This window comes from Sinohyriopsis cumingii, chromosome 13, assembly GCF_028554795.1.
Source record: "Sinohyriopsis cumingii isolate HCF-2022 chromosome 13, ASM2855479v2, whole genome shotgun sequence".
Lineage (NCBI taxonomy): Eukaryota > Metazoa > Mollusca > Bivalvia > Unionida > Unionidae > Sinohyriopsis > Sinohyriopsis cumingii.
Genome location: NC_142973.1, coordinates 18,511,692 through 18,578,924, shown reverse-complemented (window position 1 = coordinate 18,578,924; position 67,233 = coordinate 18,511,692). Strand labels below are relative to the sequence as shown.

The 67,233-nt window shown below is 35.3% G+C and overlaps 1 protein-coding gene across 1 annotated transcript; it reads right to left on the bottom strand.

Annotated features, from left to right (window-relative positions):
• Positions 1-6,853: 6,853 nt before the first annotated feature.
• On the bottom strand, positions 6,854-37,621 carry LOC149785006 (putative ammonium transporter 1). Its single transcript, XM_089931174.1, has 11 exons — positions 37,095-37,621; positions 29,203-29,292; positions 26,584-26,811; positions 23,579-23,679; positions 17,711-17,848; positions 17,178-17,411; positions 16,630-16,768; positions 16,018-16,112; positions 15,423-15,549; positions 14,607-14,720; positions 6,854-7,703 (listed from the first exon to the last, which is right to left on the bottom strand). Exons 1-11 carry the CDS (start codon positions 37,210-37,212, stop codon positions 7,207-7,209), a joined length of 1,881 nt encoding a protein of 626 aa, XP_089787300.1. The 5' UTR covers positions 37,213-37,621; the 3' UTR covers positions 6,854-7,206.
• Between the last annotated feature and the right edge of the window lie 29,612 nt (positions 37,622-67,233).

Genomic DNA, 67,233 nt, shown 5'->3' with positions numbered 1-67,233 from the left:
AACGTCGTCGTTCTGGCATAAAAGTCAGCGTGAATCTACTATTTTAACTGAGTCTATTATTTTGCTCAAACATAATATTGTTCTTCATCTAGATTTGATCAGAATAAATGCATAAGCTTGATTCCATCTGCAGCTAATATTTAGCAAAGTTTACAAGTATACTCATCCTCAAAAGAAATTGAACACATTATCAAATATGGAAGGCTTGAAAGACAACCTAAGTCTTTCGAGATAAATATTTTTCAAGCTTCTATCAGCTGGTGCTTGAACAACAGTATGGCCACATGCAAACGAGCGGGTCTACGTTCCAGTTTTGATAACAATCTCTCTCGAAACAGTTAGCCTGAGTACTAATAGTTTTCATCCAACTATATTTCGACACAGAATATAGGGTATTTACGTATTAAAGACCTTTAGTGACACAATAGGGCTTACCAATCCAAATAAGGACACAATAGGGCTTACCAATCCAAATAAGGACACAATAGGGCTTACCAATCCAAATAAGGACACAATAGGGCTTACCAATCCAAATAAGGACACAATAGGGCTTACCAATCCAAATAAGGACACAATAGGGCTTACCAATCCAAATAAGGACACAATAGGGCTTACCAATCCAAATAAGGACACAATAGGGCTTATCAATCCAAATAAGGACACAATAGGGCTTACCAATCCAAATAAGGACACAATAGGGCTTACCAATCCAAATAAGGACACAATAGGGCTTATCAATCCAAATAAGGACACAATAGGGCTTACCAATCCAAATAAGGACACAATAGGGCTTACCAATCCAAATAAGGACACAATAGGGCTTACCAATCCAAATAAGGACACAATAGGGCTTACCAATCCAAATAAGGACACAATAGGGCTTATCAATCCAAATAAGGACACAATAGGGCTTACCAATCCAAATAAGGACACAATAGGGCTTACCAATCCAAATAAGGACACAATAGGACTTGTCTACGAATCTAAATCTTGTATAATGACAGTGCTTGTACCTGCAGCATATTGAATGAGGAACATTTGTTAAGAAAACGTGAATTCAAGATTTTTTCTTTTTTCTTTTCTCGTGTCATATCTTTCTAATTTATGTTTCGTTTGCATGTCTTCACATATACAGGTAGGTTTTATCATAACAAAAGACATTTTAATATGATGGGTGCTATGTTACCCTAAAAACAGTCAGTAGACGATTGACTCGCGATGAAATTTGAATATCTTGTATATTTGTACAGTCTATCTGGGTTATTACAATATAAATGGCTCGTAAATTTAAAATTTAAATAAATCTTTTAAATCATGAAACTTTCGTCTATTTTACCACTTTTATCTATTTAACATAAGATACAATCTAAGGCCAAACATCAGAGGTTTTAATGATAATATCAAATCGTCCTCTATGGTTGAATAGGTCTTCGTGTTTCACCGTTGTGGAAGCTGAACAGAAATTACAATTTATTCATGACTCCGATAAAAGGTAATACCTTTAACAGCACATTGCCAATTTCTAGCAAAAATTTACCCCACCCCACCCAAGCCTCATCCCAATAAAACTACCAAACAAGTAAATTAAAAATACATAACATTTCCTTAATAAGTTCTAGAAATGTTACACAATCACGGCAAAACTCACTTTTGGATATATTGTCAAATTTGCATCAGTGAGTCTGTCAAAGAATTTCCGATCGCTTACTGACAATGTATTATGGGGCCAGAGAATGCTCGTTTATACAGTTCTCTAAGATTCTAAATGTCAGTTGCAGATTCGCATAAGTACTTCATTATTATGATAATCTTGTACAGTTGGCTGGTGAAACCTAATGGTTGTGTCAAACTAACCCCTGTCTGATTTTATTATGGAGAATTATAAACCATTCATAACGAAAGGTCATATATGACTAATGCGTAATTCTGCCAGGGAAACACGAGCTTCTCAAAATCTTTAAACTATCAGTTATTTATCCTTTTTCTGAGAAGTCCTCTTCTAATAAAAGTGTTTTTATTCAAAAGGTTAGAGTGCGGGTTTGTTAATGTTCCTCTCCATTGCGTGAATTCGTCATCAGGCGTAATCTCATGACCCGTGACTGTCAGAACAGTGTTTCCTTTACACGTCGAGGGTATTCATTTATTACTAGGCAATAATCTAACTGGAGATACGGTTGTAGTTAATTCGCTTGCAACTGACAAGCCTTGTTAAGATTAGAATTAGAAAGTCGATCCTATTGAGAGAAGAAATTTTTTTTTTTACCCAGCTGGTGCAATGACTTCAGCTTTTGACAAAGAAGGATCTTAGAATAATGTTCATCAGAAAATTATTCCTTTATCTGATACATGTAGTGGTCAGTCTTTTAAGGAGGTCACGTTTGCTCTTAATCAAAAAGTATTGATGACAGTGATCCTGTTTTACCTAATCATTTCTCTTTATCCTAATCACATTGCCAAACGAAAATCCCGTGTAGTCGAATAAGACAACGATCTTGATAACTCCTATTTGTTTCAAATGGCTATTAGCGAAACTAAAACAACAAACATACTTGTTTTGCTGTTTCTTAAAAATGAGGTTTCTATGAGAAAATATGAGATCATCTGAGGCACCCACTGGTGACGGGTGGTCAGTGAGCTGTCAGATTGTTGGTCCTAGGTCATATAGACAGGAAATTCTTCGACTAGCCCAAGTAACTCCTTTGGCTGGTCAGTTAGGGATCAGTAAGACTTATCACAACATCTTTGATTAGTTTTATTGGACAAAAATCAAAAGCCAAGTTTCTAAATACGTTTAATATTGTCAGTCTTGCCAAATGGTAAGAAAACTAAGTCAGAAGATATAAATGGCTTACTGCCTTTGACGAACCATTTAGCAGAATAATGATAGACTGTAACGATGTCTTACTTACGACCAAGTCATGTAACCAATACGTGTTAACTATCAAATGTGTCCAAAAGATTCCCAGCGGTATTTCTTGGAGAAATATTTAAAAATTAAAACCATAATAAAAGCTTTGGCAAAGCTCTTACACAATTTGGCCTTCCCAAATCTGTCCAGTCGAATGAGGGATCAAATTTTATGTCCGGAATTTTCCAGTCCTAAAAGGGAAAAACTTCATTCTAATGAAGATTCAGGAATTAATCTTCTTGAATACCTTTCTAATTTAAATATTAATTATCAATGGGTTGGTGAGGTTTCAAGAACTAATCTCCAGACTAATAAGTCAATACTGAATTAAGCTATAACAAAACTACAAAGGAAAGGACTTTTCAGCCGGGTGATAGAGTTCTTGCTCTCTTATCCTTACCTCAAAATCCTCTTCAGGCTACTTAGCATAGTCCTTGCACAGTTGACAATAAAGCAAGTGATTTAAATTATCTCATCAATACTTACGGAAGGCGAAAACAAAAACAAATTTGCCACCTAAATATGTTAAAGGAGTATGTAGATAGAGATAGCCAGGTTAATTATGCAATTAATTTATTTGTACCTGTCCCACACAATGAGGACTTCAAGCGATGGAATGCAATCGGACTCTATTGACTTGGGAGTAACAAATCTTCAAAATTTATAAATTATGAATAATATGGACCAGAAACATTCACATTTGCAGCAACACGCAAAGAATGAACTAAATCACTTTTTACTTGAATATGGGCACTTATTTCCAGATGTTCCTACAAGAACAAATAAAATCTACCATGACGTTGAAATTATAAATTCCACACCTGCGAAACAACACCCGTAAAGGACGAACCCTCTCAAACAAGAATGTTTGAAAAAAGAAATTCAGTATTTGCTGGAGAATGATTTCATAGAACTGAGTTAAAGTGACTGGAGTTCACCATGTACACTTGATCCGAAACCAGATGATACTTTATGCATGTACACTGATTATAGAAACGTGAACAGTGTAACTAAAGCAGATTCATTTCCATTACCAAGAATCGATGACTGCATTGATAAAATGCAAATTATGTCACCAAATTTGACCTTCTGAAAAGGTTTTGGCAAATTTCACTGACGGAAAGGGCAAAATAAATTTCGGCATTCGTGACTCCAGATGGACTTTATCAATATAAAGTGATACTAGTTGGGATGAAAGATTCGCCTAGTATTTTTCAACGCTTAATGAACATAATTACATCTGGTCTAAATAATTGTGATGATTTCATCGATGGTGTCATTATCTACAATGACATCTGGAAAGATCATTTAGCAACAATTCAGAATGTTTTTGACAGGCTCACTGATGCAAATTTGAAAAATTTTCCAAAACTGAGTTTTGCTGTGCTTGTCTAATATTTCTAGAACATATCGTAGGACATGGACAAGTTAAACCTCTTGATGCTAAGGTCAAGGCTATCTCTGAATCCCCTGTGCCTATCAGTAAAAATCAACTGATTCGAGTTTTGGGTATGGCTGGATACTATCAGAAGTTTTGTTCCAATTTTTCTATCATTCCTGAACTCCTGCCAAATTTACTGAGCACGAAAACCAAGTTTCTTTGGTCTGAAAAATGCCAGAAGGCTTTTAATAAGTAAAAGGCTATACCTATGAGTGCACCAATTCTTACAGATCCAAATTTCAGTCTATCATTTAAACTGTCTGTTGATATAAGTTATGCTGGGGATAGAGCAGTATTGATTCAAGACGACAAAATGGTGTATATCATCCGTTGGTCTATTTTTCTACGAAATTAAATAAGCACCAGAAAAATCATTCCGCATTCGATATGAAAAGCTTGGTTTTGATATTAGCATTACAACACTTTGAAGTCTTCATTAGGCCAGCTCCTTCTCCGATTATTGTGTTTACTGATCACCCCTTACTTTCATCGGCAAGAAGAAAAACAAAACTCAAGAGATTATTAACGTAGAGTATGATGATGCAGGAATATAATATGGACATCGGGCGCATCAAGGGAAGAGACAATTTAATAGCAGACGCACTTTCACGTGTATAGAAATATATAGTTTCATGTATACTTTGTGTGATTCGTAAGTGTTTATCTTATGTAAAAAAATTACCACATGTGTATTTGACTTGTAGTAGAAAGAAAGCTTCATTGCATAAATCTTTTTTCCTTTATGAGGGGAAGTGTTATGTATATTTAATTTAACTGTTTGCTAGTTTAAAACCTTTTCGTTCCATGCTAATATAATGTAACATTGTATGCTGGACTTGACCTTGTTCAAATTCGAGTTCCTTTCTGCTTGACCTAATTTAAATTTTTATTTCATTTAATGTAAACAGCGAATGCATAGCTAAATTTTCCTGTATGTGTATCGGAGTAATATCAGGAACATTATTAATAGTAGCAAATATGCTTTTTTTTGTCAATGTTTTGGACTTTGTTGAGTGTAATCCATGTTATGGTTAAATCTTGCAAACATCAGGATCATTCTAGGTTATTTTCTATTAGGTAATGTCATTATTTTGTATAAAATGCTAATTGTGACCTGAGGTCAAATAGAAAAATATATAATCTTGTAAATGTGATGACATAGTTATTCATGCTTTAACATCTAGCACTTTCAAGTTGCATTATGTTGTGAACATTTAGGTTGAATGTTTTTTTCTTCGAATTCATTCAAGTGATTATTTTCTATAGAAATACAAAAGTGCTCTGATAAAATTCTTGAATAAAGACATTCACTAGAATCTATACTGAATTAAAACTGGATTATATTACTGTGATTCAACAAAAGACTTGACACATCAACACTCTATACGCTATAACAGACACGTCATCGCCTTCGGTTTTTGTATTTATTCGGGACTTGTACTGAGTTTTATTGAGGACTTTAAATTACTAGGACTTGTGTCTGTAATTCTTGGATTATCTCGGAATTTAAGTTACAATAGCGTAAGTTTCTTCTCGTTTTTACTTTGTATTCTAGGGAAATACATTATTTGTTAAATTTTACAAAGCTTCTTGTCTTTCACTCTTTTCTGCTACTTATTGTAAGAGAATAGACTCGTAACAGAAAATCTCGTAACACAATCACAAAGCACGAGTACTTACAAGCACTACAATTATAATTATCCACTAGATGTCACTGTTTAAATGGATATACCCTTTTGTGTATTTTTAGGGATATACAAGACCTTTATGTCCTTTTAGGAATGGATAGGCATGTTTTGTCTCTTTAGAGATGGATGAACCCCTTCGCGTCCATTATGGAATGTGTAATCCTGTTGTGTTTTCTTGGAGATGGCTGAACCGTTCTTTGTAGTTTTTATTTTTGTTGTTGGGGGGATTGATAAGCCCTATTGTGTCATTTTTTGGATGGATAAGTCCTTTGTGTCAATTTAGGGCTGGATAAACTTTGTGTCCTTTCGAGGATGTATAATCCTTTTGTGTTCTTTCAAAACATGAAGTGTATCAAAAATGAAATCGTCTACATACATTTAATTCATGACTGACTTCATGACCAAACCTGTGCATCGACTACACGAAATCTTCGATGTGATCACTTTAATTTGGTTCGTACGAAAACCGTGAGGAAAATCCTTAAAAATATTTTTTTTGGGAGGGGAGCTGGGGCGGGGGGAGGGGGAATTTTCGCTAGAATTTGGCAATGTGCTGTTAAAAGTTTTACCTTTTATCGTAGTCATGAATAAATTGTAATTTCTGTTCAGCTTCCACAAAGGTAAAAGTAAAGGTCAGACTAATATGGTAGAGTGCTTGAAAAGGATCATTATGTCGTCTGTTGTGTGAAATCTGCAACGTAACACGAAGCACATACCTATTCAACCAGAGGCAATTTGATATTATTAAAATCTCTTATTTCTGACCTTAGGTTGTAACTTACGTTAGATAGGTAAAAATGGAAAAATAAAAAAAAGTTTCATGGCTTAAAAGATTTATTTAAATTTTAAAATCACATGTCATTTATATTGCAATAACCCAGATAGACTGTACAAAGATAAAAGATATTCAAATTTCATCGCGAGTCAATCGTCTACTGCCTGTCTTTAGGGTAACTTAGCATCCATCATATTAAAATGTATTTTGTTATTATAAAACATACCTGTATAAAGATATGCAAGAAACAAATTAAAAATATAGGGTACAATAAAAAAATATTAAAAAAAATTGTATTCACGTTTTCTTAAGAAATATTTCTCATTAGATATGCTGCAAGTACTAGCGTTGTCATTATAAAACATTTAGTTTCGTAGAATCAATCATAATCCTTCTAAAACCTTGTCATGGTATCAGGCGAGATGGTGGTCTTTAACCCCGAGTTCCTATATGAATCTGTGCAGTCCAGTTCTTTCACGATAATTCCAGTCTCTTGATTGGCTGTCTTGTTTTCATCCATTTTTAAATGACCGCTGCTTTTCATTGCCCTTTTTTCCCCTGGAGTTTCGACAGAAACATCAAGTTCATAAGAAATGCTTCCATTTCTTGTATGGATCTTTCTAAAGTCTGAGTTTTCGTTTGAAATGTTTCCGCCCACTTCGGTGATGGTATGGTTCATTTGATGACATAGAGGTGGTCTCCATTCTGGATGCTCGTGTGAACCCTTCTCGTGTAGTTGATGGATGGACATGCTGCTCTTCCTAGCTACTGAATCCATGTGTACATCATGCATGGCAACGCTGTTCATTCTACTTTCTGCCACAATTTCTGGATGTTCGTATGGACCCTTATCATTCAATTCTTGGAATGTCATTGCCATATTTGTGTACCCTGAAACGAAGACACTTTTACGTTATTATTATTATTAATATTATTATTATTATTATTATTATTATTATTATTATTACAAGAATACCTAAGCTACGATGAAGATAGCTGGACACGAAATTTAATCTGTATGAAAAAATCTGAAGAAAAAAGCTTTTGGTGATTTATTATCCATTTGATTTTTTTGTTTTGTTTTTTTTAAACAGGAAAACAGTTGTTACAAATACAAATATCTCCTAATAAATGCAACGAAGAACTAAAAGCAAAAGCTTTGGTTAATGACAGGAGAAAATAGATCATTAAACAAAATGACAATTACTCCCCTTACGTTTCGAACTAATGTAATTTCTAGGAATACAAATCTTGCTGCAGTCTAATACAAGAAGCCTTATTCTAAACAGATGATTAAAATCAGCATTTCAATTCTTGATTGACTTTAACGGAATTTGTCAATAAAAATGAAGTAGCTGCTTAATCGTATGTAATTTTATTTTGATATAAAAAATGAGAAATGTAGGTTAAAAAACAACAGTTACGCGCGTCAATTAAACGAATATTGGACGAAAATACCTCTCCAGCAGTAAAAGGCATCATTAGCTATAGAGAATATTAGAAGGCTTTTTATAATGAATTAGTAGATCGAATCCTAGCAAAGCTAATTTATGTATCATAAAAAATATGTATGTAGCATGATACAATATGTACACAATATGTATGTAGCATGATACAAATGTATATAATATGTATGTAGCATAATACAACATGTATGTGATGAAAGTTATGTATACTTAATGTTTACTATTTGTTCGCTTATCTTTATTATTGTTATTATTGTTTATCTATACTATGCATTGCTATTAGCTAATTTTTTTATTTTTGTACTTCATTATATGCTATGGTAACGTAATATTGTGTATAGTACCTGCTCTTGTCCAAAATCAGTAACAATCTTGTAAAAAAAAAAAATTATAGTGAGGATTGTTATCTTGAGCTGAGTCGGGGACATTGTATTCTTTTCAGTTAGACTAGATGACGATTGTTACATGCTTTATTGTTTTTGGTGTTGGACCTTCTAGTTATAACTAAGATTCTAGAACGGTGTACTTTTGACCCTTATCCGGTTTTTTATGTCTTGGTTTTAAAATATAAATCTTGCTTAGTTGATTATTACTCATCCGTGGTTTAAGATCTTGGCTAAATCCAGTAATTCATTGGGGCTGGAATTTTATTTATTCAAATTATTTATTCACTTGAAATATAAAGTACTCTTCAAATATGATATTCTTGGCCATAGAGACTTGAATTTATCATGAAATTTCAGAAAATGATATATTCTTGCGCTGTATTGTTATCCAACAAAAGACTGTTGACACATAACCACCATACAGGCCAACAAAGGTACATCAGCACTTTCCGATTTAATTTAATTTGGATTTATACTAAAGTTTGTTCAGAATGATCTTGATTAGGATTAGTGTCTGTAATCTATCATTACATGGGATTTAATTCGCAATACTGTAAGTTCCTTTTTTAAAGTTTCACTTCGTCTTCTGGGGAAATACATTTTTAAATACTGCAAAGCTGTTGCTTCTTACTATTTCTATTACTTGTTTTGAGGCCATAGAGTCGTAATATTGGATGCTGTATACATTTGTCGTTTGTACTTGACCTTGTCCAAATCAAGACAATAGTGTACCTGATCAGGGACATTGATTTTGTAAACAACATAATACATAGCTAATATTTCTCTATGAATGTGGATTAAACAATCAGATCATATATTAATGGTAAACACGTTTATTTAAATCTGGATCTAGGACATATATTTCGAATTGGAAATTCCTAAACTTGCTGACAATTTTGAATTTTTTAGTGAGATTGACCTTACATCCTAGCTCTTTATTGTCTTTTTATACAATGTCGTTTAATAGAAAACATACTTATTCTTGCCTTAATATCGAAAGCAGAATCAATTTTATTGCTGTGTTCAGTTTTTAATTTGGATGGATTTATGTATTCAAATTATTATTCAGTGGAATTATTTAAACGCTCAATAACATTCTTGGTATCCCACAATAATATGGAATTATATTAAACTGAATCAAAGACATTTTGCATTATATTATTGTGATATATCAAAAGACTGTTAGCACATCATCATCTAAGTCATTGGCACATTAGCTCCAATACTGCAAGCACATCAAACACTTTCAATATCGAAATTTAATTAAATTCTTTGTAAATATTTAATTTGTTTTGTGAAAAAATAATTTGTTACATTTTTTTATTTAAAATAACACTTGTCGGTTTTCGGTCTTTTTATGACTAAATTTAAGACCATAGAATCGTAACAAAGGACAGTTGACAAATGCGCTGAGTTTTGAGTACTACGTTTTCTTCTGCATCTGGAAAACAATGAAACAAAAGCTAGTATCGTTTGATGAACATTTCTTCAGTTTACCTATTTCGTTAACCAATCATTTCTATTGAATAAAGGAAACAGGCAACTATTATGTTACCTCATTACTTTACATAAATAACCAATTTGACATTATTCGTATTAGGAAATTGACATGTTTTTCAAACTTTATTTAGGCAAGAAGGTTTTAAGGTCAATTAAAGAAGCGTTAGATTAGATAATATGTGACAAAACAACGTTTCAATGTTATTATTATAAAAATCAATGGTTAGATAAACTGTCATTCTAGGAAATCTGTGTTTAATATTAATATAGATGTTAATGGTTAGATAAACTATCATTCTAGGAATTCAGTATTTAATATTAGTACAAAAATTAAATGTTTGGATTAACTGTAAAAATGTGCCATGAAACTTTTCAAAGTCTGATCACTCGTAATTATGATTTTGCCTGTTTTTAAAAGAAAATTATATATGCATTTTCATTCAAATAACGTGCTTGTATAATGACCGCATTATTACTCTACTGATAGCTTTTTCCTTGTATTTTTTAAAATTTAATTTCAGTTTTGCCGCACTGATTATGTCGCGAAAGGCCATGAAATCCCTCACTGTATCAGACTTACAGATGTATAACGCATTCAGAGTTTAATACTGTTCACAGTAAAGGCAAACTTTAAATTTTAGGTGACAATATGAATCGATTCGAGTTATTTGAAGACTCCGATAAAGATATTTTTGTATTTCTTGAGCACGCACACGCATCATATCCATGCCCCAATTTGCCCATGTGTGCAACTGTTTACGAATAACAAACTAAGGGATCCAGTGTACAGTCAGTTGATGAGGCATCTATTTGACTGACCGCTAGCAAGCGTAACTGGAGAGCCATATGGCCACTACATAACCGGCTGCGATATGGTAACCCGGGTTTTAGTCTCGTGGTTGACCCAAGCCATAGTTTTCTTGTCCTCGCCGTTGTGGTGGACCCATTATTTTTGTTGCATTAGGAAACAGAAGGACTTTTGCCCGCGTAGAAAATGGTTAAGTGTTGCTAGCAAAAAGAACTTGTTCATTGAATTGTGCAAGATGCATATCTATATATGTGTAATTATTTGAACCTGTCACCTGCATACTAAATGTATCACGCTACTATACGAGTAATTGTTTCAGCTTATCATCTGGGCATATGTTAATACAGCACTCCTTATATGGTCGTAAAATTGTGCTAATCGTGTTGGCGGAAATGATAAAGGATTCAGTTTCATTATGTAGAAGTAATTTTATAAGCATCGTGTACTTCATTTAAAATGCGGTTGCACACTAAAGTGACATACTTACTATATGGCTTCCATAGACAGTCATAGTGAGAAGCTTTGTACGTTCAGTTAATCCTTGGATAAACCTTGTGCTGATGTGTTAAGGAACTCAAGTCACTTGAACTTGATGCAGCCGAACATACAATTATAGGAATTTAAATTTTAAATAATATTGTCTATTCTCATTAGACCGCATGGCTTATGATAAAAGTTAAAAAGTACAGTCACATATTGTAGACTTCAATTTTTCCTTGTAAATAAAATTTCTTATTTTGAAATGAGGCCTTTGTCCCTTCATTGGTCTTATCTCAAACTGGTCACTCTTTGTTACAAGAATTTAAAAGAACAAAATAGTTGCATATTGACAGCATCAGATTAAGATATACTGGACTTCTGTATCATGATATTAAAGTAATTAAAACAATATAGTAACGAGTTAATCACGAGTATATTCTAATGTATTGAATGAGGCATATGCAGCGGCGTCGCTAGGGTTGGTGTCACCCAGTGCGGTCAACTCATGGTGTCACCCCTCCAGACTTCCACCATGGATTTCTTCTTCTTAAAATAAGTCCACAGTATAATATAAAAATAAGCACCAGACGCTCTGCAGACTGCATGGTGGCACCCTGCGCCTGCTAGTCATGTATTTAACTATGATCGGTTATCCGCTTATGAAATCCGACTAGACCGAGCAGTGTGTGCTCTGTAAAATTTGCAGTTTTTTATTTTGGTGTCACCCCTCTGAGATGGTGTCACCCGGTGCGGTCCGCACCCCCCTAGCGACGCCACTGGGCATATGTACAGCAATATATGACAGTGATATACAATGACCAAGACCAAGAATAAAAGCGTTAGTAGTCGCATGATAAGGTACACACGGTAAAAAAAAAGATCTGTTCAAAAATATTGGCTCTCTCACTTTCAATATATCGGGAGTTGAGGAATGTTGGAATGGCTCGAGAAAATATATCGAAACAGTGACATTATAACATTTGTATCATTCTGCCATTTTAAAAGAGGCATCTTTATTCTGTTATGTGTCTATCTAAAATGTATGTTTCATTTCTGACCATTATTGTAGATTTTAAGGGTCACTTTGTAAACAACATTTATGTACACATCTTTATTAACTTTACATTGTCAGAATCGTTCAGTATTTTGCGGTACTGAACACCGTAATACTGCACGGCATGTACGTCTAAAGCTAGTAAAGCATATTAGGAAGAACAATGTAAACAATACATGTATACTAATGTAGTAGGCATTTAGGTTTTAGTTTATTAGATTTGTTTGTGGATGAACTAAAGAAGATGTTTCGTCTATTTGAATGAATAGATGATGAAGGTAACAATGTAGATCAGTTTACTGAGCAACAAATGAAGCTTTCAAAGAAGCAAACAAATGAACGTGATATTCGCAAGGTATACAACACACGTGAGAGACGCATTATTGAAAATAATATCCTGATCATTTGAACAGTTACTTAGAAGAAATGATCGTAACATTTCGCAGATAAAATGGTTCCGATAATGACCAGGCATATACAAATAGCATAGAAAAGCAAACTTTTCGCAGATAGAATGGTTCCGATAATGACCAGGCATATACAAATAGCATAGAAAAGCATACTGAGGCCAATAGCTGTCGCATATCCATCCGAGACGTACCATTTTATGTCAAAGTACTAAATTCGAGAAAAAATGTAACTGAAGGTTTAGATAGAAAAGTAAGGGCCTCAGAGCTAATAAGCCAAGACGACGAAGAATTATTTCCGCGGCCTATGTGGACCGTCACACGCCAGCTGCATTGTAAGTTTCGAGGTAAACTTTTTAAGACAATGGTTCGGATTTAAGTTAACGATGGACGCCAACATGTCATAACATAGCTGGGGTCCCTACAATGAGAATGCAAGTGACAAGACAAGCATGTCCCCTTTAGCTTGCAACAAGAATGGCAAATATGTACTTACATTTTTGCATCTTGAATTTTCTCAAAATGTACATTCTTTGTTCTACAAAACCGATTTACTTGAGCTATGTAATGGGTTCTAAAACTTGATTTAACACCAGGAAATTGTACCGTTATTTTGACGTCCAACTGCACTCAAAGTGAAATCAATGTGATATTCCATAATTTCAATTGAAAGAATTCCTAGTTTTCCCACATTGATTCCAAACATACTGTCAGAACGCACACACATGCACCCGAGTCGAGACTCGTTTCTCCCTTATCAAATCACCTGTACTTAGAGTGTTATTGACGTGGTTAAGAACTACATTCCATAACCTGAAGAACTTAGTAAAAATGATAACATAAAAAACAACCTAATCTCCATCCATTCCAGACCAACTGAAAAAGATGCTACATTCACAATATGGCTCTAAATTTATATTTTATTTTATTTTGACCAAAAAGTCGCTTTGAAACTAATGTCGAGCGCGCAACGAAGTTCAACGATCCCTGGGCGGTGTTAAGTGTTCATTAATATTGTTATTGTGTACTAATGAATCAACGATTGTATATTTATTTTGGAATACAGCACAAGTTCATTTACTTTGTTTCTATATATTTTCAATATTTCTATTATTTTTTAAACCATGCCCTATGTAGAATAAAAAAATGAGTATATACTAAAAAAGGCTACTGCAATTGTATGGGGGAAACATTAACTTGTTCATATTAATACTTCACTCCTAAAGGCCCCAAAGTATTAATCTCAAGAAAAAAACTCCGAATTTCCCATTTATTAAATAGCAAATTTTTATCATTGAATGAGGTGTATGTATCATTTTATAAGTATTTGGTATGACTCGGCCGTGACCCGAACCCGCGATCTTCCGCATCCGAGACGGACGCTCTAACCACTTAGGTCAACAGTGCGGTAATCTGAAGCTGAATTTACTTAGCTTGTATAAGGGAGAGGACCAGATGCATCATTTAGGTATATCGGGATATCTTATACATAAACAACCATATTTGTCTGTTTGTCGCGGTTGCCAAAGAATAGGTCGCGGTTTTCGAAATTCGCACTGGTGTGTAATTTTTTACTATGTCAAAAGAAAGTTGGATGTTGATGACGTAAGGGTTAATAATAGAGCTGACCAGTTGAAACAGCTAGATATATTATGGTATGGCTTTATGAGACAAGGAAATGTTTTTGACTTACCCTGGAAGACCTCCATTGGTGTACTCTCAAGTATCTGTATTATCTTCTCGACATGACCGTGTCCGTAGGACTCGACTGGGTAGCCAGGCTCTTTGTGTCTCGGGATGTCCAAGCCTACAAAAGGACACGAGAACATATAATGTTTAATATAATTTAAACTTCACAACGCGATGACTTAGTTTTAAACTCTAAACGTCCTATTTAAGAAGTAAAGGGCTGGTATTAGGCGTTAAAGCGTCCTCACCTAGTTATGCTGCCTTGGAAATCATTACAAAATTCCTATTAGACAATAACAAAACTAGTCTATTTTTTACTGTAACTCATTTCGACAAGATGAGAGATGTGTACATGGTCGTCGACGTTAGACTTCATAAACATTTTCTTATTTTGAATCTGTGATGACGAGTATAAAAATGTATTTAAAGAGGCAGACAAACTTAATATCCGTTGGTATTTATATCTGGACCTTGTGTTGTTCCTCAATGTTTTACGTTTTCAGCATAGATGGCTTTATTGGGTCTTAAGATAAATAAAGAAAGGAAACTCCAAAAACTAAAATCAGTTAACTAGACTCTTTATATTCCTGTTTCTGTGTTTCAATTATTTCAAAAGAGAAAACAACAAAATCATGTTAGTTTAACTACAGCATGCTACATTAATGGAACCTATTGGCTGATTAAATTTTTGTTTGCTCACAAAGCTTTCAGAAAATAGTTGTTGCTTCATGTCCTTTTGCTCAGTCAAAAACCTGCTGTAGTTTTCAAAAATCTTTCTTTTTATATTTGACAATACTGAAACCCCTATTGAGAGCCTCACCTTTGAGTTCAATATCCTCTGGTACCCGAAGGATGTTTATCCATCTCATGATTCCAAACGAAATTGCACTCCAAAAGGCAGTCCAGGCCATAATGAGGGTCATACCAGCTAACTGCCAGGCCAAGCACTGAAATCAAAAGGCATCAAGAGAATCAGTTTATCAGCAATCAGGGTTTTAACTGTTCTCGATATGCCAAAATCCCGTCTAATACTAAACCTTAAAAGGAAGTTCTCGTTTGGCCATTCCAATTTCATAATAACCTTTCTTTTACATTCTAATATTCCATTTCATTTTACTCTGTATTGTCTTAGTTGCATGGCGACAAAGATTTTTACTCTTTTTTTTTCTACAGCTGAAGACATAACACTTTGGACAGTCATGATTTTGCCCTGTTCTACTTAGATCGCTGCATTATTTCAGTAAACCATTTTTATAAGCACATTGTTTCCTGGCAATGTTTCATTTACGTATAGCGCTTATTTTAGCAAGACGCAAACAATGCATTAACTTTATAGAAATGTTCTGTTGCCAATTTGTATTTGCCAAAAATTCATTTAAGTGTTTGAAAATTATGAGTATATACAATAAACAAACCAGTCCTGACTGCCGATTCCATTTAAGGAGGATGCCTTTATTCCTGTCCAAAAAGCCGACAGCAATAACGCCCAATGTTCCTCCGCCTAAATTCACTGAAATTGTAGGAAAACTAATACTGTGAGCATGGACATTCTTTCCCAAACAAATCAATTCACGGTTAAATTTGTACAGTTTCTCAAGCTATTCAGAAAGAGGTATTGATAACTATTTTTATACCTATAAATGAAGAATTTTCTAAAAAGAAAAGAATTTCATTCGCTTGCTTTTCCAAAATACCAAAAAGCCTACGTTTTAGGATCATAATGGAAGAGTTGCCATGACCTAATATTATAAATATAATTGTTTATCCAAGTATATCCGTAATCTGAATGAAACGAATTGGCTAAGATCTGGCAGAATTAATGCATCTCGAACAGTCCAGTCAGACCCGATGACGACAAATATCACTTCTAAAACTATATGCACTGACACAATCTTCATTTTAATAAAAATGCAGCAATGCAAAAATTAATGAAAACTTTTGGAAAAGTGATACCTCCAGATAATCTTATAGAGACTAAATTGAAAAATGACCTATCACCACAAATTCAGATCAGTATATATTCTTACTGGCCACAGCATCGGCTGGATCATCCACACGGATTATACGAACAATCCAGCACCAGACGTGATAGGTGATGCCTGCTATGATACCCAATATGCATGACCCCCATGGATAAAGAACATTACATCCGGCACAAGATGCAACCTGTAAGGAAAACAATTATTGAATTTATTTTCTTTTCTCTGCCTTCATTAAACAACGAATGTTTGGCTATACATTTCTTTGGCCCATAACCAATAAAGCACGGATAAATTGAGCTTTCAACTTTTTATGTCCCTCAATCACATTCATGCACACACACATATTGAGACATATATGGTATAATAGAAATGAACATGGACCGAGTTTACAAGACAGAGAGAGAGAGAGAGAAAGAAATAACTAAATTGATATTAAGCTGATTGCATGAATAAAAATCTGAAAGCAAAGTACGGAATTGAATATAAAAGGGAGTATGAATTAGAATCAATGTTCTTTCAGGCTGTACTGAAACAAATGCACAAATAACCAGCGAAGAAGATAAACTGCATGGCAGACAAGCTCTGAATCTTACCATTCCTGTGATTGCGCCATTACTGGCGACAGTAATACACCAGGCACCAGATCCAAACCTGGGAATACGATAGACGAAAGTCGCAGTAAAGGACGCGAAGGTTGCAGTGATCATGGTGTTGACGATGGCAAGACTAATGGCTTCTCCGTCACCCGCTTGACTAAGAGAAAGTTGGGATGCGCCGTTAAACGTCAAGAACCCGAAAAACAAAATAAAACCACCAAGAGTTGAAAGCTGCAAAAGACATGAAACGTTTATTACTAAAAACGTACATAACCTTTTGTGCATGTACATAAGTGTGGTTTAACGTGGTAAATTAAACTGATTTATTAGGTAAATGAATGAATTATCCATACCTGTAAATAATCTAAGTTTTCCATGCGCTCTCTTTTCTGTAACATATTGCTAATAACATTAGTAGTTTTGAAATCTCACAGGGGTTTGAAAACAAAACTGCAAATGTGAAAATTGTGAGAACCTAACAGACTAGAATGAAATTGAGAACTTACCGGAATAAAACAAAGAGAGCTTACCGGAATAGAGTGCCCTCGGATATGGACTGCGGATCCAGTCTTCGGATCGAATCTACCAATTCGTGGTCCAAGTATAGCCGCCCCAACAAACGCAGCCGTGCCCCCTACCGTATGCACCACTCCACTTCCGGAAAAATCCTAGCAAAGGTATGAAAAGACTATTACTGCGGCTACATATTCGCTGCTGTTTTGATTGATTAATTATCGTGGCAGCTATAATGTGTGTATAAAACTTCACTGAATTTAACCCATGTTCTGTAAGACGTGTCTCAAGAAATACCTGTATAACATGGAGATTTAAATTAAAATATGTTTGTTTTATTGTTCTTTTAATAACAGGATTACATCTTTAATATTATAAATTTTCACTCTTAAATTCACAAAGATGTAGGTTTAAAGTCTCCTTTTATATATTGCTAATCGGTGTGTGTAGTTGCTTTGTGGGTCTAACTTCATTTTTCAGTACATGCTGGAATATACATGGCGGCCAGTATATATGACGGAGGAATAACCCCGAAAAACTACGGGAAGAATAACCAGTCCACGAGAAACTACTGGAAAGCTTTCTTGCACAACCACTTTGGTCAAGCAGAGACTCAACCCACTTGGAAAGGTGAAATGTTTAATGATTTGTAAAGGCGAGTGCCTTAGGTCGCTCCGCCACCCCAATTTCCCCAGGAGTTTGTAACAGGTACATAACAAATACTTTTATGTTTGTAAGCCTGAAGAATGACTGTCGGTCTTTTACCAACGATGTGATATTAGGATACGTGTCGGGTTCTGCTTTTTCCCGATCAATCGCCGTTTGCAGTAGCATACTTGAAAATGTAAAAACAATGTCTCTTATATACAGCGAAAGTAAACACGGTGGAAACAAAACCTGACGCTGATATAACGTCGTAAAGCAGGAAGGCACACGACATAGGGTATTCTAACCTAATAATGCAAACACGCTACAGCTCAAACATTTGTGCCATCGTTTTATTTAAAGGGAACCAACTGTCTGCCTGCATTTCAATATTTTAACAACGTTGATTGTTTGAAACGTTTTGACCATGACCGTAAATTCAAGAGGATGGATACCAATAATCTAATGTTGGGGTATTATGTACAGTGAGCTTGCGTGCGTGTACGTGCGTGCGTGCATTTGTTTGTGAGAAATACAAGCGTTCAAGATAGGGTCGTTATACCTAGAGTAAAATGTCATGTGAACTATCGATAACAAAATGGAAACCACTGAGATGGTGCAGTTCTAGTCTTCAGTTAATTAGAGTGTGACATATCAATGTTTGCGCTTTCGTGCTTACCTTCCGATTGTTACTGTAGTGCAACTTGAACGAAAAAGACGCAAAACCCACACATTGGGGCAAAGGGGTGAACCTGTTGTACACTATGCTGTGTTATGTTTGTCCATAATATGTACTTAACTATGTGATGATGACTGCAGATTGTTCTTAAGATAACGGTCGTTTATTGTTGTTGCTGTAGGGTTTAACGCCATTTTTCAGCACAAGATAGGCTATACATGGCGGCCAGTATAACTGGTGGAGGAAGAACCCTGGAAAACCCAGGGAAGAACCACCGACCCACGAGAAGCTACTGGCAGGCTTTCCCACGTACCCACGCTAGCCGAGCCTTGGACTCGAACACACGTAGACAGAGGTGAGATGGCAGTGATCCAGAACGGTGAGCGCTTTAGGCCACTCGGCCACTTGGGGCCCCTACGGCCATTTGTAAGGGAAAAAGAACTATACGTCGAATTGGCATTCGAAAAATAACTATTTTAGAGGTGGTGCTCAACCAAAAAGGTTTATAAAAATTAAGATAAACTCAGACAGCTCATAATAATTGAAGCCTTTAAGAATTACATTTTTCATGATGGCAAGACCTATCTTGATGATCAAACGTTGGAAACTGGTTACCTGTGCTCATACAGCTGATAATTATTCAAGGATTCAAAGTATTAATTGTCAATAAACTTCCTTTTCGCTGTCTTCGTTGTTCTTGTTGTTAAAAACGTCAGCTTAGTCTGGTACAAGTATTTTTGAATCTCAATTGGCAAACGTTTAAAATTCTAATATCTGATATGCCTGATCAGAAACTTGTTATCGCGTCCTACGTGTAGTTATTGCTAAAGGGCACATCATATGTGATTGCTACAGGACGAAAACTTAGCAACAGAATAAAGACATAGCTATTTCAAATCCTCACATTTCAAAAGACGTTAAGAAGGTCACTGTCTTATACTGAAAGCATTATATTGGTTGGATATTTTGGAAAAATCTGAATCATTCATGTCATCTCGAAAGGTTCTGTATCGCAGATAGGCGATTGTCGAGTTTACGCCTATGAAATTAAGGGATTTTTTATTGTTCCTTCCATAGTGGGTATTCATCTTTTCACAAAAGGCTATGTGGTAGTTAATCAGCTTGCAAATGACAAGCCTTGTTTGCGTCCAAATGTCGATCCTATTGAGAACTAAATCCTTGATTTGTATCCTCCTTGTACAGTTACCCAAACTCTGGCAAAACAGGCTCCTGCAAATAATGTTTGTCAGGAAAGTATACTTTCAGCTATCACATTTATTAACCTGCCTTTTGATGAGGTCTCTCTTTGATGCTGGTATTGATCAGTCACGAATTATTGATCACAATGATCATCATTTTACACCTCATTCTATCCACTAGAATTCTGATCGGGGTGACATAATATAATTACTCATTATCAAACAGGACCAAGATCAAGAGATATCCTGTTTTGTTTTTTAATTATAGTAAGTGGGTTGTATCACAGAATACAATAATCAGAGAAAGAATTAAACTAATATGCACGTAAAAGGCCCCTTGTAACACCGAAGTCCATATTTCTCTGTTATATAATGAATCATGGGGTCCTTATGAGAAAATAGAGACCACCTGTGACGCTCGCTGTTGAACAGTGATCATTGAGATATGAAGTTGACCACCCGAGGTTACATAGACAGGAAATTCTTAGCATTCCTTATGAAACTACCGTGACTGGCCATTTGGAGCCGATAAGACTTATCACAAGATCTTAAATCATTGAAGGTGAAAGTTTTAAATATTGTGAATCTTTTCACTTTTCAGAGGGTAGGAAAGCCCAATCAGAAGATACAGAAGGCTCATCTGCAACCTATTGTGCATTTGACGAACCATATAGTAGGTTATTCATTTGTAGTTGTGTGCAGTTACGGAACGTGTTCAAGACTCGTTTAGGTTAAATTACTTCATAAGTAGGAAAGGTCAACTTTGTCAGCAAAACTGATTCATTTTCAATACAAACAGATCACTGCATTGGCAAAATTGGGAACTCAAGATATTTACTTTTTGAAAGGATTCTGCCCAATTCCACTCAAGGAAAAAGCAAAAGAAAGTCCTGCCGTTTGTAACTCCAGATGGACTTTATCAGTATAAAGTCGTGTCATTTGGTATGAAAATTCTTCGTCTACATTCCAGCATTTAATGAATCTGACGAAATCTGGGTTAGATAATTGAGACTCGTACAGCGACGACATCATTTACAACGTTACCTAGAAAGATCTGTCGGAAACCATATTAAATTCTTTGATCGACTCAGTGGCACAAATCAGACATCTAAGTTATTTAAAGCGAGTTTTGCCGTATTTGTATTACATTTTAGGACACTGTTGGACAAGGTTAAGAAAAACCTGTAGAAGGTAAGGTCAAGGCTATATCTGAATTACCAGTGCATGTAAGTAAAAACCAAATGATCCGAAATTTGAGTATGGCTGGATATTATCGGAATTTCATTGGTCTGACAAGTCTCAGGGAACTTGGTGATTCTTGAGTAAACAATTGTTTCAGCCCCAAATTTCATTAAATTATTTTAACTGTTTGTTGATGCAAGTGATGATGGGGTTAATGGCGTATTGATTTAAGATATAATTGTATGGATCGTTCGTGTGCTGTTTTTTAAAAAAAAATAAGTCGCAGAGAAATGATTCCACAATCGAGGAGGAATGTTTGGTTATGATACTGGCTTTGTAGCACTTTGATGTGCATCTTAGTTCAATTCTTTCTCTGATTATTGTATTATGTATTACAGCCCCCTTACTATAATTAAAAAAAATTAAAACCAAAAATCAGATATTGTTAAGATATCTTTTGCAGGAATACAACATTGACATTAGGCACGTAACGGGAAAAGACAATGTAGTTGCAGATGCATTCTTGCATGTATACAAGTACTATATTCGTTGTATACATGTTTTGTTATTAAAAAGAGATCGTCCTATGTAATGTTTATTATAGCATCATATGTATATTTTACTAATAGGTAAAAGAATGCTTTATTGTATAACTACTTTTTTATGAGGCAAAAGGTTATGTGCATCTATTGTGGGCTTAACTTTTGACTAATTTGTAGGTTGCATGCAGTCATGTCTTTTGAATACAGAACATTCAAGAAAGAACTTGCTTACACTTTCATGAGTTTTCCAGCTAGAAATAAGTAAAATCTAAGGAACGGAACATTGTGTTGTATCATAGGTCAAGTGACAATGTATAAATAGAGGCTTTGTAAACAAATTCAGTCATTGATGTTTCATATCAGACCTTTGGAAAATATGATCCGAGTTTGCAATTTTGTTCAGATAAAATGCTTGAGGAATTATTTAATCCATCATTCGTTGGAATTATTAATGTTGCTGTGTGACTGGAATAATACATTATTTGGAGTTATTGAGAACTTATTCGAAGCACTCTCGGTTACATCATAGTGGTATATTAGGACACTCAAGTCTGTAGGAATCTAATTTGGAACATTCTTTACTTCGAGGCCTGTGAAGGGACATTTAGGATTATTTGGGATTTAAGTAATAATAATGTGTTTCTTAAATTTATACTTTACAACTTAGAGAAATAAAAAAACTTGTATATTTAACTTACATTGTTCTTTCAATTCTTCCCGTTACATAGTTTCCGACCTAGAATCGTAAAAAAGGTGATGCAAACCTATATAATGTGGCTACGAACCCGCTGTACCCACTGTGGAACAAAAAACAAGATGCAAACTGACAAAATGGGACGAACTCAATCTACCCACTGTATAATATTGGGCAAGATGCAAACCGACACATTGTGGATAAGGGACGAAGTTACTTTATCCACTGTGTAATAATAGCCCAGATGAAAACCAGCTATATGCGTTGGGACAAAATGTGCAAAATACTAACCGAAGAAAAATCATTGTACTCTGATCCTGAGAGTGTACTATCACTTGACCTAGTCAACCTTGTAGTTACAATAATGATTTTGATACAGTTTTCACTTGTAATAATTACAATGTATGTTTTCATAAGTTATAATGTATAGTCCTTGGTGTGCTCATCTGAAGTCATGTGGCCTGTATAAAGGTGTTGTAATGACCAAAACGGGAACATATACCTTAACAAAACATAAATGAGCCACACGTTATTTTAAATGGCGATTTTGTACTATAGACCTATTTGTTCCAAATGGCGGTTGTTTACTATACAACTATCTGTTCCAAATGGCGATGTTGTACTATAGACCTATTTATTCCAAATGGCGATTGTGTACTATAGACCTATATGTTCCATTTTTCAGATCCTTTAACAGCAAACTGTCTATGAAATCCCGCAGTGTACTCCATCTAGTGACAGACATGAAAAAAGGGCGAGTTCCACCTTGGCTATTTGCTAAAATAAAAACTAAACAAACTTTACAAAAATGTAAAACTGACATAATAAACAAATTAGGACTCTTGACCATAGGATTCATGACTCCTGTAGCAACCATATTTACGGTTACCCCATGTCTTCTACGGAATTTCCTCTCCTGCTCCTGGAGCACTTATGCAACTAACCTGGTATCCTATCCGTCCCACATCACCTCCATAATCCATTCCCTTGACTAGAAAGCCATCATGCCACCAAGTCCAGTGAGTTACCAGTGGATATATAAAGCCTGAAGAAAAGACAGGGTACAATATACATCATTCAGGCTTGACTGAAATGAACTTTGTAATTACTCTTTGGACGTTGTTGATTTGCTTAAAAGTTTTATCTCTTGCCAAAGAGTATATGCCAAACATTTGAAATATTAAGTAACCAGACAATAAAATGCAGTATGACAAGACTTTCCAAATAAGATCTAAGATAAAATGTGTAAAAAGCCAACTTAGCACATGTACCTGCATACAAAGAAAACTTGAATTCATTTTATTTTTACAGGATAACAGTTTTCGTTGACTTTGTCGCTACAAAACCACCTGAATGTACTACTCTGTCGAAAAAAAATGACTTTCGCGAATCCGCAAAATAAAATACTTGGATAAATTAAATTTTCTCAAACAATAAAAACTGATACCTCCAAAAATACCTCATGACGGTAAATGCAAGCCAATCAGAACCTTATTAAATAACACTAAGAATGTGGCAAAGCAAAGAATTTAGAGAAGTTTCAATACTAATCTATAATATAAGCAAATAGTCCTTGAATTAATTTGACAACGCTTGGTTAAATAAAATCCATAAACATTATGCTACCTTTGTAATCTCCGAAATGTCAATGACATCGACTTTTTATTTTTTCCTCCATCACGAGATACTGAAATATATCAGTGGGAGAAAACTTCAATCACATCTGGAACTACGTTCTTTTTCCATTTACGAAAAATATCTGCCATTGTATGCGATTTTAAAACTTACATTTCCACATCTGTCTGCCTACCCGATAGGATAAATTAATTTAATCAACAAGAAAGTGCCATCAAGAATGCCTAAAAGTGAACTCCAAACAATAAACAGAAGGTTTCAAGTATTAACTTTTTATAATTAGCTGCATGGACGCTATGACGTATGTTAACGATTCTGTCAGGTTTCTATAGTAACTATATCCAAGCAATGTAGCCTGTATCAGTCCGTGAAAGAAACGCGTTACAAATAAAGAAAAACATTCATGTTTTTGTATGAAAACTTTAATTTGACAAAGTGCACACTTTAAAGCTTTATACGTAAAATTCAAATTTGCACACACAAAGTCGCTGTGATAATTTTTTCGATGAGGCAATGCAACCAATAACCCTAATGGCACTGAATTGAATAAACTCGACGCAAATGGGAGGCTTATGTCTTGGAAAAAATAAATAAGGAAATATATATCTTTTTAGTAGATGTTTTACTCATGAAGCCGATGCATTCGATATTGTCACTCGAGTCCTTCTTCATTTGTGACAATACACCGTTTCTACTTGACTCGTGAAATATTTTTCTTATATCTACTCGAGAACGTAGATATCTTCTATTTACGTGCATGAAGATCCTGAAATATCATGCGTTCAGCGTAATACATGCATCAAAATATTGAAATGTCATGTGCTCGATATTATACATACATTAAAATAGTAAAATGTCTTGAAATTGGCATTAAACGTACTCGAAGATACGGAAAAGGTGCAGTTTCTCAACTCTTTACTTCGTGTGAGTTTCAGCAGTCAACTATCAAAACCAGATTCTCTCTGATGTATCTGTCGTACCATTTACAACGCAAGAGTTATTCTATTTGTTCGTCAAGTTATACCAGTGGCCTCGATCTGACAAGTCGTAATATATTGAAGCTCCTTTCATGTCTGGTTTCCAAATGAACATGTTAAAGTATATAACATGTCATAGGAAGCAACATCTGTTTCCAAAAGCCTGTTAAACATTGTGCAAGTCATTTTGCTTTTTATTGGCACCGTATAGCAATTATTGTGCTGATATGCAATTAAACGCTAATACTAATACATATAAAAAAATTATTCGTGCGCAATTGTAAAAAGATCTTAAAAATCTATTCATGCGCAATTTTACAAAGATCAAACTATGATAAAAATTATACGGTTGTCAAATTTCATCCTAAACAAGAGGGGCTATCGTCGTTTAAACATTCCTTAATCTTAATAGGGGCTGAACGTGTGTTGACCATTCAAAGCTAAAGCCTCGGTAAAGTCAATGGTCAGCGCTAGGAGCTATAATGTCCTTGGCTAGACATCCATCCAACTGGAGTCAACACAGATATGTGAAGGTTAATTTTTTTACATCAAGGTTTCATGAAACAAACAAACAAGCAAAACAATACTATATAAAGGCAGCAGTTGTTTTGCAGACCGTGCAAGGGTGTGAAAGTTTTGAACAGCAAAAGCGTCAGAGTGAACCATGTTACCTTCTGACCTTTGGAATTAAGACAACTGAGATCTGCGTGGCAGGTCAGTTTCACTTCTCGGTATTGTAAGTAGATATTCAACCCACATATGCTATTTGTTAAACATTTTGTATACATGTACTGTGTTTTACATTGATAGTAAATGAGTTCATTTTCGTATAGGGCTGTCCATTGGCATCATTAAACTTTCGTTATCTGGAATGAAATAATGACAAATGATTTGAGATGGTGGAACCTGAAAACAACGAGCTGGGTGTACAAACAATTAGTCTTATACGTGCGTGTCGAGAACGACGATCAATCCCAAAAGACTGAAATACCAAAATAGCAAATTAAGTTACACCATCCAGAATCAAGACTCTTTAGCTAGCAAAAGGGCCGCCATAAACGTGTTGCATACGTCCAATTATATTGCTGTACAATCATCTTTAAAAAAAAAGTGTATATCGCGTCTTCAAAATTTCATTTTACTTTGAGTCTCGGGCTCAACCAATGTGGCTGTGTGCGAAAGGTTGGCAGTAGCATCCCGTGCGTCAGGTTTTCACCCGGGTTGCCTCCTTCGGCCATACTGACCGCCGATAGCCAATCCTGAACTAAAAGTTGGCGTTAAACCCAAAACAAGAAACTTAATTAGTCCCTTAAACATATAGTTGTCTATTGTCTTACCAGTTATGATGAAGCTGAAGCTAAAATAGGCCATAACTTCACACCGCTCGGCCATGGCCCCCGACACAATTGTGGCGGCGGTGGCAGTAAACGTGAACTGGAAGAAGAAATATCCATAGCGATTGGCAGGAAGGTCAGCAATCGCGAAATGCGAATAGCCAATGAATTGATTTCCATCTCCATAGGCCAGTGCAAAGCCAAAGAGCCAATAGGATACACCACAAATGACTGAAAATATAAAGGAATAATTTTCAAAATTTGTTTATATATACATGAAACTATATGCTTGTTTGGTACAAATTGGCAGAAAAAAAGTTCAGTATGATGTAGATTAAGATACGCCGAAATTATAAGGACTAAAATCATTAATATACCTAACCTAAAGAGATCTTTTCGCTTACTCAAAGAAACAACGAATATGGTTTTGAAATAGTTGTACAGCCCCTCTTTTCAGTTTTCCATACGTTTTAGCTTCACATCTGTGAATTGATAAAAAACTAAATTGTGATTTGCAAACCTTTTATTAGTTATATCTAGGAATATTCTGGATTTCATGCGGGAATGTGGTTCATCTAATATCTGTTTTCCTCGTGTTTAAAGAATTTTGTTACCTTTATCTTTTATACCTTTTACAAAATTGTAACATTTACATTTTGATATTCCCTTTTAGTACTATATCTCTACATTTATCTTGAATGAATATCTTCCTTCAGACTTTTGGTGCTGTTCATATCATTACATTTGCTGAAAGCTTAGCTGTTAATCAACAACCTATATCAAGTATCGTACTGTCGTAATGTTAAATCCCCATCCATCAATATACACGTGCAAATATAAATAAGCGGACTTCAGCGAAAACACAGTCTTAGAACAGAGTATGTGATTCGGAAATATGACATCGTACGCCAAATGAATGTATAATAGATGACATTTGTTTATTTCATATCAAGCCACTGAAAATTATTACGTACCCATTGCATTTTACATGACAGATATATCGTTCGATACTGATGTTAAATAAGTAATTAGCATCACAAACCAAAATTAAAACTATTTTGGTGTCTTCTTTGACGACCGTGTGTCGGTATTTTTATATTCCGTGAATTCTAATTAATAATTCCCAGTTCGTTTTGAATTTCATTTGAACTGTGTTATGAATATTTGAGAGAGAGAGAGAGAGAGAGAAGGAACAAAAAGTAAAATGAAAAAGACCTAACTATGAAATGGATTTGAATAAGATAAAATATACTCAATAACATAATCTTAAAGTAACTGCAAAGTGATAATACCACTGGCAATGAAGGTGTTTTCCGCCAGATATATACACAGAACTGCGTTCATCTATTGTTCCGTGTCAGCGGAAAGAAAGACTTTGATGTAGCGTAGGTAAAGTCAAGGTCGTGTGGTCAATAAGTGTTCATAAGCCATGTCGATGGGGTTCCTTTCCCGCCCCGAAACATAACCAGAGTGCATTTTTTAATTACAAACTCGTTCTAATTTAAGATTATGGTATCGAGTATATTTTATCTTATTCAAATCCATTTCATATTTAGGTCCATTTCATTTTACTTTTTCTTCCTTCTCTCTCTCTCTCTCTCTCTCTCTCTCTCTCTCTCTCTCTCTCTCTCTCTTCTTATAATGAAAAGTGAATCAAAAATATAGACCCTAAATGAATGTAATCATGAAATGAATGTAATCATGAAATGAGCGCCATCAAGAAATTCACTGAAACAATCTCCAAACAGAAAGTAGGCTTCAAGTATTAAAGTTGTCGCGATTATTTCTCCATTAGAACCAGGCAAACTGTCAGTGACTAAACTTGAATGACCTGTTGTTTGCTATTCGATATTTGATCTCACTACATAGTTTTGTAAACATGTTCAACATCGCAACAAACAGCACATATCTTTTCGGGAAAATAACCTGGATTAAGTAATGACTTTAACTCTCATCCCAATCGTAACCGTGTTTGAACACGAAGTAAAAATTGTACGTTGATGAGTGTTGATTGCAATCCGACAATAAGTAACAATCGGAACTAGAGTGTAGCGTCTCTAAGTCTACCAGACCAGATTATCAAGGTCACATTATCCACTTCTGACTGCAGATTTCAACAAAACATGGGACCAAAGTCGTTACACGTATACCCACAATCACTAAACCTATGAAGTCTGTCGGATACAATTGATAAGATGTCTCAATCGTATCCCCACAAATGAAATGTTCATTGTATCCTTCTGAGCAATAAAATCTCAGTTTTGTATGAAAAGCAGTCGCTATCTTGACCAAATACATAATCTGAAGCGTTATGTGAAGCTAAAATTGCAAAGGGTCGCTGTCCTACAATTATTGTAACATCTGGGAACATCTTTTAACGATGTAGTAAAGCATCCGTTAATCGCATTGACACGAAATTTAAAGAACAAGATCCATGCACATTAATGTTTTGCTTTACAAATTGATACGGAATACTATGAAATTTTTCGCTCGTTAAGTGGAAACATTTTGTATTACCACTTGTGGTTTTGTACAAAAATATTAATTTTAGCTTTTACTTTTCTGCACTAAATGAAAAAATAATTATAATCACTTTTGGTCTAATCAATAGCATGTACTTACACGAATCGCAGACATTCTTGAATAGAATGTTGGTGACGTTCTTGCTTCTCACAGAGCCTGCCTCCAGAAGTGCGAAACCTGACTGCATAACTGGAAGAAACAAAGAATTTAGCAGATATTATTCTACTTTTGAAAGTAATTAAATATTGCAAAATTTCAACTGAATACTCTAGTAGGCTGTAGGCTGCCATATTATGATTTCGGTGGAATGGGTTTGTTTCATAGCTAGTTGATTGGTCTTCAAAGGCACAGCAGCACATGATAACCATTTATTGCGAAGGCAGCGAGAGTAAAATCCGTTTCCAGATACACATAGCTGTCGACATCAACTGGTGTAGACAGGAATACGAATGACTCACAGTACCACTCTCCGATACCTCATAGCAGCAGACCCCGACTTAGGACCTGCAGCCCAGTGACTTTAATTCGGCACGCTATCCACTGAATCACTGCATTTCCCGCTCAGGTAAAATAGGAATGGAGATTCCATTTACACCACAGAGCTAATATGGGCACAAATATTGCTTGTAATAAACAAAAATCGAAAACGGACTTGCAGGGGTAAATTGTATGATTCATTGTTTAATGAATTAATGGAAACTGTTCCACAGCGATTCATTTTGAAGGTTAATTTATTGTAGCATATTTTTTTCGCTTCAAGCTGATATCAGGTTGAAGAAATGCTGGACGGAGAATTTTCTCCAAACCTATTTACCGAAATTCAGAAAAGCTTTGTAAATTTATGCGATGCAATTAAACTCAATCAGATCGAGTTAAATATTCTTCATAAAAGGAAATGAACGGACATATTGGCGAGTCAAAACAAAAATGTAAAATGCGTACATTGAGGTGATCTACAGCATATATATATATATATATATATATATATATATATATATATATATATATATATATATATATATATATATATATATATATATATGGTACATCTCGCATAAATAGGGCACTAATAATGAGAGAGAGTGAGAGAGAGAGAGATTGTAAAGTTAAATTAAGCATAATTAAGACGAGTGTGTTTCAAAAGCAAGTTTTTTTTTATTGATATTGATGTTAGAGACATTTCATATTGATTGTCATTTGTGAAAAACCGAAAGCATCCTATTTATCTCATAAATTATTTAATCTTTAGACCAGTTAACTCTTCAAGCTGCAAAACTAATACGTTCCAAATCAACAGGTTTCATGATTAACTGATGTGCTTTTCTGCGTCATGGTGACTTTACTGGACGATCTTTTACAAAGTGGCTGGCATAACTAGAACAGTAACTTGTCTGTCTTTGTGTCTGTTTGTCTTGTAATATATGGAGGTATCGCTAAAATTCAAAGTCATAATTTAAAAATTAACTTAAGTCTTGTGAATCAAATCCCAAATAGTAATAACCGTTTTATCAGAAGTCCAATTACATGAAGTTCCAACTAAACTCCAGTGGTATTTCAAATATAGTCCAATATTGAATGTTGATGAGCCTGTAGTCTCGAATGTGCTAATACGTCCCTGGCATCCACTGTAATGATGTGCTAACAGTCTTTTGATGAATCACAGTAATATAATCGATACACGTTCTTGTCTAAATTCATATAATTCCAAATTAATGTTTCTGTCTAAAAATTTTGTCGAGTACTTTGCAATTCCAGTTAATAATTCAAGAAAAACATTTCCACCCAAATCAATACTGAACACAACAATAAGAATGATTCAGTTACAGCAAGGATGAATAAGCTCTCAAGTAAACAAAATTACAGAAAAAGCTACAACACACAAACAGAACCAGGATGAAAGACAAATTTTCATTTCTAGATCATATGTTGTCAGCAAGATAAGGTCCATTACCAACATTATAATAAAGATCATGGGACACATCAGGTAAACCAGATTTTCTATGGGGAAATATCCAGTGTACAAGTCCCAGACCCAAAATAAAATAGTTTATCTCCATTGATAATGATTTGAATATTTAACCCACTTGAAAATTTTCACTATTTTAATTCCTTTTTTACAAAATAAATTAATTTCATTTTGTATAAGGTCATGCCCTTGATAAAATTATATATAACATATAATCAAGGAGAATAAACTAACAATAGAAATTAAATATACATAGCAGTCTGTAAGAAGAAGGTAGTAGATAGGTAGGCATGCATTGATGCATGTATGTATGTGATTATGTGTGCACCAGAGCAGGTATGTATTTATGTGAGACGTTTACGAGTCGGTCACTCGTTACACCATAATATCTAATGATTTCTGATGCATGTTAAATAGATTCAGTGTGGAGAAGAAATATTTATTATTACATTATAACATTTTTACATTAGAACATACTATTACTTATTACAAGTGATAAAATCTTCTAAAACACCGATATAAAGCCTAAACTTTAAAATGACTTTTCTGTTTTCGTAAATAAATTATTTCGTAATATACAAAAATAAAACATTTGTTCTCCAGAAGTCACCTTTCCTCAAAGGTTTTAAAAGTATTGGTTAGACAAATTTTAGTCGTTGTCGTTGTGGGGTTTAACGCCATTTTTCAGCACAAGATAAGACTATACATGGCAGCCGGTGTAAATGGTGGAGGAAGAACCCGGGAAACCCCGGAAAGAACCACCGACCCACGAGAAGCTACTGGCAAGCTTTCTCACATGCCCACATTGGCCAAACAGACTCGAACCCACGAGACAGAGGTGAGATGACACTGATCAGTAACAGTGAGCGCTTTAGACCACTCGGACAAATATCTGTGAAAATTAGATCTTTATGAACAATTTTTCTCGCAAAGCCTTTTTCTCGTGGAATATTTGTTCCGTGAAAAAGCATAAACATTGAAAACAAACAATACAAGGGACACATGACGACTGGTACATAGCCCGATGGCCACATCACTAAATCATTCTCATACAACGAAAGCGGCTCGTATAAAAGGCAGCCATTTGAAAGAGTGGAAACAAAAAGCAAACGATGTAATGATCGAATTTTTATAAGAACTGGCTGGCCATGAAGAAAAACAGTTGCATTATTAATAATTTGACAAATTTCGAGTGTCGTTACCGACCGCAGGAAACAAATCCACGGGCTGTGTTTGATACCAGTGACATATCATGAAATGCTTAACGCTGGGATGGTTATTGGCCAAGGGTCAGCTCTGATGTAATCAGTTTCTAGCCGCATCTTATTTTCAATAACAAACTTTTATCCAAAGGAGGACACGAGATTGATTCAGCATTTTCACGTCAATAGATAATATAGTAGTAGTTGTTGTTGTAGGGTTTGACGCCATTTTTCAGCACACGATAGGCTATACATGGCGGTCAGTATTAATGATGCAGGAAGAACCCGGGAAAACCCCAGAAAGAACCACCGACCCACGAGAAGCTACTGGCAAGCTTTCTTACATACCAACATTAGGCAAATCCAAGACTCGAACCCACGCAAACAGAGGTGAGATGGCAGTGATCCGTAACGGAGAGCGCTTTAGACCACTCGGTCCCCAGATAATTTGGTAATATTACATATGGATAAGTGTATGTGTATAGCTTTCGCATTAATGAAATGGAAACAACTCGTGCGTTAACTCGAATTTCCTGTGTTCCACTTACAAACAGGGAGTGGCCACCGGTCAGTGAAATAGTGAGGATTTATCAGAGCTTTTTATATTGCAACCATACCACGTAAGAAAGGTCAAATAATGTGATAGAAATTTGAAGATCATTACTGACAAATAATCATTCTTCTAGTAGCAAATATAGGACTCTATCTATCTATCTATCTATCTATCTATCTATCTATCTATCTATCTATCTATCTCTCTCTCTCTCTCTCTCTCTCTCTCTCTCTCTGTACTTTCTATACGTGTACTGGTGAATGATACATCTAAATAAAGTAAGAACACAAAATCTAAACGGGGACATAATTGCTCAACTCATTCAAAGGATTAAAGATTCAGAATGGTAGACTTATCTCTAGAATAGAAAAAAAAAGAAAGAACAGTAAGAAAACAGGCAAATTCAGATCTGTACGCACGCACACATACACACATAGAGATTTAGAGAAAACCAGGAGACCAAATGCACCATTGCTGAGTTGATAAACTTTTCTTGGCGAAATAATAAATTGGGAATGAAATTTATTTCCACCATGATTTTCTAAATTATAATGCATCATGAATGAAATAATACATCATGAATGAAATTATAACGCATCATAAATGGAATTATAATGCATCATAAATTATAGCTACTACATCCTTATGTATGTTGTATTTAGTGTAATCAATAATGATAGTACCACTATCATTGATAGATCTACATTAAAATGAATTTTGCTAATCGATTTCTTGATACACTATATTCTTTTATTTGAAGCATCATTATCACATCCACCTTTCATCATATCACAATGGTTTTATATATACCTTCTCTTCCTTTTTTATAAGCATCTAAAGATGATGAAATCATCTTAATATGCCAGCAGTGTGTGTGTGTGTGTGTGTGTGATTTAGATTTTGAACAAAGCTTTAACAATTCTTCATTCATATCGCTACCATATCAACAGTGTGGCAGCTTATAGCGATGTCTAGCACTGGGGCATCATGTCGTAGACATGTGTCATTATGTCCCATCCAGTCTTATTATCCTGACACCAGGCCGACCAATCCTAACACTAACCTCTTAATGCTAAGCGCCGAGCGAGGTGGCTGTTAACACCATTTTTGTAAGTTTTTGGTATGACTCGTCCGGGTTCGAAACCGCGTCCTCCCGCATCTGAGGCGGAAGTTCTAACCACTTAGGCCACCGAGAAATGCCACTAATACATTTCGTTAACTGTTATTGCCTTCTATCACAAACGCAGCTCTAGAAAACTCGACGTTCTGTAAAATATATGCCAGATCCTTTACTTTACAGTAAATATTAACTAGTTGCCTAGTCGAAGCAACGCAAATGTCAGTAGATATGTAATATATACAATGAGAAACAGTATTATACTACTAGAAAATGTTTAGAAATAGTTTTAATAAGAAATGGAAATGGAAGGGAACTGAGATGTAAAAGGAAATGGAAAGCAATGGAAAAAGAAATGGAATCGAACTACAAAATGGTGCGTGAGTGACATTGAGCACTTAGTAAAGAAGAAAAAAGTCAAAGCTAAGAAAGTCGTTCATATAATTTTGACTTTGCTTTAAAATAACTTAAAAATCAAAAGCATATAAGTCAAGATTCAATTTAAAATAAATGCCTACCACAATGCCGTGAGATTTCATAAAAAAGACCACTATAATTCCTTGAGATTGCAGATAAAGGCCCATCACAATGCCACGAGATTTCATGAAGAGGCTCTGCATTGGGTGAGGGATGGTATCGGGGCCGCCAGATGAACCTGCCGTTTCAGTTTCTAATAAGTTGTTTGTTTGTTTGTTGTTGTTGGGGTTTTTGTGGGTATTTTTGTTTTGTTTTTTAAATCTTGTATATAATTTTGGAATACTAAAACCGTAATGACATCTGATAATGGGATGGACGAAACTTCACTAAAAAAGAGTTATAAGTTGTCATTCCGTTATCAAATACACTATGCTAGACCCCTCTTTATATAACCCACAAAATTCAAGTCTTATTTTCCAGGTCAATCATTTCGTACAAGTAGATTTTGAAAATGTGTCTGATATATTTCCCACTGCACGTTTTCCATGTCTGGCATTTTCCTGACACTCATTTTCTATGTCGATATAAACTAATATATAACATGAAGCATATTAAATGTTGGTTAAAACTCGGAGCACTATTTCTATCTACATGTTTTGATCTCAAAAATGTCTGCCTCAGGAAATGACCGACATCTCAGTAGGCCCACATATACGAATAGTTACACGCGTGAATGACGGCGAGTGAAATCTTGCATGACACATGATGTCAATCCAGAGGAAATATTTTTATCTTCTTTCAAGCTTATAATTGGATATAAATTTGTACAAAGAAATGAACCAAGAAGAAATTCCGTTTAATGATGTCTCGGATGTTTCGCCTGCATAATACATAATCCAAAATCTTACCATAACCCGTTTTGAATATAAATTAGGTCACCATAACCACAAATTTACTCTTTGTTGGTATTAATATCAGTTATAAATGTTAATATCCACCTGATATTGCATGAACAAACATGCAACTGGACGAAACAAACTAGCGATAAGGAGTGTATCGTGTACTACTCCATACTAATTACCAAACATAAAACTGGACGAAACAAACTAGCGATAAAGAGTGTATCGTGTACTACTCCATACCAATTGTGATCGCTGTATTTATGCAATTATAGTATGAGAGAGAGAGAGAGGAACAAAATCAGACTAGTAATGAACTGAATGACTCCCATAGTCCCATTACACAAAAAAAAAACTATTTGCTTAATTTATTGCTTTAAATCTATCGGACAAGAATTGCTTTACTACTTGAAAACTACATTGCTGTTCATTAAAGTAAATCTGTGAATTCAATGCATACAAAATAATCAGTGGATCGTGTATTTAATTGGTTATTAAATCTTCGTGCATGCACAATCAGCAAACATTCCAGTATATACAACATATGAATTTTAATGTCATGCAATTGTTCGGGTTATGTAAATAGACAGTGTTAACTTGAACTTTGCCTACTTTTGTACCTAATTCACGAGCTTTTCCTTCTACGCCTGACGATTACACAGCAATATCACAATCCAAATCAGGTGTTATCCTTGCAAAATTGACCTTAACCCCGGAATATCACGTGCACCATCATGCAAAAAGCACTATTCTTATTCGCGTCAGTTCCAGTCCGCTGCCGCTGTTTTCCGTTCTGCATTTGGCTATCACTCAAATAGTTAGATATTTTTAGCTGAAATCCTAAAACATTACTCTGAGAAACAGTCCACTCCCCCTCTCCCAATCTGCCCATTCTCTTGGACATTTCACTTGCAAATATTTTGCAGTTAGTTTAACGACCCCTATTTTAACCACCATTTACACATACATATGTATTAATTGAGGGGGTGGGTGAAGTGAAGATGCCTTCTTAGTTCGAGGGTTGGTGTCACATGCGGAGATCAAGCTTAAAATCTCTATCTATAATGTCGATTTTGTCTCCCACCCTCCATTCTTACAACACAATTAACATTCTCTTTACTAATCTCATAATCTCTAAAATGTCATAATTATTATTATAATCTCTTGCCCAATTACCTCGACAGTATATTCCACGGGATCGAAAGGTCGTGCGTTCAAATATAACATGGAATCGTCTACTCTGAAAACATATTTTTTAACTTCATGTTGATGTGAGAAAAGTTTAAATTGGCGTTTCGCAGTTGAAAGTAGTCGCTTTTCAACGCCGATTGTTTTTTTTTTTATTATTAATGTTTAATAAATGTTTATTTTGCATCGGTGTTGGATGGAAAATTGCATCTTCGGGGTCACAATTTGCTTCCAATACACATCGAAAGTATTGTGCCTGAGGAAAAATTTTGACCTTTGTTTGGAGTATCCTTCACCGATGCATATGATCGATTCTATAAATAACATTAATGTACTGTATATTTATTTTTAAAAGTCCTGACATTTTGCTGATAAAAGTTCCAATAATGATAATAATTCAAGGAGTTTAAGCGTCATGCAATTCGGTCATAGCTTGTGTAGATGTTTGGAATGGCGATACGGTTACTTTTAGTCCCCGTTTTAATGTTACTCGAGATAATGTTAAGATTAGAAAACGCCAAATTAAACTGCAATCTTACATTCTACTCAGAATTGCTTTAAATTTATTGTGATACAAACTTAATAATGTGATGCATTTTTAAACCAATGCCAAGATCTAAGAAATAATAATAATAATAATAATACTCACACAGTAGGCACAATCCCATTATGATCAAAAGGAACTGGTCCAAATTGGTCTCCAAAGTGCGCACTGACGTTTCCAGGTTAGATGTATTGTATATGGATGTATTGCCAATGTCTTCCATTTACCTTCACTGGTAATTACGGAAACACTAAATAAACTGAACTCTTCCTTTCTTTAGGAAATAAATTTAAGATCAGTTGAACTGATTTCTAGAACTTTGAAGAATTATCTTTTTGCTGTACTGTTTACAAATCAATGCATCTATCTTACGAAGAAATGCAGTTATTCCATTCTCTAATGTTGAAATTGAGCCAGAGAGAGAAACTGGAATAATGATCTCAACAAATAATTTAAAACAAAAGTTAAGAAAAATGGTCGAAAGCATACGGGTAATATTGCACTAAATTAAAACACTCTTCAAAAATATATTGCCTGACAAGTACGTTTTGCTAATTCTTGTAATTCTACTCCGAGACTCCACTCCGCAGAAAATGATGGTTACTGGACTGCTCGATTCCACAATATTCGTATAAAAAAAAAGAGTCTGTCCAGGACCAATTTGAACAGCTTTATAACATACCGGATCATACCCTCACTCCACCTTCCTGTCAAATATAGCTGAAATCTGACTAATCAATGGTAAACATAAGATCACCACCACGCCCCCTAGATTCTCGTGACAGTTTCAAAGCCGTCGTGCTTTGCACGTGGAGATCATTTGTGTTAGCTAAGTTAAAAGTGCAAACCTTTCGAGTGTCTATGTCATAACCATCAATGCAATGCGTATCGTTACCGTATTACTGTCATCCAGTGACAATTTAATTTACAATTAAATAAATGTTGTTGTCGTTGGCTTGAAACATTGACCTTGTTTGTCAGTTTGTGAAGCATCTACAGTTTTGAACACGTACTATAGAAACGTTTGTTTATTAAGGACTATTGGTCATACAAATTGGCCTAACGGGGGTCGGGGTGATATAGTCAAATAGTACGTATAGTATGTAATGATTTTAAAGTCATGCGTTATTAAATTAAAGTTATCAGTTAATAACTTAAGCAAATATTGTATAAGTTTCAGGAAGAAACTGTTTTACGGAATATGTAATTATGTGAGATAAAATAGGCAGTTTTAAAATTTTATTTTACGTGCAATACGTATATCACAGCACCGGGACAGTATTTAGCTATTGAGTATATTGGCACAGTATTGAGCTACTGATTATATTCGCATATTATTGAGTTTTTGAGTATACTGGCATAGTATTTAGCTACTGAGCATACTGGCATAGTATTGAGCTATTTTATTGTATGCATAAACATTAATCAAGATACAACGAGCGTTACATTTTTTGTATACATTGGGCTTTGTTTACAATGCCACTTCCAAACATCCAGATGACAGGTAATGGGGGCTGCCATGTTGGTATTCTTCTAGTTAACCCGGTTCCTTGACTGACGGGTCATATTATATAATTCCACACATACCTTTAACCTGGTGGCTATCAAGCTTTCCACATTGAAAGTAGAGGTGTGCTTGGTACTGATACTAGTAAAGAGAATTACAGAACATTCCTCAAATACATACTCTAAAATGATTGTTTACATTGTAGTTTTTTCATCTAAACTGTCACCCACATGTACTTCTCTAAGTATTAATCCACCAAAGTTTATATTTTCAGGTGTTATTTGTCTTTCGTATTTGATGCCTGTCAACAGATAATGAAGAGAACTTGTCATTAGCTACTTATTATAAAAGAACATCATACGTATACATAAATATGATGTATATTGAATTAAATTGCAAGTATGAGAACTATTCTAGATGAAGTATGCATCTCCTTGAGTGTGTGAGAAGGCACGTCCCGCAAGACAAAAGTGTGAATCAAGTTTTGAGAAAGATTTTTTTATAAAAAAATCAGGTAAGGTATATGAACAGTTGTGTAAGGTTGCAAATTTCTGTCGATCTATAAAGAGCACATTAATTTAGGAAAGAGAATAATTAATTAGAATTATGGAGACAGGTGCGTGTCAAATCGCTATACTGAAATGATTTTTAATGTCTGTGTCGTGAGAGGAAGTGATTCTTAATAAAGCACTCGTTTATTTAACAGTCAGCCTGACAGGAAGGAAAAGGTTAACTTCGATCTTTGTATCAAAAATGTCAGAGATGAGATTGTCCAGAATCAGTTATTTGAAAATGTAGACGTCAGGCCGACCGCAATCTTTTCGCCCAGTTATAAAAGGCGGTATATATATTTAATACTGAATGGTTACGCTAAATAAGGGGCGTGTTTCCCACACGAAATTTCTTGCTTTTAATATGCCTTATCGCAAAAATTTAGTCAGTCTACGTTCTCCTGCAAGATGAAAAAATAAACGAGACACCGAGATTAAATTTAGAAGAAATTCTCTCGAAAAACATTTATTCGAGGGACCGGATGCATGGAAAGCCAACGGAAACAATTCTGGCGGTAGAAGCTAGCAAAGTTTGAAAGCACAAGGTATTTCTGCCAATCTCAAGTAATTCGTTGATACCAATAGAATGATTTGCTTGAATTTCTTTGCTTATATTTTTAGGAATGTATTTGTTTAAATCCGTAGATTGGTTTTCTTGATATGAGTATAATTGTGTTTGAGTTCATCTATCTGAATTCGTTCAATGATCTTCTTTATATCAGTTTGACGAATTGTTTGAATTTGTCGTCTTTATTGCTATAGGAATCAGGTATTCTAAGAATTTCATGCCTTACTTTAGTTGATATGAGTTACGAGAATCCGTGTGAATTCTCCGATCTTAAATGATTTCACCTATGAAAAAGACTTGAGTGCGTATCGACTGAAATTGTCGTTGTTAGCCAAAAGTGATATTTCATGTATGCTAAAGACTTGAATGTGTGTATTCGCTACAAATAACGGAGTTAAGACATGTATTGAATTTAATTCATTCATTTGTGTAACTGAGACGAGAATGGAACTGTTATGTCTCGTGTGATGTTAATGTGAATCAGTGATAAAATAGCCGTTAGGAAGTACATCAGTCTTAAGAAACTAGGTTTGTTTCTGGTATGTCATGTTTGGCTTGACCGGAGAGTCATTGTTATCTGTTTTAATTACGATAGGACGATATCTGACATAACGAGAGGGGAGTAATAATCTATTCCCAGGAGGATATCTGACAGAAGATTTAGGTTGCTTGTCTGTTTATTTTGAAAGGGGAAATAGTTCCACTGACGTATCCACGTATCTACTTATCCAAGCCCCTACGTACCTAGGTACTTACGTATCCACCTGCTCACACAAAGTTTGAGGGCCGAAAGAGGCGAGACAATAGAGAGTTTGGAGAAGAAAAAAGCGAAACGACCAAGAAAGACGACCACAGTGAAGCTGGAGTGAACCGGAAATAAGCAGGTTATGAAGTTGTACAAGGCAATGACTTCCATTGTTCACTCAATACTATAATGAACCAATTTTATCCTTTAGAGAAATCGGCTATTTATATAGAATATTTGTGTTTGAAATTTGGAGAATGATTTATTTCAAAAGAAAAGTGTATCTTCCTAATGTAACGTGTTATCACAGTTGTTTATGTAATTGATTAAATTGTTGTATTTTATGTACGGTGGCTCGTGTCATTCTGTTCTATATATCTGCTCAGATCTCTGTTTATTCCAGCTATAAGTTTCACACTTTATATTAATATTTACTCTATCCGGGCAACAACTCCGAGAGCGATCACCCTCTAGATAACGATAACTAAATAAAGCTGACACCTTGCAAGAAGGTACAATTCGCCAATCAACCCCATCAACACCTCCATCCCCACGAGTTGTATACATCATATGATACTTAGTATATCTGGCGGATGTCACCATTGCTACCAATTGTGAATGTTAAACGAAGTATAACGCAACATGCTTAAAGGCTGTGAATGACATGTATTCAAGTGTATATCGAATTATACCGTGTGTCGAATAGGTCATGTATATAGAAAGAGCTGACAATTAGATATGTAGATGTTAGTGTTGATTTAATTACAATTTTCTGTATTTGTGATAACTTAATATATATGTGGCTTTGTGTTTAAACACTGGAAAAATTAATTTGTTGTTCTTGTTGTGGGGTTTATCTCCATTTTTCAGCACACGACAGGCTATGCATGGCGGCCAGTATTAATGGTGGAGGAAGAACCCAGGAAAACCCCGGAAAGAACCACTGACCCACGAGAAGCTACTGGCAAGCTTTCTCACATACCCACATTGGCTGAATCCGAGACTCGAACCGCCGCAGACAGAGTGAGATGGCAATGATCCGTAACGGAGAACGCTTTAGACCACTCGGCCACTCGAGGCCCCCCGAAAAATTAATTTGTATCGTTGTACAGTGTAGTCATTTTGCAAAGACATGGCTGCTATAGAAACCAGGGTAGAAGGAGGCATTTAAATATGGCTGGTGGCCAACACAAATGGAAAATATTGATCAAAGTCCTAGATTTTGTACATTTTGCCTTCAGCTCAGTACTAGGATACCTAGAAAGTGGCTATGGATTTAAGCCCCAGATTCAATAATTAATAAATTTTACAAAACAGAATTACTAGACTGTAATACAATAGATCGTTCAGCATGTACAAAAAGACACATGAGAATATGCATATTCCAGACTCTTCATTCTGGGGAAGATCATTACTGTTTGGGTCTACCATTAAATCACTATTATTATTATTATTATTATTACCAAAATACACGGGGAACTGTATTATTGTTCTTTTCATATGGCCAATAAATGACTTGGTACCTTTCTTTTACAGGACAGACTAGAATCAATTTTATTTACTTGCAAACAGTATGTGCAAAAAACGCCATGCTCAATTTCGCAAAATTTTTGTCTAAATCTACTCTTTCTTGCCACTAAACAGATTATTCATAAATGTCAGTGACATTTCATTTTCACTACATACATGCTCGTGATAGGTACACACTGAATCAAATCTGATGACAAAAACGTGTAAATTAGTTTTTATTATAAGTTTTTATTTCCCACTGTCACTTCTGAATGGTGAATGATACTAAATTGAACGAATCACTATTACCATAACTTTCAGCCATTTCTTCACAAATAGAGTATCATCTCCCAACCACTTGTGCTGAACTGAAATGTGCATTGCCAATAGCCCTTGATCACTTATGGCTTAGGCATCCCAAAACATTCGTGTTTGCATACTAGTACAAGTTATTACAGCATCGCTTATTAAACATGATTTTTTGTTAGCAGCCGACAAAATGAAATAAAACAAAGTGCAAACAATGTATTTTTCTCCATTCTGTGAATTTCTGTGCGTGAGTGCGTATCTTTATGTTTTTGTGTTTGCTTTGCGTACATTCATCAATAACTACTACTTAGTTCGCTGCGCTGCGGCGGTTCGAGTCTAAGATTCAGCCAATGTGGGCATGTGAGAAAGCTTGCCAGTAGCTTCTCGTGGGTCGGTGGTTCTTTCCGGGGTTTTCCGGGTTCTTCCTCCACCATTAATACTGGCCGCCATGTATAGCCTATCGTGCTGAAAAATGGCGTTAAACCCCACAACAACAACAACAACAACAACATAGTTCGCTGCGTGCTTAAGGCTGGAATGGTTAAATGACTGAAGGAACATCATCTTCTTTTCACTGACCAGCAGTTCGACCCGAACCAGGAAAGAGTGTGAATTACACGTCTTTAGGTGTGCACTTGCATGGATAGTATGGTGATAACAGGTTACAGATATTTACCTGTGCATCTCTTTTATCATTAATGAAATGAAAATAACTCTGGCTTTAAAAGCGTATTTCGCTACTACCGTTATGCACTTGTAAAACAAAATGTTGCCAGCGATCACAGGCATGGAAGAAGACGCACTGAAATATTGTATGAAATATGAAATCAATCCAAATAAAAGAGTTTTCTTTTCTTTCACGCATATTACTGGATATAACCTTGATGATCCCTACAAAGAATGAACCGACAGGAAATTTCTGTTGAATGATGTCTCGCCTGTTTCACCTGTACAACAGATAATCCAAAATCCTGACACAGCAGCCACTTTAGCAAAATATACATGTCTAATAACAATATGAGAGAGAGAGAGTGTGTGTGTGTGTGTGTGTGTGTGTGTGTGTGTGTGTGTGTGTGAAGCGTAAACTTTTATCCGGTAACGAATTGCCATGACATATATTGCTCTAAAAGTAGAGGATGAAACTTTACTCTTTGGAAAAAGCATTGCTGTGAATTGAAGCGATTTCATCCAATCGGCGAAAGTAGCAGAAAGCCTTTTATTACCAGAGAAAGTCACGTGAAGCATCTCGAAGTACACTTGCTATTTGTGTCTCAGACGACACATACAAGCGGCATGTGACCATGTTGCTTGTAGTCATGGTAGAGGGAAAGTCCTAAGTTTGTCTAAGCTTAACTTTCTTGAAACGCAATTTTCGACTTATATGCACTGAACACAAATTTAATTTTATGGATTTTTAATATTCTCTTTCTAGCAGACAGAAGAAACGAATTCGAATGAAAATTTTCTCAATTTAAAAAAACAAAAACAAAAAAGCCCCAAAAACAAATATCATTGAAGTGTTGCTTCTAAATTTTGCTGCTAGCATTAAAAGTATTCTCTAGTGAAAACTTGCACCAAACCTTCTGAATCGATCCTATATAGTTAAAATGTATGTGAGAAGTATACCATGTATATGCAAAGTGTGTACTATACGTGAGAAATGTACAATATATGTGCAAAGTGTATACTATATATGACAAGTGTACAAGGGATGTGCAAAGTATAAACTATAAGTAAGAAGTGTACAATGTATGTACAAAGTGTATACTATATGTGAGAAGCGTACAATGTATGTGCAATGTGTATACTATATGTGACAAGTGTACAAGGTATGTGCAAAGTGTATACTATATGTGAGGAATGTACAATGTATGTGCAAAGTGTATACTATATGTGAAAAGTGTACAAAGTATGTGCAAAGTGTATACAATATGATAGAAGTGTACAGTTTATGTGCAAAGTTTATACCATATATACGACGTGTACAATGCATGCATAAAGTTTAAACTATATTTGAGAAGTGTGCAATATATGTGCAAAGTGTATACTATATTTGACAGTGTACAATGTACGTGCAAAGTGTATACTATATGCGAGAAGTGTTGCATGCATGTGCAAAGCGTATACTATGTGAGATGTGTACCATGTATGTGCAAACTGTATATCATATGTGAGAAGTCTACAATGCATGTGCAAAGGGTAAGATATATTTGAGAAGTGTACAGTGTATGTGCGAAGTGTATACTATATGTGAGAAGTGTATATTCTGTGTGCAAAGTGTATACTATATGTTAGAAGTGTACAATGCATGTGCAAAGGGCATACTATATATGAGAAGTGTACAATGCATCTGCGAAGTGTGCACTATATGTGCAAAGTGCATGCTATATGTGAGAAGTATACAATGTATTTGCAAAGTATATATAATATGTGCAAAGTGCATGTTATATGTGAGAAGTGTACAATGCATGTGCAAAGTATATACTATATGTGCGAATTGTATGCTATAAGCAAGAAGTCTACAATGCATGAGCAAAGTGTATACCATATGCGAGAAGCGTACAATGCATGTGCTAAGTGCATATTATATGTGCAAAGTGTATGTTATATGTGAGACGTGTTCAATGTATGTGCAAAGCGTATACTATATGTGAGATGTGTATACTGTATGTGCAAAGTGTAAATTATATGTGAGAAGTGTATGATGCATGTGCAAAGGGTATACTATATCTGAAAGTGTACAATGTATGTGCAAAGTGCATACTATATGTGAGAAGTGAATTTCTTTTGCAAAGTGTATGCTATTGGAGAGAAGTGTACTATGCATGTGCAAATTGTATACTATATGTGCAAAGTTTCTACTATCTGTGAGAATTATACAACGTATGTGCAAAGTGTATGCAATAAGTGCAAAGTGCATACTATATTTGAGAAGTGTACAACACACGTGCAATGTATATACTATATGCGAGAAGCGTACAATGCATGTGCATAGTGCATATTATATGTGCAAATTGTATACTATATGTGAGAAGTGTTCAAGGCATGTGCAAAGCATATACTGTATGTGAGATGTGTATAATGTATGTGCAAAGTGTATATTATATGTGAGAAGTGTACAATGTATGTGCATATGTCAGAAGTGTTTGATCTATGTGCAAAGGGTATACTATATGTGAGAAGTGTACAATGCATGTGCAAAGTGTATGCTATATGTGCAAAGTGTATACTATATGTGCAAAGTGTATACTATATGTGAGAAGTGTACAATGCATGTGCAAAGTGTATACTATATGTGCAAAATATGTGCTATATGTGAGAAGTGACCAATGCGTAAGCAAAGTGTATGCCATATGTGCAAACTGTAACTGCATGTGAGAAAAATACAATGGTTGTGCAAAGTATATACTATATGTCATAAGGGAACAATGCATGTGCAAAGTGTAGACTATATGTAAGAAGTGTACTAGTATATACAAAGTGTATACAATATGTGAGTAGTGTACAATACATTTCCGAAGACATTATGCAGTCTATGTCAGACTGAAGAAGGTTACGACTGGATGAAATATGATCAATCTATTTGAAACAAATTAGTAGAATATCTATTTTAATTTCAATCAGATGCTTAAAAAGTGTTCGGGACCTCCTCCCCCACCAACACCTAGATTTCGCATGTATGCATGGACTGGAAGAGGAAAGGAGACAGATCGCATCAAAGATTCTTGTCGTGTACAAATCTTTATTTTTAATTCGTGAGAGATGGGTGCAATATTGTCATATTATAAAGTAATTATGACTGACAGTCTGCTAAAAATCAGATCTCCACTGTCCTACCTGAAGATCTGACAGCCACCGCTTTTAGGCGGCACATTCTGGTGACCAATGTCAGTATCATAATTACTAGAAAGGGTCGTATACCTTTGTGTATGAAGAACATCTATGTGTGCCGAACAATACACACACACACACACACACACATATATATATATATATATATATATATATATATATATATATATATATATATATAGAGAGAGAGAGAGAGAGAGAGAGAGAGAGAGAGAGAGAGACTTATAAATATACAGCAGACAGAACGGAAAGTGCTATCCCTGGATTCCAATGCAAGAATGCTTGATAATAGGAGGCAGAATTAATATTTTATTGCAAATGATACTATCATACAGGTTAGAGAAATTTTAATTCGTACACAACTGAGATTCGAAGCCAGGTCCGCGGATAAACGGCATCCATCGCCTTGCCTGCACACACGAGCCCATATTCCCTCACAACTAAGTACACATCACCAAAAATGATGTTACTCAATCGGTGTTAAATGCACCGTGTGTAGCAGAAACACTCGCATGACGACCTAGTAATTAATTCTCATGTGTCTAGGCACTCATTCCGGATTCCTATGAAAGAAATCAAGGTACATAAATTAATTATAGAGAATTATAAATATACACCAGACAGAACCGAAAGTGCTATTCCTGGATTCCTGAAGAAGAATGATTCAACACGTGCAACAACCCTACGACAAGTTTCACATCACCAATGGAAAAGCGATACTGTTCATTACCCACGTTTCTCTTCCCAAGGGAAAGAACGCAAAAAGGTCTTGGTGGACAACCTTCGCAGCACCAAATATAGAAAAGATGTGTTTAGCCTGTGCTATCGTGGTGGATCGAACGTACGCCGACAAGAACGACACAGTAGGATCGAAATGAGTCTGGGAGAACATTAGAAATTCGAATCGAGCCAAACAACAAAGTGAAGCAGAATTTTTGTTACAGCAGGCGTGGATATCCAAAGACACACCCTGTGGCATTCCTTAAATGCAAAAATTGAAAGACGTCTTGGCTGCACGCTACACCTTGAAAGTGCAATCTCAAGAAGTGCGCGGACATTTGTTGTTTCAAGGCAAAGATTTCCAAGACGGAAAATACATTCAGGTCTATCATCACGATGAACATTCTGATGCCATTACCAGTATCGCCGCATTCCTGCGATACAGTTATTACTGTGAGAAATGTGACTATGGCTATAACAATCGAGAGCAACATAAAAATTGTGGATCCAAATGTGAGGGATGTTTGGCCTCTGAACCCTGTCTGGACGAAGGACAAGAATGAGTGCATCGTCCTGTTTGTCAGCGATTTTTTTCTCTCAGTTCAACCTGTTACCAACAACACATAAAGAAGCAAGGTTCACAGCAGAAAAGTGCTAGCCAACTCCTGAGATTATGAACTACGTTTGTCGAGGAAAGAAACGATGTCACATTTGTCACCAAATCGTGGACTTGGAACACGAATGCTACATTCAAAAATACCATTCCAAACAAGAGGAGGAAGATGACCAGAAGAAAGGGAGTTTCATCTTTTTCGATTTCGAATACATGCACGAGACCGGCATTTACATTCCTAATTTCCGTGTGGCTCATCGAGCGAGAAGTGCATCCAAGAGCTTATCTTTAGTCATTGCCCTCACTGCAGGAAGATTCCTGGAGGACGTGAAAATATATTTCGAGGACCAAACACGCTAGCCGAATTCGCCCAATGGATCTAAGACCCCATCGACGAAACTTGGAGCCAAGAGGACATCGAACGTTATGGAGATTGTCATCGCCATGCCACGGTGATGGCTCACAATTTCTCGGGATACGATGGACAGTTTCTTTTGAGATACTATACGGAACAAGGCACCGAACGTCCTAAAGTGACTTGGAACGGAGCCAAAATCATTTCCATGCAAGTGGGAAAAGTACAGTTTAAAGATTCGACGAGCTATTTGACCATACCTTTGAGTCGAATTCCTAAAACGTGTGGATTGACAGAAATGACTAAAGGCTACTTTCCGCACTTTTTGAATATCGAAGCGAATCAACATGCCGTTCTACGCCATTTGCCTGAGGCTCAAAACTACAACCCGGACAACATGCGTACAGGACAACGAGAAGCTTTCTACGCTTGGTACCAGACTCACGTCTAGGACCCCTTCGACTTTCATGAAGAAATGTTAAAGTGGATATTATACGGCGTTGCTGTCGAAAATTTCGAGAAATATTCATGGAACACGGAGGGATCCTTTGAAAGAAGCCTGCATTGGTCTTAGATAAGAGACAGATATAGTCTGCCATTAGTGTTCACCTAAGTGCTCGTCCAATGCAGGAATTGGTTGTAGATGAGCCTTAGGTATCTTCTGACAGGGTTTTCCGTCAATTTTACATGTTTGACAAGATCTATCGTATTTGATTACATCCATTTTAATTTTCAGCCAATAAAACTTATTCGAGATCTTATGATAAGATTTATTGACCCTTAAATGAAAAGCCAAACAAATTTCTTGAACTAGACTAAGAATTTCTCGTCGATATGATGAGAGCGTGATAGTTCGCTGACCATTCGTATTTAGCGGCTACTTCATGGACACCATTTTGCAAAAGGTAAGATATTTGGACTTCAGATGGCTTCATTCTCATTTATCATCCTCTCAGTATCTTATTATATTCGGCAATGAATGTCTGAGGATCACTCTAAGCAGAACCTTTTGAAGAACGTTGGCCCCATAAAAAAAACTGTAAAATTCCTGTGTCAGCTGAAAGAATGATTTCCTGATCAATATCTGTCTCAAGAGCTCTTACTGCCATAGTTCTTCTAACTGGACAACCAGGATACAAAAACATGTTTTCAACCAAATACTGAATACAAACATTCGTTATACCTTAGTAAAAGATGCTTTATCTTCCAAACAGAACATAACGTCTTGCAAACTCAAGCAACTGAACCCTTTTCATTGACTCTAATACATCCTTGGTAGGATTTGAAACGAAGTCCTCAACATTAGATGACATCGTAAATAGTTGTTTGTTTCACTAAAAACATTTTCAAAATATTTTTTAAAATATTTAATAGAGACATGGAAACGTCCGAAACAAGCTCAATTTACATTTTAAGGCAATTTTTGATATATATGAAATGTTGTAAAGATAGTCTGATCCCGGACGAGCTCAACATTTCTTTTATGTCTTATCGTAAGTAGTAGAAAAAAGCGAAGCCACCATTTCAGTAAAATCAACAAACGTTACAAACTGAAAACTTAGGAGATACTTGCGGTATTGTGAGTTAAATCCAACAAAATACTAAATATCACATCAATAGTCCGAAATTAAAGACTGTTCAGAAAGAATTCCTATAGTCATTAATATCGTGATGTACAATAATAATGTTTTCCAACATCTTTTGGCGAGTTCAGAATAATTTCAAAATATGTGTCAGTCCAACGACAATGATTACATTGTAATTTTAATGAATAATTTAAATAATAAAATGAAGCCGTTCAGCAACGTCTGATCCTTTCGTTGGCTGCAAATCTTACAATGGGGAGCAGATTCAGAAAGCGCAAAAGGAACTAGATGAAACCAATAAGGTGCAGTCTTATCATGGCTCACTTCAAAGATACATGATTCTGAATTTGACATGTCTGTGCCTGTGTAGGCAAACATAAGCAAGTTAGACCTTCAATATTATTCCTACCCGGCTGGAGTTCCTTGTCACCAAAATATAGAATTACAAGTCATGAGTATGCGATATCAGAAGGCCCGACTTCGATGTTCATGAAGGATGCATCTAACAATTCAAATAATCAACTGTATGCATATATGCAAGCCCCCAAAACACGCCAATACGGCTGATAACAAGTAATTCGAGGCCATAGACATTGTCAGCAAGAACAAGTTCTATGATGCATTCGAGCAGCATCAAGCACAACTTCGTGGAAGCTAAATGAAGTTTTCATGTGCAATTTCTGTCAGTCACATATCTGGGTTTTGACTAGATATTCGCGAGGTTTCATCTTTGGAGCTCAACACAGTCACGTAACAACTCCAACGATGCAGTTTGGCGTACAGGAGGTGCTGCGTGAAATGTTGAGTCGTCAACATTAACAATATGCATAACTGTACTGACTCCTTCGTTGGCTACAAAAGACCCTTTAATGCCGTTTATGCGTTCTGGTTTCTCGTCAATGCTGTTGTTTGTCGGGCATACTAAAGATGTACTCCCAGCAAGTAATATTGTGGGCCAGTTTACACGGAAAGAAAATACCTAACATGGCTTTATTGAACGAAAACATACGTTTGTAACGATAAAACATGCAAATCGAGATAATGATCAAACCAGTAGCAAGATGTCTGTGTACGACTTTAGAGATTACTAAAATTTTATATGTGGTTTAACGTCATCAGGAATCATGGGAACAAATTTTGATTGGCTACACAAACTTTCATTGTATGTGTATGGAAATTCCCCAACAGACCTTCACTCCGTTCTATCCGAGTTATTACTTTGCATTGGAAGTCTTCGAGTAACTCGGACAGTCTGTTGTGTCAACATATACTTTCATGCACATTACAGATATTGTGATGTGATCCTATGATATGATTTTGACAACATGTCCTGTAACTCATTTGGTTTCATACACTATAACATAAAACCATCTTTAAAATTTTGACTTTTATGGGCTTCCACCACCACTTGAATTTTGCTGGTAATTTAACCAGGGGCTCTAGTACATATGGCGAACGACCACTGTACTGATTTATTCGACTCGACCATTACAAATGCGGTTGGATGGGTCATCAAGTGGTCACATTGTTGTTAAACCATCGTTTGCACATGCAGAATACAACACTTCTCAACGCCAGCACAAAAACATGGCCTTATTGGACGAAAACATGTGTTTGCAGTGATCAAAATGCAAGTCGAGATAATCATCAAACCCGTAGCAAGATGACTTTTGACGACTTTAGAGATTACTAAAATTTTCTATGCGGTTTAACGTCATCAGGAATCATCTGAACAAATTTTGATTGGCTACACAAACTTACATTGTACGTGAATGGAAATTTCCCAGCAGAATTTCATCACGTTCTACCCGAGTTATTACTTTTCACTGGACTCCTTGGAGTAACTCTCTGTCAACATATACTTGCATGCACATTACAGATATTATGATGTGATCCTCTCCAACAAGACTATCGTGTTGGAAGGACCGGTCGGTGATATGCTGGTACTTGCGGCACTGTGAAAAACTAGTAAAGGTTTCTCAAATTGATAGAATAAATAGACCTGTTATGCTCTTTACAAAAAGTGTCGTATCACTAAATTAACTTTAGAGGTGACCACCTTACGAAAATAAAAAATCGCAGGAGAAAATGACCGATTACCAGGAACACCTGGTATCCTGGTCCATAAATGTCACACAAGACACTAGAAAGTGAATACATATGGACGTGGAATTCATATAAAGTCACACATTTCACTAGAAAGTGAATACATAGCATTATGTGATCAATATAAAGTTACACAAACTCTAGACAGTGAATTCATATCACTATCATATCCGTATAAATCCCCATTTTGAGATATATTCCTTTTAGACACGATATCACTTAAAATAATTACCTATTTTCATCTGTCTTTATACAATCAAACTATATGAATCTTTTAACAATAATAGTTTAATTTTAAAGATACAATTCTGACATAAGGATCTACAGAGAAAGGATGCAGCGAGAATCATTATGCTATATTAAATTGTGTAGTAACCCCCCTCCCCCCAAAATGCAAAGGATTAAAAAAAAGTGTGCCTGAATCAGCAGAAACATTAACGGGATTTGTTGTTTCATATATATGAACCTCAAGATGAAATTTAGTTAGAGCAGAGAAAATGTGGCGTTTGACTCTGAGTTCCGGAAATTTGACCCTATCTCCACCCATCCTGAGTAGTACAAGAAAATCTATTTTAACATGTATGAAACTTTCAAGACATATTGCTTCATGTGAAGAAAAAAGAAAACTATTCTTTAAGCATTTAATCCCAGCAATTGTTTATGCAAGGTTAGTTACGGTTTAAAACTGGGACCTGTGACTAACAGCTAGGACTGACGCAAAAAAATCATCATCCGGGGACCTGTGTCTAACAGCTGGGATTAACGCACTTAATCATCTTCACCCGAGATATGTGTCTAACATCTATGATAAACAACCCGAATCATCATCTTTTTCCATTTTTGTAAACATAAGAGCACAGGTTTATTTAAGACTCCACTCCATAAACTTTTCTTCAAATTTTACGTTTTCCCATGCTTTATAAGGTTTTGATCATTATTAACGGAAGCGATATAAAGTTCTTATTATCAACTAAATCTGAACATAAATCTAGCGTGCATATTTATGATCTCAATTTCGCAGCCGGTAATTTTCTTTATTGAATTTCCTTCTATTAACGTCATCGCGTTTAAATTAAAAAAATATATCTCACGATGTTATTAATGTCTTTTTGCACTTAGTGTATGTTTTTCGTTTCACATTTATCTGTGTCGATTGGAAGTCTTGCTGGAGGTGCATACATTTTCAATTGTTATGTTTTCCATGTGTCTACGTGAGCTTAAGCTCCTAGTAATAGGAAAAAATACGAGCATATTTTGAAGAAAAAAATACGAGCATAGTTTGGAAGGACGATTTTAGTGATAGCTCATATGCATAAGCATATATCGTTTGATCTTCTGGGGACAATAAATGCGCCACACAAACTATATGGTTTTCATTTCCTATATTTTAATACATTTTAGCATTCCTTTCAATAGTACCCAGATAATATAACGTGCTCGTACAGTAATGATTAGCATAAAGACATTGTACCAAATATATCACAAGAGGAAACTAAATTAGATGGTGTCGTGTAAAGGCGACCTACCTATCTACCTACCTACCTACCGATCTATCTATCTAAATATATATATATATATATATATATATATATATATATATATATATATATATATATATATATATATATATATATATATATATCTGTATGTGTGTGTCTAAATTTGGTGGAGAAGCATCAGTCTTGTCGAATGAAACATAAAACAAACTCTAAACACAAATGGATTCTCACAGACTGGAGAACAGGAATCAATTATTTGCTTATCTAATCATTATTTTTACACATTCTCACTTTACCTATGTCTTAAACGAATGGGAAGTAATTCTACGGAAAAACCTAGTCTAATTGTAAATAAGATTCACCTTGAACTCAAATTGTTTGTAAACCTTCTCTTTGGAACTTACAATCTTTCACAAAGGTTAGCTATGTAAACATTCCGTTTACACTGTACAATCATGGACAAACGTTAAGCACGCAATATAAATTAACTATACAGAACACCTCCCATCATTAAAAGAAAGATAAGGCTCTCTTTAACATATTTTTCATATATGCATATATGATTATAATAAATATAATTACATAGGACAATGCCTTAGGTATTATGTTCAGCTTTCTGTTATACATTACTTTCATTGCTGACTGAATACAGTGAAAATTAGTTCTTGCTGCTTCACAAATTATACTTGAAATAAGAGAATATTCAAGAAGATTAATCTTGGAATCTGCATTTAAATGATGTTTCTCTGTTAATAAAATATTTTGATCCATAGACACTATGACCAAAACGCCGATTCAAAAGGACTGAAACCCAGTGATTATAGAACTGATTCTCTAACACCAAACAACAGCAAATAAATACCCTAATCCCACTCCTTTCTGTATCAAAGCTAAATAGCACAGAATCATGTTCCTGAATGTTTGATGAACTCTTTCCAATGCCCCAGTGTCCTCAGGTTGTTAGGCAGAAAATTTAATCTGTTGAATACCCAATTTATGCAGAACATTTTGGAAAATTCCAGACAAAATATTATCCCTTGATTAGATCTGATAAATTTTGTACGGCAAACCGGTGTAAAAAAAAAACAACAAGGTTTTACAATGGTTTTAGTTTTGCTATTTCTCAAAGGATCTGGCTCTTGAAATCGTACGGACGCACACATTGTGGTCAACTAGTAATGATTGCTTGACTTGGTCTTAGGTAAGGGAGCGACACAATCTACCATTATTCTGCTAAATATCTCATTAAAAGCAGGATTCTGCATCTTTTTGATAACTGAGCAGATACAAACAAACTTGGGGCCCCTATGTATGTATGTATGTATGTATGTATGTATGCAAGCATGGATGTATGTATGTGTGTGTGTATCCATGTATATATGTGTGTGTGTGTGTGTGTGTGTGTGTGTGTGTGTGTGTGTATGCATGAATGCATGTATGTATGTATGTATATATGTATGTATGTGTGTTTTAACAACCCATGAGCATAATCCTGCCTAATACAAAGTTAAAGTTTATGTAAACCGCAGTCTTGAAGAAAGTCCAGTTCTCAGCTGAATGACATCACACAGAACTCATTTCAGAGTAAATAGGTTGTCTCAATTAATCGCCTCCTGCTACTTTCTGGAGGATGGAACGGGTCTATTCTACATCCTAAGTCCGCTGAGAGAGAGAGAGAGGGTTGCAATTGACGAAAACGCTCCATTCTAAGTAGGAAATAATTTCACTATGACTAGTATTAACTCATTATCATCTGTAAGATCATGAATAATCTTCTGAAGCTTAGAAAGAAAGGTTTGTGAAAGGTTAGTCTTGAACTTGGTGACCGCTGAGCATTAATAGTACATCTCGTGATGAAATCGCCAAACAACAAATCGCCCAATATGGAAAGAGAGAGCAATAGTACATTTGAATGGGATTGTCACAGAGAAAAAATACTAAATTTAGAGTCGCAGAAAATCAGTAGAGACCACAAATTGATAAACGAATGCTGCATGTCAAACGAGTTTTTTCCTCACTTTGTATATTTGAAAAATGGTCAGTGATACAGATACCAGTACACTGTACATAGCTCCGTTAGTGTCACTGGACACGAAGTCCATGTTTGAAAGTATCACTGGACACCAGGTGCATTTTTGATAGGGTCACTTGACACGAGATTCATGTTGGACAAATTATGTTAGTGTCACTGGGAACGAAGTGCATGTTTGATAGTGTCACTGGACACGTGCTGGATGTTGGTCGAAGTCTGTTAGTGTCACTGGGCACGAGGTGCACGTCGGACAGAATTTAATATTTACCACTGCACATAGAACAATAGAAAGACTACATTACAGCTAACTGGCTGGGAATAATAGCCAGGCTACATTACAACAAACTGGCTGGGAATATTAGACAAGTTACATTACAACTAACCGGCTGGGAATAATAGAAGGGCTACATTACAACAAACTGGCTGGGAATAATAGCCAGGCTACATTGCAACTAACTGGCTGGGATTAATAGAAAGGCTAAATTACAACTCACTGGTTGGGAATAGTAGAAAGGCTACATTACAACTAACTGGATGGGAATAATAGCCAGGCTACATTGCAACGAAATGGCTGGGAATAATCTCCAGGCTACATTACAACAAACTGCCTGGGAATAGTACAACGGCTACATTACAACTAACTGGCTTGGAATAATAGAAAGGCTACATTTCAAATAACTGGCTGGGAATAATAGCCAAGCTACATTACAACTAACTGGCTGTGAATAATAGCCAGGCTACATTACAACAAACTGCATGGAATAATAGAAATGCGACATTACAACAAATTGACTGGGAATAATAGAAAGGCTACATTTAAACTAACCGGCTGGAAATAATAGCCCTGCTACATTACATCAAACTGGCTGGGAATAATATAAAAGCTACATTACAACTAACTGCTGTGAATAATAGCCAGGCTACATTACAACAAACTGCATGGAATAATAGAAATGCGATATTACAACAAACTGGCTGGGAATAATAGAAAGGCTACATTTCAACAACCTGTCTGGGAATAATAGAAAGGCTATATTTCAACAACCTGGCTGGGAATAATAGCCAAGCTACATTACAACTAAATGGCTGGGAATAATAGACAGGCTACACATTACAAAAAACTAGCTGGGGATAATAGCCAAGGTTCATTAAAACAAACTGGCCGGGAATGATAGCCAGGCTATATTAGAATTAACTGACTGGGAATAATAGAAAGGCTACATTACAACTAACTGGTTGTTAATAATAGCCAGGCTACATTATAAATAACTGGCTGGGAATAATAGAAAGGCTACATTACAACTAACTGGCTGGGAATAATAGAAAGGCTACATTTCAACAACCTAGCTGGGAATAATAGAAAGGCTACATTTCAACATCCTGGCTGGGAATAATAGCCAAGCTACATTACAACTGACTTTGAATAATAGCCAGGCTACACATTACAACAAACTGGCTGGGGATAATAGCAAGGTTCATTAAAACAAACTGGCCGGGAATGATAGCCAGGCTATATTAGAACTAATTGATTGGGAATAATAGAAAGGCTACATTACAACTAACTGGTTGTTAATAATAGCCTGGCTACATTACAACTAACTGACCTGGAATGATAGAAAGGCTACATTACATCAAACTGACTGGGAATAATAGAAAGGTTACATTACAACTAACTTGCTGGGAATAATAGCCAGTGTACATTAAAACTAACTGGTTCGGAATAATTGAAAGGCTATATGACAACAAACTGGCTGGGAGTAATAGAAAATTTACATTAGAACTAACTGGCTGGGAATAATAGAAATGCTACATTAAATCTAACCCCCTGGGAATAGTAGCCAAGCTACATTACAACAAACTTGAAATGGCGCAATCTACGGTATTCAGAAATAGTAAATGTCATAGATCGCCATCTTGATTTTTTTTACCTGCAAAAGCAGAGGTTCTGGTCACAGAACCTATTACTTGAATTGCAGACACCAAACTTACATCCCCATTTCATTCATTATTTTTCAAACTTATGATAGTCATCTGTTGACAAGGAAGCTTAAAACAATAATAATTCAGATAATGAGATAAAAGTAATAAACAAAGCGTCAACAATGTTAGGTTCTGGATGACTGGGAAGGAACAACAGTTAAAAGAACTAATATGACTAACAGAACTATTAGAATTATTAGAACATATGTTCAATGGCTGACATCGCATCAACTGAGTACAAATTAAATCATCATAAATTCTAACCCAGGCCGAGTCATACCAATGGCTTGTAAAAATAGTACTAGCAGCTACCTCGTTAGGCGCTCAGCATTAAGATTATTGTGTTAGGACTGGTCGGCCTGGTGTCAGGATAATGTGACAGGGTGAGACATTATACATCATGTATGGGGCGTGATGCCCTAATGCTAGATATCACTATAAACTACCACACTGCTGACATCGTAGCTATATGACTGAAAAATTATCAAAGCAAGATTAAAAATCCGAATCTAAACAATTAAACATGTTGTAAACATGAAACGTAAATTTTGAAGAATGACATATATTCATACGTATATTAAGATTGCTTTACAGATTCTGTAGAACATCTATACCACCGAAAGAAACGTTTTATTCAAATGATTCTAACATAGCATACAACGATCACCAGGATAAGCAACATATGATGTCATTTCGATATGAACATAGTCTGTGACCCTCACGATTACTATCTGACGAAAGACACGATAACAATTCCAATCCTATTAAAAAAAGTGCAGACATGAATTTATAAAAGAACACAAATTGTCCAAGCGAACTGTTATAATTTACCTGATTTAGCTCATAATAATTGTGAAAAGAAATGTAAAGATATCATGCTTAGATTGTTACGGTATTGTATAAATCCTTTTATTTATGAAATACATGTACTCGGGTTTCGTTTTTGTGCACAAAGACACCCGACTTCGGTTCATCCTATGCCGCACGTGCGAAGTGCTTTCGATGAGAAGAACCGAATACTTCCAGCGCACAGTCGATGTATGGCGGCATCGTCTGTGTATAAATGCCGCACCGTAAGACTAAATCTACACATTACGGAACGTCTTGTCAGTGAGCTGTCGCTATCAACTGTGCAAGGTATAACTGCAATACAAGAACATGTCTGGCAGAGGCAAGGGAGGAAATCTTAGGATATTTTCCCGCCAAGTACAGCGTGTTTGCGTCGTGGACAAGTGACTAGATCACTAGTACCTCTAACGAGGGAAAACCCACAAAACAACAAACAATTAAATCAACGGAACAGAAATGGAAAGGAACAAGGACTTCAACTTACGGAATTTTTTGATATATCATGGCAAGAACATAGAAACGGAAATGGACTTTGACCCAGAAATTTGAACAATTTATATGAAACTCTAGCAAAGATTTAATCTGTATCTACAACAGCAGACATAATGTCAGGCAGAGTAGGGAGATTTTTCCTGCCGAATTTGGGTGCCGTCAGCAAGGTGGGTTTCTGATTGATTCACTAGTACATTTAACGAGGTATAAACCACAAAACAAATAAACTAAACTAAACTCAACTAAAAGGAACAGAAATCGAAATGAACAATGGCTTTGATATAGAATAATGGTTTCGAGATAAGGAATATTCTAAACCATAAACGAAAACGGACTTGGAGAACACGAATATAAAATGGAAGCAATACATATATTCCCTGGTACTTCGTTTGAACTATACCCCGCTTAGTACAGACTCTGTAACGGAGCCACCAACATAATAAGTACAATAAAGGAGAAGCCGGATAGTCAGCAAAACAAACGAAAGGAAAGAAGAACCTGATGGACGAAGATTTTGATGAATTACTTTCAACATTGCCATAGGGTTAATTCTTTCTTATCTAAAACACTGGAATCTAATTACAACTACTATTACAACTTGGAATTTACTACAAACTAATGACTATTTAGAACTCAGCTCGGCTGAATTACTTTCAATTTGCTGTAGCAGCTCTTATTGACTACTAATTTTGTATTGATTAACTAACCTAACTAAATTGAATACATTTTAAAATTTTCGATGGGAATAGTCTTCCTTCTAAAATATTGGCATCTCAACATGAACCAAGTACTGATAATGCAAAACGACTTACCAACAATATTTTTATTACGTCCGCGTTTCAATCTTTCAAGATTTCAGTCTTCTTTTTGCACCAAGGTGCAACAAGAAAACAGAACACAATTAGATCAGAATATGCTAAGGCATGTAGAAAAACTGAAACACCAATAACAATGCGCAACAAACGCGCTCACTAAACAAAACACAAAGCACTTAGACCCTTTTTTCAACATTCAATATTTTATTTTCGGCTTTAAATACTTTTTTAAAATTCATTTTAATACACTAGGTTTAGATAAGAGCCGTCCTTTTGTAAATCCGGAATCCTACCCGGTTATCTTCTTACAAAGATCATAAACGTTTGATAGACTCTGCTATGATTTGAGGACTGAGAGTGACATGGTTCCCACTCTTTTCTAAATATAAATTTCCAGTTTTTTTTGGATGAAATTAATTTTTCAAGATTAACATATGACCATTACTGAATGGAATTAAACAACATGCATTTTTCAAATTTGAAGATGTTTCTCTTTCAAGACTCTCCAAAACATGTATGTCAGAAAAGAATTGATCATGTACAAAACTACAAAATGAGTCACACGAAACAAATCTAACTATATTCCTATAAAATGACATTTAAAGCCATTTCAATGTACAGAATACAAATTCTAACTTTACTTTGCTGACCTGCATTATGTTGCTACATCGAAACAACATAATGAACATAAATTTTGTTTCCTTTCAAACCCATAATTTTAAAGAATTCCAGAGCAATATTTGTGCATGTTATACAAAGTAAACATTTCCTATCACAGTATATAAAAAAAAACAATAAATGCAAAGTATTAGAATCTTATCTTGTAATGAAGGGGGTTCAGTAATGGCGGCTATAGGTGGAAGCTAGTAAAGTGGGCTCTGTAGATTTTGGCAGTTATAAGTGGTTATTTTTACAGTGAAATGGTTCATACTTGTTGGGATTATGTGTGAATATTCAAGGAATGCAGGACATACAACATTATTGGTAGATCTTAATCAATTTTGAAAAAAATATGTTTTTCCATTCAAAATTCAAATATGATGGAATAGAGATGGAAGTTTAGTGGTGCAGTTTTGAGACATTCCCTACCTGATCTGTTTGACTCATTTACTTACTTCAGTGTAGTTTGCCTTCAATTGTAAGAATTGTTTGGCACATGGTGAGTAATAAATGTCAGTGTCACAACTGAGTAGTGAGAAAAAAATGAGTCCAAACAAGATTATCTACAAGTATGAGTGGAAAGAAAGATCAAGGCAAGCAACAAATAAAAACCAGATTACAAAGTGGCACCCTAATGGAGACATCTGACACAAGTATGAGTGAATCAACCTTGAGTACAATTCAGCTGGACTTGGATGAAATAAAGCAAAGTCTCAGAGGGAGCATTTCAAAAGCAGATTTTACATCTGCTATTGCTGACTTGGTGAAAAAAGATGACCTAACAGAAATTGTTACAACTATTGTGAGGAAATTGTTAGAGAATGTGAAGGAAGATCTGAGAAAGGAGATAGTAGCAGAAGGTGAAAGGGTAGTAAAGGAGAGGACAGGAGAGTTGATGGATAGGGTGGATTCACTGGAATTTGAAAACCACCAATTGCTAGAAAAATTACAGGAAGCAAAGAAGGAAAATGATAAAATGAGGATTGATATGAAAGATTATGAGAGGAGATCAGAGAAAGCAAGTGCAACTTCAAACCAATTCGAACAATATTCAAGGAAGCTGAACATAAAAGTTTTAGGGCTGGAGGAGGAGGAAAATGAAAATCTGAGAGAGAGAATTCCGAAATTGGTGAAGGAAGTTACAAAAATTAATCTAGATAACAGGGACATAGTGGCTGTGCATAGGATTCCAGGTCGACAGGGACAACCAAGGCCAGTGGCTGTCAAATTTTGGAGTCTGGATTGTAAACTTCCAATTATCAAGAAGCGGAAGGATTTTCTGCAGTACAAAGGAATTAGACTAGTAGAGGATGTAACCAGGCTGAATACTGAACTTATCAATAAATTATCTAGGCATCAAGAAATTGACAGTGCATGGTACTTTAATGGATCTGTGTATGGTAAAACCAGGTCAGGAAAAAGGATAAAATTTGACATCTATGATGAAATTGAGGAGAAAATTAGATTATAAGTGTAATATGCAATTCTGTGAACTTATGCAATTGACCGAATAGGTATGTGAACTTTCGTTTTTATACTCCTTTTTCTACTCTAATTTGTTTTAATATTTTGTTTATAAGACATTTCTTTCCCTCACCAATTTTATCCTTAATTAATATGTTTGTTTATTCGCCGGTCCACTGTTATATCTCTCCCTAATAAATTCTCTATCTAGTTTATAAATCATCTTTCACTCTTATCCTCTCATATACACATTTACTCAGTTGTTTACACACTTTTCTCAACATTACTCTTCCACGATAAATCTCTCAGTCTCACATTTTTTGCTCATACATTCAATCACCCACCACTTCCATGTATGCGCTCTTTCACCCTTTCTTTTTCTTCCCTTTTACCCCTTCTTTCATTCATTAAGTTGTAATTTATATTCTTTTTAATCTGTGCCGTTTGGTTTACAAAACTGTCTTAGCTCCGGAAAGGTCTGTCAGAGGTGCATAAGAGTTATCGCAAATGGAGTTGTTTCACTTGTTGTCCATAGTATACTGTATCAATGTTAAACGCAGCCAAAGCTACAGCATTTACTGTAATACCATGGATGATTTTATTATGGATGTTTGTATTCAGTGTGAGTGTGAGTGTGAAAGCCATGCATATGATAAACTCAGGGTGATAATTACTTCATACATTCCTGTACAATATATGTATGTGCAAAATTTCTGCTGTTTTCATGGATAATAACATAAAAATTACATCTATTAATGTTAGAGGCCTGCAAGGTTCAGTCTTAAAACGAAGGGATATTTTCCACTGGGTAAAACAAAAGAATGTATCTATAATATGCTTGCAAGAAACTCATAGTACAAAGAACGATGAAATATATTGGGCAGCTGAATGGGGATACAAATGTATATTTAGCCACTGCTCTAGTAAGAGTGCTGGGGTTGCAATATTTTTTAGAAATACTTTTGAATTTATAATTCATAGAGAAAGATGTGACAGTCAAGGGAGATTTATTATTTTAGATATTACAATTGATGGCAACAGAATAACCCTCGTGAATTTGTATGGTTATAATGATGATAATCCTAGCTTTTTTAGAAAGTTAAATGAGGAGACTTTATTTTTTGAGAACTCATCAATTATAATGTGCGGAGACTGTAATACTGTTCAACACTTAGATTTGGATGCATATAATATTTTACATGACAAACACCAACAGTCTAGGGCAGCGATTCAAGACCTGAAAAACGAATTGGAATTAATTGATCCCTGGCGAAATTCCAACCAAGACTTAAATATGTATACCTGGAGGCAAAAATCTCCCTTGAAACAAAGTAGACTAGATTACGTTCTTGTATCGGATGACATTCATATGAATACAGCTGATGTATGTATCTTACCAGGGTACAAGACTGATCATTCAGCTATTGTTTTGAGTGTGGCGTTTTCAACGTTTCCAAGGGGAAAAGGATACTGGAAATTTAATACCCAACTGTTGAGGAACATTGAGTATACTGATTTGGTCAAAAAGTGTATAACTGACACTGTAAATGAATATTATGTAGGGGGAAATAAAGATGACTCTCTCCATGTTTCTCTTTCCCTACAACGACCAAATGTTCTTTGAAATTTGGAAAATGAAAATAAGATCTGAAACTATATGTTATTCTATTACGAAATCAAAAGAGAAACGGGAAAAATTAAAGAAAATTGAGCAGGAAATAATAGAAATTCAGGGGGGACTGTCGAATAACATAAATGGGGAAATTCTGGAAAATTTAGAGAGAAAAAAAGCAGAATTAGAGGAATCTAGGAAAAAATACATAGAAGGTGTTATATTAAGATCTAAAGCTAGATGGTATGAATTTGGGGGAAAAAGCACAAAGTACTTTTTAAATCTTGAAAAAAGAAACTATGTTAATAAGACAATAAAGGAAATTATTTTAGATGATGGGACAAATATATCTGACCAAATAGATATTTTAGAAGCACAAAAACAGTTTTATATGGAATTGTTCAAAAGTAGAATTGCTCAGCTTGATGACGAGGCTACTCAAGAAACTCGAAATAGATTTTTTAATCACAATATTAAACTTAGTCGAGAGGAAAGAGAATCATGCGAGGGTCTGCTTACAATTAATGAATTCGGTATGTCTCTAAAACTGATTGAAAATGGAAAAAGTCCTGGCTCGGATGGATTCACTGTAGAGTTCTATAAATTCTTTTGGAAGTCTCTGGGGGATTTATATGTAGATCAATAAATTACCGATATACTGTAGGAAAACTTTCAGATTTTCAGACTCAAGGAGTCATCACATGTCTACCAAAGGAGGAAAAAGACAGAAGATATTTTAAAAACTGGAGACCTATATCACTTTTAAATACTGATTATAAGATTGCTTCGAGAGCAATTGCAGCTAGGATTAAAAAGTTCTTCCATCAATAATCAGCGATACTCAGAAAGGATATATGAAGGGTAGATTCATTGGAGAAAACACCAGACTATTATGTGATATCATGGACCAACTTGAGAATGAAAACAGATATGGTTTATTATTGTTAATAGATTTCGAAAAAGCCTTTGACTCAATTAACTAGATCTTTGTGGAAGAAGCTCTACAATCTTTTAATTTTGGTGATTCCGTTTGTAAGTGGTTTAAACTGTTTTGTAATGACTCTAATAGTTGTGTTATAAATAATGGACATATGTCATCTTTTTTTTAGACTTGAAAGAGGATGTCGTCAAGGAGATCCCCTTGCACCTTATTTGTTTATCATTGGGGTTGAGATTTTAGCTATAACGTTAAAGCAAAACGTGGTGTACGGGGGAGTAATCTTTGACGCCAGTGAATATAAATTGGGTCAGTATGCCGATGACGCTTTTATTCTTCTTGATGGATCTAGTTTTTCTCTTGAAGCAACTATGAATATCTTGCAAGGTTTTTCTCTATTATCGGGACTTAAATGTAACATAACAAAAACAAAAGCTATTTGGATTGGAAACAGAAAATTTTCTAATGAAAGAATATGTCCCGAAATGGGCCTAATTTGGTCTTATTCTAACTTTACACTCCTTGGCATAGACTTTTCTCCAGATTTACAACAGATGATGGAAATTAATTATATGAAGAAACTAACAAAGGCAAAACGAATACTGGAAAGCTGGAGTCAAAGACACTTGTCAATAGTTGGTAAAGTAATTGTTGTAAAGACTCTTGTTCTGCCCATATTCATACATCTTTTTTCAGCACTTCCTAACCCATCAGCAAAAGTTGAAGCAGAACTAAATCGCACGAATTTAAATTTGTATGGGGTGGAAAAGTAGAGAGAATAAAACGTGATATACTAGTTTCCCCAGAAAACGAGGGAGGACTAAATATGATACACATATTTTCATTCATTAGGTATATTAAGATAAGATGGGTTAAAAGATTGCTGGAAAAGGAGGATGGAACGTGGCAGAACTTAGTCAATACAACTATACACAGAAATAAAAAGGATATTTGGAATTTAGGGAGAAGAAAATTAGAAGAATTTAGTAAGTTCATTAAAAACAGTTTTTGGAGAGATGTAATTTTGGCAGTATCTAAATGGAAAGAAGAACCGCAAAGTCCTAACGAGTATCTATCCATGAGTATTTTAAATTTTGTCCCCCCTAAAATGATTTATCAATACAAATCCTGGACAGAAGCTGGTTTTGAAATTCTGAACGATCTAGTAGATGATCACGGTAATTTAATACCGTTTGAGATAATAAAACAAAAACTGGAATCGACGATTTCTTGAAATACTTCTCCTTAATATCCAGAATTCCTAAAGCATGGAAAGATGCCATAAAAAACCACCTAGTACATAATAATTTTGAAAAGCAGGAGGATAAAATAACGAACTTGCGAAAACAAGATTCACTCAAGTTTGTTTACAAAGATCTTTTACAGGAAACTAAAAGGCAACACACTGCAAAGCAAGAAACTTGGATGCAAGTATTTAATAAAAATATAAGTAGTGAGGAGTGGTCTGATATATATAGCCGGGCAAAATGCTGTAGCAAGGATACCAAGTTGATCTCTTTTAACTTTAAATTAATCCATAGAATAATCGCTACTAATGATTTTCTTAAAAGAATTAACATATTTGATGACAACAAATGTACTTTCTGTAAGAGTGAAACTGAGAGTATTGAGCATCTCTTTTATGACTGCAGTATTACTTCACAGTTTTGGTACCGTTTTATAGAAGTGTTTGCACCTTTTTGCCCAAATATTGTACATCTGTCCAAAAAAGAAACATTTTTAGGAAGTGAACAACTGGACAGTTTGGGTAATTTTCTGCTTATTTTGGCAAAATCTTATATTTATACTTGCAGATTCAATATGAAAAATCCTTCTATTTTTGCTTTTAAGCAAATAGTTGCAATGCATAAGAACATTGAAAAATACACTGCTAAGGTAAATAAAAAAGAGGACCAATTTCTTTAAAAATGGACCTCAACAATGAACATTTAACTTGTCTCTGACTTGATGGTAAACAGGAACAAAATATTGTAATATCACAAAGGCCATGTCACCTAGATTGTGTGCCATATGCATGTGTATATGCGTGTGTGTGTGTGTGTGTGTGTGTTTTCTTTTTTACTTTCTCTGTAGATTATATTTATTTTCCCTAGATTATCTGATAACCAGAAATGTTTGATTGTAAGGTGACCCTGGCATGGTTCCCCGACCCATTGGTCAACCTATTACGGGGTTAATAAAAACCTAAACTAAAATATATATATATATATACATATATATATATATATATATATATATATATATATATATATATATATATATATATATATATATATATATATATATATATATATATATAAAGAGAGAGAGAGAAAGAGAGAGAAAATGTTGGTTACAGTCAACAAGTGGGGTGATGTTGCACATGTGCTGTGGGAAGAGAAAGACTTATTAAACACTCACGATGCTAATGACACGGGGTTGACTTTAGAAGTGGATTTGGAGATACCAGAATACTTACACTACAATCTTTCTTCCAGATTAACTTAGACAGAAAAAACAACTTATTAATCTTAAGCATAATGATAAATTTTTTAAGAATACCATGCTAATGTTACCAAACTATTTGTATATGTGAAACGATGGAAAAATGTTTGATACATTACAGAAATATAAATCTCTACCAGTATTTGCGTTTAAAATTTTAATGATACACACAGTTACATTAGTTGATCACCAAATATGGTAAAACACACATATAGCTCATTACAAGTTTCAGACTAAAATGAAACAATGTTTTCAGAAAAGACTTATTTAAATTGATAAATCATTAAGTGCTTGTTAAGCAAACGGAAAACCGACGAAAGAGGAGAAAAGTTGAAAGAGATCCGGAAGTAGTTAGCTTTTATATGTTCCTGTCTCTTTTCCGCCAAATCAAACGTGAGACGCCCTCGGCCTGTTTGGCCACCTTGGTGATTATCCTCGTGCAGAAAGGTACTTTAATCCCGATTACTCCCATGTCACGCAAGAACGGTGCGTGCAACAAAACCATGGCATCCTATTTCTTCCAGTATATTCCAGGCCTTATATCCATTCAACTGGCACTCATGGATGCATGGCTGATACTCATGATCCTCCTCCAGTTTAGCTTCCTTAAGTTTATTAGTGTAGGGGAAAATAACACTGAGAGAAAGAGAAAGCTGGTTTTTTGGGCATCAGCTCTAAATAGATGTCGCTCCAAGATAATTTCCCGGCCCTCGCACCTTCCCCCGCGTACCCAGTCTCTTATGGCCTCACGCAGACAGCTTAGACATGCCTGTATTCCTATTCTGCAAAATGTACTTCATTCTGATTCTCGACACGGAATGTTTTGTAGTGTAATAGAGATGCACATAAGGCTTTTTGTAACAGCGAGACACAGACAAACGTTTGAATAATATTGCAATAGTGTCAATACGTTAGCTATGCACGTGATCAAGATTCTTATCTTCTTATTCTTAAACAAACTGCAACAAGCCTTGCGAG

Excerpts from the sequence above, each read along its gene's own strand:
- LOC149785006 (XM_089931174.1), bottom strand. The coding sequence starts at position 37,212 with ATGGAAGACATTGGCAATACATCCATATACAATACATCTAACCTGGAA. Across the intron at positions 17,412-17,710 it reads TCCGAGGGCACTCTATTCCG|CTTTCAACTCTTGGTGGTTT; the intron begins GTAAGCTCTCTT and ends TGTCTTTTGCAG. Across the intron at positions 15,550-16,017 it reads GGAATCGGCAGTCAGGACTG|TGCTTGGCCTGGCAGTTAGC; the intron begins GTTTGTTTATTG and ends TTTTGATTTCAG.